The 72,089-nt window shown below is 39.3% G+C and overlaps 1 protein-coding gene and 1 long non-coding RNA gene across 2 annotated transcripts; one reads left to right on the top strand and one right to left on the bottom strand.

Annotated features, from left to right (window-relative positions):
• Nucleotides 1–27,602: 27,602 nt before the first annotated feature.
• LOC148012524 (uncharacterized) lies at nt 27,603–51,012 on the bottom strand. The gene is made up of 6 exons (XR_015689155.1): nt 50,767–51,012; nt 49,841–49,956; nt 37,716–38,060; nt 37,308–37,640; nt 27,922–28,109; nt 27,603–27,736 (listed from the first exon to the last, which is right to left on the bottom strand). It is a non-coding gene; the product is annotated as an uncharacterized LOC148012524 (long non-coding RNA).
• Nucleotides 51,013–51,784: 772 nt separating this feature from the next.
• On the top strand, nt 51,785–55,707 carry LOC148012523 (glutamate dehydrogenase B-like). The gene is made up of 9 exons (XM_087668984.1): nt 51,785–51,904; nt 52,160–52,273; nt 53,928–54,149; nt 54,432–54,506; nt 54,607–54,723; nt 54,806–55,056; nt 55,140–55,215; nt 55,347–55,433; nt 55,522–55,707. The coding sequence occupies exons 1-9, from the start codon at nt 51,797–51,799 to the stop codon at nt 55,705–55,707; spliced, it is 1,236 nt and encodes a 411-aa protein (XP_087525110.1). The 5' UTR covers nt 51,785–51,796.
• Nucleotides 55,708–72,089: the final 16,382 nt, after the last annotated feature.

Here is a 72,089-nt window from a genome sequence, read left to right as displayed (position 1 = left end):
TTGTAGTTTGAATTTTAGAGCATCATTTGCAAGAACAAAATCTACAATGTATGGAAGTCCTATTTGAAATCATCAATTAGGTCATTTTCATCCTCACAAGACTCTACAAAATCACTCCAATGAAAAAAACTTCATTTAGCCCTATGAATATGGAATTGCTCTTTAAAATCATAAGTTAGGTCATTTTCATCCTCACAAGACTCTACAAAATCACTCCAATGAAAAAAACTTCCCTTAGCCCTATGAATTTTTGGATATCAACTCCTTTCCAAGTATGGGAATGGATGGGAGATTGGTAAGAGTGAGAGATTCAATAGATATTTGAATGTCTTCTTGGCTGCCAAACCACAAGATTATCAACTTTTAAATTAACTATATCAAGCTCATGCAACATTTTTTCCTCCTGCTCAATAGGCAAGACCTCTTCCATGTCCATGTTAGCTTCTTCGATGTCTATAATGCTCTTACAAGAGAAAGAAATCTGTTGAAGCCTTGTTGGGTCAACATGCTCTTCCTATGAAGCCATGAAGCTCAATAAACTAGAGTAGAGTTCATAGAACTCACATCTCTTTTTATGAAATGAACAATTCAATGTTTTCTTGCAATTCTCTAGGTGGTGTTGAAGTTGCTTCCTTATTACAATAATCTTACGATTATACTTTTTTCTTCTACAACTTTTTCTAACTCCAAAAGGTTTTTGAATGCCTTGAACTCACATGGATGAAACCCATGTTAGCCACAATGACCTCATGAAGATGGAATGGAGCATTTAACATTATCCTTGCATTATCAAAGCTTGAAGTATGGCTAGCTTTATGAAGGAATGAGAATAGCTTCTATGAACGGGAGATTCTTCAGCGTGACTTCCTCTCCAACACCAACGTCATCTTGGAACCCTTGATCTTGTCAACTTTTTGAATTTTTGATATAATATCATGCTCCTTGTAAAATGACTTCTTTTGTTAGCTCCAATAGAAATACCTTAAGATCTTGGGGAATTATTTTTTCCTCCATTGCTCTGGGAGAGGACAAAAGAAACAAAACTTTACCACATGAGTTCAAAAGAAAGGGTGTTTTATTTAGTAACATTTACTAGAGTACATTTGCAAAATGGGTTTTTTAATTACAATTTAAAAAATATGTATGTTTAGTAAAGTTTTAAAAAATGGTATTTCTAACCCTTTGAACGCATTTTATATAATGATTTCTTAGAAGTGTACCCCCCCTCCGAGTATACATCATGGTAAAAGAAACCAACTTAAAATACATGGTGCACAAAAACATATTCTAACTCTTTAAAAAAACATACATGTGTGCCATAAGGTCCAACTAAAAAACAATGCAACTATCTAATATAACATTAGTTTGTCATTGCTTAGAAGATAGCATGTAGAACACTTAGAGAAAATGTCTAGTTTGTGTAATGCCTTTGATGCTAACACGTTTGTGATAAGGTGTGGCAAAGTAGGGGAAATTATTGTGTTCAAGTGGAGTGCAAGAAATAGGGATGGCGCATGCCAAATTAAGTGAAAACACAGGTAGAGTGTGGCACATGGTAGAGCCAAACCCTACGGTGCATGGGAGATTTTCAGAGTGGCTCAACTTTGCTGTTTGCACATAGTTTGGTCCGGGTTGAGAAAGATTGCCCGACAACCTTTTAGAACTAGGAACCTAGCCAAATCATAGAAAACATTAGCCTAGCATGATGGAAGTGCTGTGAAGGCCCTTCAGATTCGTCCTAGGATACATGGTAGACACACCCTATGGTGTGAGGAGAGATTTTTAGAGTGTCTCAATATTGCTATTTGCATGCCATTTGGTCCAGATTGAGAAAGGTTGCCAACTGACAACATTTTTTAGCTAGGAACCTAGCATAATCACATAAATCATTAGCCTAGCATAATGTATAATGCCATGAAGTACCTTCGGTTTGTCCCAAGGCACATGGCATACCTAGATCCTACAGCATGGGGGGAGATTTTTAGAGTGTCCCAATATTATTGCTTGCACGTGGTTTGGTCCATGTTGAGAAGAAGAGGATGAAATCTCTATTGATTAGGACTAGCAACACAAATGCCTTTGAAAAGTGTTTTGTTATGTCACTAAGCAACTCCAAAAATTGGGCAACTTGAAACACCGAAACGGCCAACTAATAACCTTTTTTGACGAGTGACCTAACACAATCACAAAAGGCAATAGTCTAGTATGATGGGTAGAACCATTAAGGCACTTTGAGTGGGTCTTATAACACAAGGCAGACCCATACCCTATGGTGTGGGGAGGAGGTTTTTGGAGCCGTTCATCAATAGTGCATCTTAGCATCAAGTTTGGTCCAAGTTGGCAAGAGAAGGATGTAATCTCTACTAGTTAGGACCAACTAACTACACAAAAGCCTTACAAGATTATATTTTGCTTAAGAGAGAAAGAAAATTTCCACAAGGCATGGAATATCAAGAACATGATGTGGAGAAGTTTACAAGAAGCTTCTATACTATAATGCACAAATCTCTTGATGAACATAAAATCATGCCTATGTGGCAAATGTGTAATGTTCCTAGGCCTCTTTTAAAAAAATTCTCTTCTAATTTTGCTTTCTTATTTCCAATCCAAATATACGACTGCCACTTAGCTTGTGCTCTTTCTCTCTCCTTGTCACTTCCATGTGTATTAATTAGTTTCATCTCTCTCTTTTTCTCTATCTATCCCTCACTCGGCATCTACAACAAAGGCCTCTCAAGATCAATTCTTGTCTGCTTCAAATCTACAACAACCAACTCTCCCAATCATGATAGAACATGATCTCTCTCTCTCTCTCTCTCTCTCTCTCTCTCTCTCTCTCTCTCTCTCTCTCTCTCTCTAGAATGTTGCGGCCCTTAATGAAACCATATTGAAGAGGATGCACAATAGCTAGAAGGTGCTTGTGGAGCCTATTCGCCAGGACTTTGGAAAAGATTTTATACATTGAGCCCATCAATGAAATTGGTCTCTACTGTTGCAACATTGACCGCGAAGGAACCTTTGGAAGCAATTTGATAAGGCCTTCTTTCCATGAGGAAGGCATGACCCTTGTTTCCCAAACCTACTGAAACATAGCCACCAATGGCTTCACCAGTTGGGTAGCCGAGCACTCAAAGAATTCATTGGTGAGACCATCCCAGCCAGGGCTCTTATCCTTGGGCAGATGTAACAAAACATCCATAACCTCCTCCTCACAAATATATGTCTCCAAAGTAGCTCGCATAGCAAGTGGAACCTGATGGCGGACCAGATCATAGAAAACTGAACGTGCATACGTAACCTGGTCAGAAGGCGACGAAGAAGAACCAAGAAGATCCCGAAAATAATTCATGCACATATCGACAATGCTGTGCGGATCAGTAACCATGCGACCTTCTGAATCATGAAGTCTAGTCATATTTTCTCGGGCAGGAGAAGCATGCAAGGCGCGAAAGAACTTATGAGTTTGGCAAGCATTATCTTGCAAATTGTCAGTCAAATTGTGTAATTTGGCCTGCTGATAGGACTTCAACTGAAATTCTTTAATAAGATCAGCCAAACGCTGCGCTAGTGATACTAGAAACTCATCATTTGGGGTATCCACCAGAAGTGAACGAACCAAAGCCAGTAAGCCTTCCGTTGCATGGCGAGGCCGCCGACAAAGAGAGGCATGATGTATCCCATACTGGCGAGCGACCCGTTGCACATTAGAGACCAGTCGTTCAAAAGAAACTGTGCCCTCAGAGGCAAAGTCCAATAAAAATCTTTCAATCAATTATTGCATATAGCCCTAAAAGATTGAATGCTTCAAATAAGAAGAGTTGAAACGTAAAGGGAGTCTATCCAACAACTGCATAAAAGGTGCAATGGGTTGTGCCAGTATCTCAAGTTGGAGAGGAAAATGGTCGGACAAGGCATATTGCTGCAATTCTTTCATTTCCAGCAACTCAGGAAGAAAATCATCATCCTGCATGATGTACATCCGGTCCAACCGCAACCATGTAGATGCATACTGTGTTGAATGAAAAGTAAACCCTGGAGAGGAAGGTTGTAACCAAGACCATAGATCTTGCTTAAGAGCCGCAAGAGCAAAGGCATTCCACGCCCGACTTTCCGGAGCATCCATCACCGAATGCCCTGAAGTGGACTGTAAAGAGTCAACACACATATTAAAATCTCCCGTCAAGAAACCCCTTCTGCCAAGTGACATGGAGCTCTGCAAAGTCTTCCAAAGATCCCGGCGAGATAAAGGGTCATTCGGAGCATAGAGGCCCAGCAACCATAAGATCTCTCCTTCAAATAAAATTTCAATTACCACAAAGCGGCCCTACACATCATTTTTAATAAGAATAGGCTGATATTTCTCATGGACAATCATAAGCACTCTAGAATAATGCACAGCATGTGACCCTGCATAAAATAAGCGAAAACCATGGCAATCCACCACTTTTCATGCATCACCGTGACTCTTGTGCTCTACCACACACAAGGCATCCCACTGATTCTCATGCAAGACAATCCACATGGCATGTTGCTTATGGCGAGAACAAATGCCTCGCACATTCCACATGGCTATCTTCATATATTTGTAAAAAGAAAAATCAGGAAGGAGGCACCGCTTGCCTCGATCTCACCTTGTCTGCTAGAATGTCAAGGACACCATCATCCAGAAAATCAGCTAAGACTGCAAAAGAATTCAGCCGGCCAGCTTTAGAAGTAGATGGGATATCCACTATCTTGGGGGTGGCGCGGGGATAACGACGATCCCAGGGTGTAATCACATTGCCTTTAGAATCAAATGCCAACTTAGCAGGCGGGCACTTGGGCCCATCTGTATAAACTTTCCTCGTAGACTGACTACAGGGAGCAGAAGGAACCATAGTGCGCGCGGCATGCTGTGAAGAGAACATTTATTTCCTGTGCATATACGTACGCATTGAATCCTGTGACACAGTAGGCCCAGAATCCGGCAAAGCAGCATCCAACTTCTTACCTTTTTTGGGATGTGCCTCTATCCATTCATTGCTACGAGAATCCAAACCTAAAACTTGTTGTTTACCTTTTTCCAAAACACTGAATGGCTAGGTTTCCTCTTGTGAGGGAGCATCAAGCACCATGTCATCCCTGGGCGGCACAACATGCACATTATCTGCAGACGGTTGCCTCTCTGGGCATTCGGCCATAAAGTGTCCCAATTTACCACACAAAAAGCAGTGTCCCACAAAGTTACCCCATTTCAAGCAAAAATGCAAAGGATGCATGCCAGAGCAATTAAGGCGAAGCCACGCAGGCCTCTTCCTGGTAGTGTCCCATAGCATACACAAACGGTTTCTATTCATTGCCCTTAGGCTTGGGGTAACCAGGACCGTTCCCACTACGGCCATGGCATCCTTTAACAATGGCCAATAAACAGTCGGGCAATTTTCTACCTCAACCCACACCGGGCATTCACGTTGAAGCAGACGCTGAAAGCCTGCCATAGGGCGCCATGGCATGACATGGACCAAGCTGCGATCAAAGAATAATGGTAGTTTGGACAGAAGCTCAGTCCGATGCTTGTCCGAGTTCAGCAATACCTCATAGAAGCCCTGAGGTCCAAAAAAAATCTCCTCAACACACTCCCCTTGCACTAAATGGTGCAACCACTGGCGAATATGGGAAAGCACTAGGATCCTCCCAGTGAAGAAGAGTATAACTGCACGGTCATAAAACACTGAAAAAGAGCGCAGGACCGTTTTCGGATCCACCGTTGCCTCCAGAACCTCTTCAGTTCCCGCGTCTGAAAAAGCTTCATGATTATGTTGGACATAGTCGCCAAGCAACATATTGGCAAACTCCAGCAAATGCTCCCAGTCAATCTCCTGGGAATCCATAGAATCAGAGGCAACCTGAGCATACGAACGATCCTGATGTCCGATTATCTCTTCGGGCATATGCTTGGAGCGTTTATCCACAGGCTGAAAGTCAGGAGCAGGCGGCATCTCCTCTGTACACAGCACCATATCCTCCGGTTCCTCTGCATCAGAATCTGGACCAAGAGCGGCCACCGTTTGTTCAATAAAAGCCATATCCAGGCCAGCCATGCTTCTCTCTGCGCAGATGAATCGGGTGCCGGGCAACGGGTCAACCATAGGTGTGGCTTACACGCGGCTGCGACAGGCCTGCATGCTGATGCAGAGCAGTCAATGGGGCAGGCGCCCAGGGATCAAGCATAGGCGGTGCAGAGTGGCGGGGTGCTGCAGCTACCTGCGACGGGTAGCGATTGACAGGCGGGACAGATGTCAGGCGGGAGGTGAGGCAGACGTCAGGCGTGAATCGCGTCAGATGTCTGACGTCAGAGGCTGCACGTACAGACGACGGGGCGCATGTGCCAGGTAGGGCAGACGTCAGCGTTGGCACATGTGTCAGGCAAGGCAGACGCTAGGTGCGGACAAAGGTGGGTAGGCGTCAGCATTGGACAGAGTTAACAGGATAGCAGGCGGAGCATGTTGAAGTGGCCAGGTGTGCAACGCGTGAGCAGTAAAGAAGCGATGGCCTGATGAAAGTAGTCGGGCACAGATCCAGTAGTCAATGGAGGTGCAATGAATAGGCGAACAAGCGGCGAGGGTGCAGTGAGCAGGCAACGGCTAGACCAATGAAACGAAACGTCAAAGACAGGGCTCGATGTCGATGATAGGGGCACCACGCTGGTCTGAGGGAGATCTCCCGCAGCGCACAGGGCAGGCAGCACGTCACCAAGTCAAGGGGGAGCCAGGTCCGCCATCGCTTCGCCTCTCTCTCTCTCTCTCCTTCCCTCCCTCCCTCCCTCCCTCTCTCCCTCTCTCTCTCTCTCTCCCTCCCTCCCTCCCTCTCTCTCTCTGTCTCTCTCTCACTCTCTCTCTCACTCACTCTCTCTCTCTTCATATGTATATAGCTATATCGGTGTGCAATTTCCTTATAGGCATTGAAGACATCAGCATTAAATTCCTTATAGGCATCAAAGACATCAACATTAAATTCCTTATAGGCCCATGCACCACAAGTCACGTTTATGGATAAAGTGGTGGCCATTTTGGAGAGGCCATATAGGTGGCTACGATAATAGTAGCATCCACATCTGTTGAGATATTGAGCTCCACTCGTGATACGCCAGGGTGACCGTTGTGTATTTATGTCACCGACTTGTCAGTTGCAGACGTGGTTGGTACACCGCCCATGAATAATAGCTACATGATAGCTATCCTTATCTACTCTAGTTCGTGGCTCAGTTAGTATGCCACCTTAGTTAGTTGAGTTTGGTTTGAGACCCATATATAGGGTTCTTCTATTTCTTTGTATGAGAGTTCTTTTGGCTTACACAACTAAGAAGAGGAAAACTGTTTTCAGCCTCCACCCTTGTGTGTATTCCCCCATTGTGCAAGCAAGAAAGCTACAAGTGAGACTCCTTCCTTCTCTCCCACAATCTTGACATGGTATCAGAGCCTTGTTCGTGGTAAGGAGCTCAAGAAAGCAAGCCAAGCTCGCGGTGGTCTGGTAAGAGAAGCAGTGTTGCTTTCATTTTCTGTTTTGGAAGCAGATCTCTGCAGGTAGCACAGCCGAAAATTGCAGGAGTGCATTGTCTCAGGTTGAGACGCTCTTCGCGGTGAAGCAAGAGGGTAGTATATACTGCGGGAAAGGGCTTTAGCCCTAGGCGACCCTGTTTTTTTTATTTGAGACCATTTCAGGGCCTGTTTTGGAGGCGGAAGTTTTCTGCACGCACTCAGGAAAAGGCCCAGTTTTATGCTGTGCAGCCACTGTTCTACAGGTCGGTGAAAAGTTACTGTAGAAATTGTATCGTGTGCTTGTGCGCAGAGACATTGGGAGTTACAGAATCATCCTTGTTGCCTGTTGATGCAAAACCGTCACTAGGAAGTGACTGTGTGGTCAAGTACCACTTTCGTCAGTTTTGCAGATTAGCCCTTGTGAGGCTGAAGCTGTGTTCTTTGCAGTGACATAACTTTTTGTAGTGTTCTGTAATGGCGTCTGATTCTCTCTCACAGATTGTCACTGAAAAGCTTGACAAGAACAACTTCCAAGCATGGAAGTTTAGAATGACGAATTTCCTTATGGGAAAAGGATATTGGGAATTTGTTGCAGGAAATGAAGAAGAACCAGTTCTTCCTGATGTTCCCAATCAGCAGCAAATGCAGGCATTTAAAGCATGGCATGAGAGAGCCAGGAAAGTTATGTATTGTCTGTCTATCAGTATTTCAAACTCTATGATTGTGCATATTCAGGATGCAAGTACGCCAAAGGAGGCATGGGATACTTTGTCAAAAATGTATAGCACAAATACTCAAGCCAGGAAAATGCAGCTCAAGCAAGAGTTGCATAATGTGCAAAGAGAAAATATGAGCATCAATGACTACCACATGAAGGTGAAGAAGATTGCAGATGCACTTGCTTCCATTGGGTCGCCAGTGGAAGATGATGATTTAGTTTCTGTGACCTTGAATGGTCTAGGAAAGGATTATGCACAGTTTCGGACATCCATTTCAGTTCGTGAAAGATTTCCTGATTTTGAGGAGTTGATTGCTCTTCTAATTTCTGAGGAGCAGAGAAATGGTGGTGCATCTTCTTCAGGAGGAACTTCAAAAGAAACTGTCTTCTACTCAAATGCTGGAAGAGGTAGAGGCAGAGGTAGAGGAGGCTGATTTGGAGGCCGTGGTAGAAATTAGAATATGCAGCAAACTCAAGAAAACCAGTCCTATGGAGGAGGACGTGGTAACTCTAGAGGCAGGGGGAGCCAAAGAGGTCGTGGTGGATGGCAAAGAGGCCAAAATACAAACAGTAATGTTGAATGCTACTATTGTGGTAAAATGGGTCATATGGCTAAAGACTGCTATAAAAAGCAGAATGACATCATGAATGGAAAACTGCAACAAGGAAATTATGCATCTTCTAGTAGACAGGGTGATGACAGAAATGAGCATTTGTTTATGGTGCAGCACATGAACAATTCTGTGACAAGTGCAGAAGAAAGCAACGATGTGTGGTATGTTGACTCAGGTGCATCAAACCACATGACAGGTCATGCAGAATGGATGGGGGATGCAAGGAAAATGAAAAAACCAGGATTTGTGGAGACTGGTGATAATACTGCACATCCGATTGTGCAGATTGGAAAAATTCATTTGTCTATGCAGAATGGGAAAAAGAAATACCTGTTCGATGTATTTCATGTCCCGAATATCACCAAGAATCTGGTTTCTGTTGGTCAAATGGTTGAACAGGGCTTGCAGGTCAGATTTAATCCTCATGGATGCTTTGTTGAGGATATGAAAAATAAAGGTCGCTTGATAGCAAAAGGAAAGAAGAAGGGCAGAATGTTTACGTTGGATGCAGACATGTCTGAATTGAGTGCAACAATGTTTGCACATGGGACCGATGTAGTTGCAGATATTGATATCTGGCATAAACGCATTGGTCATGTTAATGTACAGCGACTTAAATCAATGCAGGCCCAAAATATTGTTGCAGGATTGCCTAGATTCAAGGTTGCAGAAATGCATAAGGTATGTGAAGCCTGTCAGTTTGGAAAACAGGCAAGGAAACCATTTCCTAGACATGTTCAAGAGAGTAAGAAGCCATTGGAATTAATCCACTCTGATGTGTGGACTACTAAAGCTGCATCTCTTGGAGGCTGTCATTATTTTGTTACTTTTATTGATGACTATAGCAGAAAAGTTTGGGTGTATTTTATGAAAAAGAAAAGTGAAGTTTTTGGGCATTTCAAAACTCTTAAAGCTATGGTTGAAAAAGAAACAGGCCTACAAATAAAATGCCTAAGGTTAGATGGAGGGGGAGAGTATCTCTCAAATGAGTTTGCAAGGTTCTTGCAGGAGCATGGCATAAAGCAGCAATATTCATGCAGTCATACCCCACAGCAAAATGGAATTGCAGAAAGAAAAAACAGACATATTGGAGAGGTGTCTCGTGCCATGCTCAATGAAAAAGACCTGCCAGATTTTTATTGGGCTGAAGCAGTTGCTACAGCAGTCTACATAATGAACAGGACTCCCACTGCAGCAATACATGGAATGACTCCAGAGGAGAGGTATATTGGTAGGAAACCAGATATTTCTCATTTGAAAATTTTTGGTTGCATTGCCTATGTACATGTGCCAGATGAGTTGAGATCCAAGTTGGATCCAAAAGCTGAGAAATGCATCTTTATTGGTTACTCTCTGCAGCAAAAAGGGTATAGATGCTATAACCCTTCTACTCGTAAGTTTACAGTGAGCAGAGATGTTGTTTTTGATGAGATGAGTAGCTGGTATAAACCAGTAAATGTGATTGATGATGTAGATGCACAAAATGGTAATGCTGCACAGAATTCACAGCAGCAGTCACAAAATATTAGTGGACCTAGAGCGTCCTCTAGCAGTGGTTCACATTCTTCGCCATGGACAGGCAGATTGAGATCAGGAGAATCTTCTCAAAGTATTGCAGATAGTGGTATGCAGGTATCACGAAAAGGAAAAGAGAAGGTTGATCAGCCCATGTTTGATGTGAATGCAGGTCACTCTTATGTGGATGGTGAATCCAGTGGCTCAGAACAGAGCATTGATGATGAGTTGGGTATTTCTTCTATTGTTACACCTGGAGTAAGGAAGACCAGGGATGTTTTGAGAGCACCTGGGAGTGAACCCACTTTGCGCAGGTTTACCAGAGTTAGGTATCCTGTGGATAGGCTGAAATATGATGGATTTACAGCCATTCACTATGCATATATGGTCAAGGTGATACAGGAACCAGAATCCACTTCTTTTGAGCAAGCCATGGGAAAAGAAAAATGGGAGAAAGCCATGGATGAAGAAATGGATGCCTTGGAAGCAAATGCTACATGGGAATTGGTACCTTTGCCTAAAGGTAAGAATGCAATTGGCTGTAAGTGGGTTTATAAGGTGAAGCACAATGCAGATGGTTCTGTGAACAGATACAAGGCAAGATCAGAAGTCAAGGGGTATGCACAAACATATGGCATTGACTATGAAGAAACATTCAGTCCGGTTGCAAGGATGGCAACCGTAAGAGCAGTCATTGCTATGGCTGCATCAAAGGGATGGTCTTTACATCAGATGGATGTAAAGAATGCCTTCTTGCATGGTGATTTACAAGAAGAGGTCTATATGGAGCAGCCACCACGTTATGTGCATGCTGTTCATCCTGAGTTTATTTGCAGGTTGAAGAAAGCTTTGTATGGCTTGAAGCAAGCACCTAGAGCATGGTCTGACAAGATAGGACAGTATCTTGTCACTATTGGCTTTCAGATTTCCAAGGCAGATTTCTCACTTTATGTGAGAAAAACAGAGAAAGGTATTATGCTACTTGTCATTTATGTTGATGATTTGATTATGACAGGTGACAGTGATGAAGATATCCTTCATGTGAAAATGCTATTGAAGCAGAAGTTTGAGATGAAGGATTTGGGAGAGCTGCGTTATTTCTTGGGCATTGAGGTGATTAGATCACCAAGTGGGATACAGCTCTTGCAGAGGTAGTATGGATTGGACATGCTGTCCAAATATGGGATGACAGGCTGTAAGCCTATTTCAGTTCCTTTGGAGCAGAATGTGAAGCTGAGCGCAGATGCAGGTGAGCTTCTGGAAGACCCTACTATGTACAGACGCATAGTAGGAAGCTTGATTTATATAACTATTACCAGGCCAGATTTGATCTATGCTGTTGGATTGGTAAGTCAGTTTATGCAGGCTCCAAGGAAATCACATTTGGATGCGGCTAGACGCATACTCAGGTATGTGAAGTCCACATTGCAGTATGGACTATTTTATGAAACTGGGGTTCAAATACAACTGCATGGATACACTGATGCTGATTGGGCTGGTAGTATTTCTGATAGACGATCTACCAGTGGATATGTGTTCTCTTTTGGGAGTGCTGTAGTCACTTGGAGCAGCAAGAAACAGCCTACAGTTGCCTTGTCGAGCACAGAGGCTAAGTACAGGGGTGCAGCAATGGCTGCATGTGAGGTAGCTTGGTTGCATAAGCTACTTTATGATATGCATCAGTCTACAGATGGGCCAGTTGTCATTTATTGTGACAACATGAGTAGTATACACTTGGCAAATAACCCAGTCTATCATGCTAGAACAAAGCACATTGAGGTGCATTATCACTATGTGCGGGAGAGGGTTTTACTAGGTCTTATTGATCTAGTTTATGTCAGCACAGAGGATCAGGTAGTTGACATATTTACGAAGGCATTGGGCGCAGAGAAGCTGCTCAAGTTCAGAGACTTGCTTGGTGTGCAGGAATTGGGATTGAGCTTGAGGGGGAGTGTTGAGATATCGAGCTCCACTCGTGATACGCCAGGGTGACCGTTGTGTATTTATGTCATCGACTTTTCAGTTGCAGACGCGGTTGGTACACCGCCCATGAATAATAGCTACATGATAGCTATCCTTATCTACTCTAGTTCGTGGCTCAGTTAGTATGCCACCTTAGTTAGTTGAGTTTGGTTTGAGACCCATATATAGGGTTCTTCTATTTCTTTGTATGAGAGTTCTTTTGGCTTACACAACTAAGAAGAGGAAAACTGTTTTCAGCCTCCACCCTTGTGTATATCCCCCCATTGTGCAAGCAAGAAAGCTACAAGTGAGACTCCTTCCTTCTCTCCCACAATCTTGACAACATCTACAGTGGTGGTAGGGGCAGCAACAACATCCACATCATAGGCAAAAGTGGTAAGAATAATAGCATGGATTTTATGAAAAAACCTCAGAAACTCTCTCAATAACAATTTCATGTATGATTTGGGCCACCTTCCATTAAGGGACAAGCATATACAATAAGGGATGATAGGGTGGGCTGCCCTTGGAAGATGTTGGTTTGGATGGGGCCATCTAATAGCAAAAAGATGATGCAAAGGTCTTAAAGAAAAGGTATGGAACACAATTTTGTATTAATTATTACAATGAAAAAAATACATCTATTATTGGTTTTCAAAATGAACATCAGTATAAATAATTTGCATATTCTATTTGCATTTTGTACCATTTTAGGCACCTTCTAGCAACAATTTACTTTCTTGCCGCTTGCTCTATGTAAACCCACCAAGTTCAACCCACTTTACTCATCCTCACCTCCTCCAATTGATGCATAAGATGTTATGTCAAGCTAATTAGAAGCTTCTACATGCATGTAGAAGCTTCTACATGCATGTTAATTTGAGCTTATTATAGGTCATCACTACTCATCATATCAAGTGCTTTATGTAGCAAGCTAGAAAGCTAGGCACATCAACTAGCATTCATTGATCATTCCCCATAGATCATGCTCAATACTTTGCACAAAGAAGATTGAAATGATCTAGACATATAGACCTAGAGATAAGTTATTGCACATGACTTTGTGTGTGTGTGTGCAACAAAGTTCCTCTCTCGCCTCATCATTGCACGACATAGCTACATCACTGTGCAATGTCCTTACAGGCATCAGAAACATCAATGTGAAATTTCCCACATGCATGTGCACCAAACTCTTATTCATGGATAAGGTGGTGGCCATTTTGGAGAGGCCACACAAATGGAAGGGGCAAGGGAAACAATAGCATCCACATCCGCAGTAGTGATGGTAGGGGTAGCAACAACATCTAAATCTATTGATGCATGTTACATGTTGCATGTTGCATGTTGCACATCTCTACGGAGATTTTGGAGAGAGATGTGCCCATTCACTTTAGCCGATTGCTTGAGTTCCATGGTAGTTGAGAAATTTTCCAAGGCGGCATCAACAAAAGTTGTTCAGGATGCATCGGAACTAGTTATCATAGAAAATGAAGAGATTTCGTAGGCAATCTTTTCACTTTATTTGGATTTTGATTTTATGGTTTGGGATTTGAAATCACTTTCTTCTCTATCAATGCTCTTAATTATGATGCATATGAAGCCATGTCCAAGGTTGCTTTCTAGCAACCTCACTTTCCATTTTAGAAGAAAGTGGAGTTTCTAACATCACCAATGGAATGTGTGTGGGAGTGGCTAGATGACAACATGAGCAAAGGGGGCTTGGGCTATAGACTACAATTTAAGCATTTCTAGGATCACCCTAGACCCCATGGCACGAGGGAGACTTTCCCATCGCCTCATATGGCAATGCTATATAGGGTGTGGTGCGGGTGTGATGTAAGCCAAAGGCAATGTTTAGTTGGCATGGTATAGAAAAAAGTGCTAATGTGAGAGAATTAAAATGGTTGGGCAAATATGTAAAGTAGTGGAAGACAATCAGACCTTACTACATGCTGGGAGATGATCGAACTATCAAAAACTTGATACTTGCATGTCGTGTGTGCATATATCCTTGTCGGAGAGTTCGTGTGCCAAATAACTACGACTTTGATGAATGTCCAAACATTAGTTGAAAAATGATTCGTGTCATAGCATGTTTTTGTATTTATAGTATGTCATAGTCATGATGACATCATCAACCAAAAGGGCATCCAAAAAAATGGGATGCATGCCATGAGGAAAACAATTTGTCAAGATTTACGACATGCTTGCCACATTGCCACATGGCAAATCACAAAATTTGGAAAGTTTTCCCATGTGGCAACCAAGAATTATGGCATGCATGTCCACGTGGATAAAGGTACTCTTGATTTACCCCTAGACTCACATACATATTCTTGTGTATTCTTGAAGCCTCTCTATCTTCAAAGTCATCAAATCATCAAGACCACAAGTATCCTTTGATTCCCCTCTATGCTTGTTGATATCGAATCCACGCCATGAACAATAGGTTTCCCTTACACAAAAGCACCATTTCACATGCCTTATGGTTTAGAATTTTGGATGTGTTTTACCCAACTCATGGTCTGATGTTTTTGTTCCACATGGAACCCCACGGTGTGCACAATGCTGGTCCCGTACCACTTGGACACCCTCTTTCACACACTGTGGTTCGGACATTTTCAAAGCTTGATTGTTTGTTGTTTTTCACTTCTCATTTTTTTGCTATTTTTCACTTGTCTTGTCACCATTTTTAATATACATTGCCTAGATTTTCGGTAAATATTAGTTCCCATGCGGTGCATAATGGGCTTCCACATTGACTAGAGCACCCTTTTGCATACCTTGAGGTGCAAAGATTTGCAAATGTATTTCCTTGTGGTTCACTTTCTTTCCCATCTCTTGCTATTAGGAATTTTGACTTGATTCATGCTACATGTGTTAGTCACACCCCATGCTTGCATGGGGGTTCTCCTTGCACTAGTCCAACATTTGCACATCATGTGGTCTGAAAATTTCATGTCCATGGTTTCTATGCTATCAACCCCATGTTAGTGTATCATTTGGGGGTTTCTTTCTATTGTTTAATACATGAGATGATGCAAGAGGTGGTAGTTGAAACAATAGCAAGAATAAAAAACATAGCTAAGAAAGTCCTTAGGGAACAAGCTGGAAAGTTATCAAAGGCCACACTAGAAGAAGATTCAACCTTAGAAGTGGCCAACTGGAGGACCCTTGTCTCGGAAGTCCTTAGGGGAGGAGCAAATATGAATTAGGCCTTAGGTGAACCAATCAACAAGGGATTTGCAACTTAAGGCCATGTAGAAGTTGAGGGTGATGCAATACCTCATGCAATATTTCAAGTCCATGGCCAAGGTGAAGAAGTACCGCACAAAGTGAGAGTCAATTAGGACGAAGCTAAAGTGCTAGACATTGGAATACCAAGAGCATCAACAACATGTATGGATGCCACCATCTCAAGCTTAGTGGCCTCATGCAGAAAAATCCAAAAGGCAAGAAATTTTGGAAACAGCAAACAAGGTACATATGCCCATGCATTGGCCACCACTAATGCAAAGGAGAGGGCAAACAAGTCTATTTGGAAGATGTTGGTCGAACAAATGAACGCACTGCAGGAAATTAGGAAAGCCCAAAAGTCCTTTGACGAGCTCATTCCAAAGGCTCCTTTCCTGAGGCTTGTTAAGGGCATTTGCGATAGAGTTGGCCTTAATGTAAGGTGGCATTCTTCTACCATCATATGTCTATCTGAATCTACTGAGGATTACCTTATTGACTTCCTCCAAGATAGCTATGTTTGTTCTTCGTCGCATGCCCACAAACTCATATTGATGAATAAGGATATGCACACACAAAAGTTGATAAGATATAGATTTGACAAATTACTTAAGCATATTCACACTTCGATAGAAAGGCCTATGAAATTTTAAATGTTGCTCCCACCAATAGAAGGCCTAAGGAGTCCAAGAAGTCATTTCGTGTGTGGAGAAGTGCTCATAGAAGAGGCAACTTCTTTCAAAGATAAAGAAATCTCTGAATAATAGAAGTTTGCTAATCAAGAAAATGAAAAGAATAGGTTTATGGATCAAGGCAAGATGATGATAGAAAAAGAGCAAGGTGATGATAAACAAAGACAACAAAGTAATGATAATCTCTTGGACCTAGAAAATGAAAATTCTAAAAGGCTAAATCAAATTCTAGGGTAGATGATTGTTAATGTTGCAAGTGATGGAGATCCAAAGCACCTCTCTATCTCACTAGAAGACACTATCTTTCTTCACATGAAAGACAAATAAATAAATATCACAACATTATTGGTACTTCTCAGCTGTAGCCTATTGGCGAATTTCTTATTATCATTGATTTTTTACTTCTTTCATCCCATAGATTAATCATTCTTCCTGCAAAAATAGTTTATTGAGTTAGAACGTACCGAGACCCTATGGTGTGTAGACTAACAGCATGACAACTCTGAAATGCATGTTTATGTGTCATTAGGTCCAAATCGACTCTTGCATCTCCTATCACAATTTTGATCTAGTCCATGAATTCTCATTTGTTTGTTGAGAATTGTAAAGGACACAAAATAGTTTTTATCTTATAACTTATCCTGACTCCGCAATGTGCATTCTCATAGCTAGATAAACTCGAAATACCCTTCTTGTATTCATCAAAAATCATTACTAGCTCAACGATTTTTTATCATTTATTCAGTTTCTCTTATTCTCCTAGGAAATGTCAATTTTTACAATACTCTCTATTTCATTCCAAGCACGCTAGTCTTCTGTGAACTAAAGCACTTAAAAGGAAGAAAAAGATTTATAAATGTGATAAGTTCAACGCTTTGAAAATCTTACAATGCCCTCTTAAGGCAGCTCAAAACATGTATATGCTTTTTCTGTCCAATCAATTCACCATTTATCTCAAATCAAGATCTTATATATATGGTTGTTGATAAACTTTATAGTGCTTCTTTCATGTCTAACAATATCCATTTCTTGTTTACTAACAAACACATTTGATCCTCATCCTTCAATAGACAACCACTATAAAGTTATCATTGCTTTCCTCAGAGTTTAAGAATATCCATGCATCTTTTAGCTTCTTCTATCTTCTATACTGGAAAGAAAGATGTAGTATTTGCTTTGGAATGTTGCATGACAAGATACCAAGTTCCTCTGAAGGAGCTCTAAAGATTTGTAGAGAAATAAATTGTCCTTGTATTCTTTCTCGATCGACAACGAATTTTCTCCAAAGATTTTAATTATTGTGCTGGATGACATTCTCTTTGCTAGCCACATTGTTTTTGTTATGTACAAACCTATTCTTTGAAAGATTAATCAAAAAACATAAATTGGGATGGACCAAGATAAGTTAAGTCTCCTTGATATCCTTATGAACTTCATGAAATTTTGAATATCTTCAATAATCTTTAACTTGACACTTTGGATGGTTCTATTATCACGATTATCCCAATCTATTAGACCCATTGAGTTCAAGTGAAGGCAGCTCTTCCAATCTTCAAAATGCATGTGTGTTTGGTGGAACAACATAAGATGTAAATACAAAATATATATTTCTTTCAATGAAAAAGGAGGATAGGCAATTGGGGTAAATAAGGTTTCCAAATTTAGTATGCATGACATAGAATGTACTTGACAATGACTCTAGTGGCTACCATTCCATGTTTGTTGATGTAAACACATCTGCATAAGCTAAAACTTAGTCTCATAATTTTAAAAAAACATACAAACTAAAGAAAAAAAACCTACAAGAAGTTAGTGCTCCTTAAGTGAATTTCATTACCTTACAAGTTGGGAATTGTTATTGCATAGAAGGTACTAAGTGAAGATCCTTTGTAGTATACACATGCTGGATTCTTGCATACCATTTTTTATCATATATTTTAAACCCTAGAATTAGTCCTGTCCAAAATGAAAGCACACTTTTCTATTTTCCATTTATTAATCTTGTGAGGTTCTTTACAAGAGGGAAGCATTTTTATCAAATCATGGAGCTTGTAGGTTGACGGATACCACAGATCATCCTCTCTTGTATTGTAGCACATACATACATATATGGTGTTAGATCACTGTCTAAAAGGTACACTAGAAGAAGAAGCCATGGAAGACGAATGTTGAGATATTGACAATAAATGAAGTTAAAATAGAATAGAAATAGTACAAAATTGAGTTTGGAGAAGCTAAGACACTTAAATAATGAGAGTTGTGAAATGAATGCATATAAAAGGGATAAAAACTAACAAAACTTTCTAATAATATTTTATTTTGAGTTTAAATTAAAAGTAATTTACTTTTATTATTTTGACGTGACTTTAAAGTACCCTCTTTTCAAAAACTCACATCAAAGAGTTGAAAAGCAAGGAAAAAGAACCCAAAAAAAATGTATTTCTCACTGACAAATTGTTTGGTTGGAATTAATTTAAGAAGATAAGTTTAGAGGCTCATTTTCACCATTTTGCTAGTGTTAGAAAAAAATTTGACCAAATTAGTAGATAGTCAAATGTTACATTGGACCACACATGGTAGTGTCCCATTGAGCTTATTTATTAATGTTAGCGTTAGTGAATGCTAATCAAAAGATCTTTTTTTTTCCAAAATTGGTCGTTATGAAAGAGGTCACAATAGAGCTATGATTTAGAGAGAGAAGAGTGGTGTATAAAATGAAACACTGGTTTGAAGACAAAAAAGAGTTGTAGCATGTCACTAATAATTAGCTCTAATACAATTAAAAAGATGATTCAAATGCAAAAAGGAGTGGAGTGCAAGCACAAGTATAAAGTAATTTAGAAATATTTAAAAATACTAAAGCAAAACAACATTGAACATTACTACAAACCTATATACTAAATTGTCAAATGTAAGCAACAAACCATTAGATTTATTTACACTACTAAGTGATATTTGACTGTATATAAGTTTCTTTCATAGATTCCCACAAGATTGGCATGTTGTTTATACTCATGTCAAAGCTTTATGTATACTTTCACCATTCACTGACATCATTGCTTCAAAAACAAATATACTAAAGCAAAAATTACATTTGAAATTGCTAGAGACTAGTATAATAAAAGTTTCAAAATTTCTTAGCATTGTAGTATGACTAGAAAGTGGTGCAAATCACCCAAAGTAGGTTACAGTACGAATAAACAGTGATATATACAAGATAAATTAAGGCTTCTCCAAAAGGTGGAGTGGATATTTCACTTACGAACATCTAGCGAGTCTTTTACTACAAACATCCTTTATGTTGGGGGCTCTCTTGTCTCATCCATCCAACACTAAAAGACCTTTAAGTCCTTAGCAATTTGCACTCTAAGTTATAATGTTGTGAGAAGATTTCTACAAAATAGGGTTTACCTCAAAGTAATACCTACAAACAATTGTATCTTTACATTATTTTCAGATCAAAATATGTTTTCTAGTTAAACATTGAATGCCATGCTTTCTTTCTTTCATGTGCTTTGGTTTCACCTTGTTCATGATGGCATGATATAACATTTCATAGATTCTTTCCATATTGGGGTGTTCTATACATCCATTCAAAAAATGCACTAAAAGGTAAAATTCATGTATGACCAAAGCTCAAGATACCAGCACCCAAAACAATGTCTATTTATAAAACATTTGGACTTTTGATGAGCCTTGTGTAAGGAAAGCTTCAAAAGATTTGGTTTAGAATTATGTCCAAGCTTTTTAGTACTAATCTTGTTGTAATGAAAGTGTTTAACCAACTTCAATAAATTGTAGTTTCCTTATTCTTTGAAAGTTATAGGGGGCCCTATGCTATCATGATGCCCATTAAGGCAACAATTGGTTTTGAACATGGACTTTATAAGGTTTTGTAAGTACTCAAAAAGTACATATACACATTTGCACTTGAGTCTTAAGAGCATTCTCTTAACATTGATTGATCCTTATGGCCTCAAGGATGAACAAAAAAGGACCAGATTATACGTGATATATGAACTCTCTTTAACATTGATTGACCATTTGTGGCCTTGAGGATGAACAAAAAAGAACACCATTTTATTTGGAGAAACATGGATACTCTAAACAAAAAGTAGAATAGGTTACAAGAGTGCCTCTTACATAAAAGAACTTAGGACATTGATGGTGGAGAGTTTATATATACCCTTGCATGTGTGTTGACTGTAATGGGTGTAGGTGCTTTTCACAAAGAAAGGATAGAATAATATTACGTGAATGGATTTTTCTCCATGGAATTGATTCAATTAAAGAGAGAGAGAGAGAGAGTTGCACACCAAAAGACTTATAATATTCACTCTTAAAATTATTGGTGAATTTCTTTTCAAGCATCTAAGTCCTTCATCAACCATTATTTTCTCAAGTCTCATGAAAGGTTTCTACAAATTTTTGTTTTTCTCCTATCATTGTTATGTGATAGTTGGGGGTGCATTTCCCCATAGCATAAAACAAAGCCTATTTGACATAATTACAACTAAGCACTTATGTCTTGTACAAGATCTAAGTATCTCCAAGGAGATGTAAGTGTAGTACATTCCACATTACATTAGGCACAACAAAGAAAAAAATCACAAATACCTTATCCAATGATTTTTTGAATTTCTAAAGTTTATGTGTTAGGCACATCAACATTCAAGTAGCATATGCTTAAGTATTTGAGGTATTTATATATTTTTTATAAAACAAAAGTAATAAATATTTTCAAGTACAAAATAATGCAGTCAATTCGAGTTCAAAATATACAATAAGACCATAGTTTTCAAAAATTGTGGTGCGCAAATCAGATGCTGTATATGCATACGTAGCAAGCACCGGAAGGTTCCCAAGAACAAAGAACTCTACTTTAAGCTCAAAATCCAAGAAAATAGACTTGCACAACATGAAGCAAAAAGACCAATTGGGTACAATCTCCCCCCATGCCTTGTGTGAGCACTCCACAAAGCATGTATTTAATATTTTATTCATCTCCAAGCTCAAAAATAGTTTAATTTTACAGTTAGCATGCTTTAGCTTTTGTGTTTGCTTTTGTCCAAATAAAGAATAAAGCGGTTGGGCGGCCCAAGAGTTAGGAAGTGTCCAAATACAATGTCCAATAATGAATATTTAAACAGTGCGGCTATGCGTATACAAAATAATAAATATATGTCAAGCAGTTCAATAAATAAGCGCGTCAAAATAAATATTGGTGTCATGTTTGAGACGTGCGTCCATAAAAAATGATAATTTCTTCTGAATAACTTGAATACAGGCTATCACCCAGTGCTTTCTAGTGCCACCATCGCATGCTCTATACATCAACTTAAGCATTCATAATTATTAGAAAATAATAAAATTAAATCGATAGAAGTGAGTACCTAGCAGTCTTCGGCTACAAAATAAATAAATAGGTTGGAACTCTGTTCTAACCTTAATTTAATACGAGTGCGTACTCAAAACTCATAAACGTCCATTAATTTAAATATGTATTTTGCGGAATCACCCACTGTGGAATCACCTACTTGCACATTAAATTAACGTGACGCCCGAAAAGGACAAGCATCCCCCTCAACTTTTTGCACAAATAATCCACCTTGTGTACAAGGCCTGAAAAATAAATATAATTTTATAAAATCCATCGTAAAACCTCAGGGAATCCACCGTGAAATATGCCTCCTGGCATCATTCCCCCGGGCTGGGATAGCAATTGTTCTCAATTGCTATTAGCTCAATGTGGAGCCAACAGTGAGGGGTAAGCACTTAGGTCACGAGCGTACATCCATTGGGCTTCTTCAACAATATGATTTTTAAATTTCACCAAATATCTAGAATATCTACGGCCAGTTCTAGTGGTCATATAATCAATGTTTAGAATGATTTCAGGTTTAAGGATTTCAGTCTCTTCTTCTAACAAAGGAGGATTTTCATAGACAGGGTGGACAAGTAATTGGTCTTTGAAAGGTCGTAATAAACTGATATGAAAAGTATTGTGGATTTTTTAGTGTTGGGGTATTTCTAATTTAAATGTATTGTCATTGATTTTGTGAATGATTTTGAAAGGCCTGTAAAATCTAGGAGCTAACTTTACAACAGGGTGTTTCTCAACACTTTGTAGTCTTCGCTTTTCAATTTGTAACCAAATATAATCATCAACTGTGAAATTCATAGCTTTTCTTTTCTTGTTAGCTTGTCTAGTATATGATTGCTGGGCTTTTGCAATCATATCTTGAACTTCATAAAAAATAATAGCATGCATATTGTTGGCAATATCATCAGCAGCTTTAACTTTGTTTGACAATGAAGTGATAGGTGTAGGCAATCTATATCCATAAATGATTTTAAAATGTGCTTTCTGTGTAGTTGTATGTGGGGTATTATTGTATGCAAACTGAAGTAAATACAAGTGTGTATCCCATGTTTGTGGTTTTGAAATTGTGTATGTACGTAAAAGATCCAAGATTGAACTGTTTGTAGCTTCTGTTTGTCCATTTGTTTCAGGATGAAATGCAGATGAAAAATCAATCTTTGTTCCTAAGTTTGCAAACAAAGTAGTCCAAAAATTATTGCAGAATCTAGAATCATGATAAAAAATAATAACCTTTGGTAAACCATGGTTAGTGAAAATCGTTTTAAAAAACAATTGAGCAGCTTGAGATGCAGTTTACGCTTTCTTGCATGGAATGAAATATGCTTGTTTGCTAAACTGATCGACAATAGTCCAAATCATATCATGATTAGCTTGAGTGTTAGGTAAACTAGTAATAAAATCCATTAAAATATGTTCCCATAGTCATTCTAAAATTGGTAAAGGCATTAACAAACCATATTGCTTATATGGTATTGCTTAACTCTTTGACAAATTAAACATTCAGATACAAAGTTAGAAACATCAGATTCCATCTATGGCCAGTAGAAATCTTCAACCAATGTACGTAAAGTGAAAATAATACCTCTATGGCCTTAATATGGGGGACAATGGATTTCGTGCAGCACAAATGATCTAAATGGAACAGTTACACATAACCTTTTCTCATAAAACATAAATCCATCAACATAAGATAATGAATCAATTGGAATCCAATTATTTGCAATTAATTTATTCCAATCATCTTGAAAACTAGGATCTTGATCGTAGGTATCTTTCATGAGAATAAGGAAATCAAAAGATATCACAGAAATATTATGAATAGTTGGTCTTCTACTCAAGGAATCAACAACATTTTCTTTTTCGGGTTGATATTGGATAAGTGGGTGAAAACTTTGAATACAAGCAACCCATTTAATATGACGGTCAGAGATTTGTGGCTGACTTAAGAGATGTTTGATACTTTATTGGTCAGTTTTGATAATGAATTCAAATCCCATTAAATAGTATTTCCATTGTCATAAAGCTTGTACTATTGCTAGCAATTTCTTATCATAGGTAGAATACTTAAGTTCAGAGGGTTTAAGCTTGCAGCTAGAGTAGGCTATGGGATATGAGTCTTGCATAAGAACAGCTCCTATTCTAGATCCACTAGCGTCAATGTACTAGGAAAAATAATCTATTAAAGTCATGGAGTTGTAATACAGGAGCATGTGTTAAAGCATGTTTCAGTAAATCAAAAGACTTTTGTTGATTTTCAGATCAATGATACATAATAACTTTCTTTAATAATTTTGTCAAAGGTAATGTAGGCAATGAAAAATTTCTCACATATTTTTTGTAAAAGCTAGCAAGTCCTAAGAAAGAACGTAACTCATGCATATTTTTAGGTATCGACCAATTCAAAATTGCTTCTATCTTTTTAGTATCAACTTTAATACCTTTAGATGAAACAATATGTCGTAAGTATTCAATTTGGGTTTGAAAAAATTCACTCTTTTCAAGATTAGCATATAATTGATTCTCTTTTAGTAATTTGAAAACCAAGGATAAATGTTCATAATGCTCATTCTCATTTTTACTGAAAACCAATATGTCATCAAAGAAAACAATGACACAATACTGATGCTTCAAAAATATGTGATTCATCATACGGCTGAATGTAGCTGGTGCATTAGTTAAACCAAAAGGCATAACAAGAAATTCATAATTTCCAAATTGAGTCCTAAATATAGTTTTGAAAATATTAGATGTGTTCAGTCGTACTTGATGGTATCTAGACTTAAGATCTATTTTGCTAAATATTGCAGTCCCTTGTAGTTTATCCATGAGGTCGTCTACCCTAGGGATCAGATATCTATTCTTGACCGTTATCTTATTTAGGACACGATAATCAATGCACATCCTATAGGTGTTATTTTTCTTTTTAATTAATAGGACAAGTGCACCAAATGGAGAACTACTGGACCTAATGAGTCCTCGGGTTAACAATTCTTCAACATGGGTTTGAATTTCTTTCTATTCAATTTGATTATATCGATAAGGTGATTCACATGGTGGTTGTGATCCATGAATATAGTCTATTTTATTATCTTCAAGACATATAGGTGGTAAACTAGGTGGTAAGTCAGTAGCAAAACAATCTTTAAATTGTGAAAGAAATTATGTATGCCTAGGATACATCTTATTTTCCTTAACTACAATTTTATTTACCTATATTAGGATTTGCTACCTTTTCTTAATGCACGTTCAACCTGTGTATGACTAAGCAATGGAAAATTATCGAGGATGTGCATACTATGCAATGTGATTTGTTTTTCATTAAAATGAATGAATGCGTGGAATAATCTATATCAGGATTATATTGATGACGCCAAGGCATTCCAAAGATAATGTCATTAGATTACAGAGACACAACTAAGAAATTTTTACGTTCAGCATAATCATCAATTTTAATTTCTAAGTCATGCACTTCTTGTGTTCCATTGTATCTAGTGCATAAGAATGCAGTCTTGATGCGATAATGAGTAAAAACGATATGTAAATTTAATTCTTTGACCAATTTTACAAAAATAAAATTGTATGTGTTTCCGTCATCATGTAAAACAGTCTTTTCTTTACCATACACAAAACATTTCATCGTTAATAAAGAATGGGGATTTGACATACTTGGTAAAGTATTTGAAGTAGTGCCAATATCGTTATCGTCTTCCGTGAAATCTGAAATTTCTTAATGGTGTTCACCTTCAATCGCTCCCAAATAGTTGATGTGAATAGTTAGCTTTTTGGATTGACAATTAACCACTAGATGTCCAGGTTGATGGCACTTATAGCACACTATGGATTTCACTTTATAAACATTATTGGTAATAGCAAGAAGTTTAGGAATGTTGGGATTTGGCTGGAAAGATGGCTTAGGATTTGGATTTGTGTTTGATGGTAAAGCAGGGGTCGGTCCAAGATTTACGGAATGAAGATGGAACAAAGCAGTTTTGATTAAATTTTCGAAAGCTGGAATTGAATTGCTTTGTATTGAGTTTACCATTATTTGAGAATTGTTGTGGTCGCTTCTCTCGTCCTCGAATTTTTTCTTAAGTATCATGGGCCAAGGAAATCGCATCCTCGAGAGTCTTTGGCTTGAACATGTTCACTTCCGCATAGAAGTGACCAAGCAAACGAGACATAAACTTGTGCTTATGGGTTGCCTCTCAGGTACATCTTCAAGCATTCGAAGTTGCAATAAGGCATTCTAGAAACGCTCAGTATATTGTGAAATAGGCTCGCGATCTCTTTTTTGCAGAAGATTTCATTGTTTGATTACTTTTTGTGGAATTGAGGTGGAATAAAATTTTGTAAAAATTTCTTTTGAAAAGTCTCCCAAGTAGTAGGATAATCAATGCTTTTCCGGACAACAGTCCACCATAGCGATGCTCTATTCACTAAATGATTAATGACACACTTAATTTTTTCTTTTTTGGCATACTGTTCTTCATAGAAATAATCATCAAACTAACTGATAAAAGCAAGAAGAGTCTTTCCATCATGTAACCCATTGAAAGTACGAAATTTGAAATTTCTTTTACTTATCTTGGCTTCTTTCTGAATAGATTGTGCTTCAAGTGTCACATCAATCGTGTGTCGTATAATATCTTCAAGTTGCGGTCCATCTTGATCGGCAGTAGTTCGTTGAAGAGTGGCTAATTGGGATTGCAAAGTTTGACGTGCTCTTCGTTCCTCTTGAAGCTACATCATAATTATATTTAATTTTTGCTCCATCGTTGGTTCGAATAAATCACCTTTGGCCATAAAATCTTCCATATTTTGATCGGTCATCCTACAAAATTTTAATCAACCTCATACACTCGAAATCCTGTTAGCATGATGAGCATAGCTCAAAGTCGGGTTTACAAGGCTTGCTCTATTTTTTTAATGGTTTTTTAGTCATCTTTCTTCTTTGCGGACTTGAAAGTTGTTGAAATCCTTCTTCGACGAATTATTTGCCCATGAAGACTGCCGTATAGCAATCTATTCATTGGAGATTATCCTTGTTACATCACGAGTGTGAACAAAGGCTTGCAGGGAGGTTGAAACGAATTCGGTTTAGACTGAATGTAAATGTCCACTAAGAGAAAATTGAAACTTGAAGGTTTTAAGCCTTAGTAGCTTAAAAGAAAGTTAAGCTTTAATCAACCGTTTTGCTGACGACCAAGATAAGAAGATGTCGTCGATGGATTCAGCGGCGATCAGTACATGCTGCCGCCGCAGACGATTGATTTGTGGAGCTTAAGCTTTTATAATAAATATTTTTAACCTTTTAACCTCCAATTAACCAAGATTTGACTTATCTTCTTCTGAGAGAAAAAAACGACTTGATGAAGGAGCTTGAGAAGCGGTTCTTCACCGTCAGAGACTGGTCCTTCATGATCCAACAGCATAGCAGGGGGTTCTTTACTATCAAAAACACACTGGTATTGACGGATTGTCACGAGACTAACTATAGAGCTTGTTTATTCCAGGAGCTTCGCCTTCGCACAAGATGGTAAGCAATTGGAAGCCCTCGATCTTAGCTTCGCTCTAATACCACTAGTGCACAAATCAGATGCCGCATGCGTACATAGCAAGTGTCGGAAGGTCCCCAAGAACAAATAACTCTACTTTAAGCTCAAAATCCAAGAGAATAGACTTGCACGACATGAAGCTAAAAGACCAATTGAGTCCCCCCATGCCTTGTGTGAGCGCTCCATAAAGCATGTATTTAATATTTTATTCATCTCCAAGCTCAAAAATAGGCCAATTTTACCATTAGCATGCTTTAGCTTTTGTGTTTGCTTTTGTCCAAATAAAGAATAAAGCAGTTGGGTGGCCCAAGAGTCGGGCAGTGCCCAAATACAATGTCCAATAATGAATATTTAAACCGTGCACCTATGCGCATACAAAATAATAAATATATATCAAGCGCTTTAATAAATAAGCACGTCAAAATAAATATTGGTGTCACGCTTGAGACGTACACCCATAAAAAATGATAATTTCTTCCAAATAACTTGAAGACATGCTATCGCCCAGTGCTTCCCAGCGCCACCGCTGCCTGCTTTACACATTAACTGAAACATTCACAATTGTTAGAAAATAATAAAATTAAACCGACAGAAGTGAATGCCTAGCAGTCTTCAGCTACAAAATAAATAAATAGGTTGGAACTATGTCCTAATCTTAATTTAATACGAGTGTGCACTCAAAACTCATAAGCATCCATTAATTTAAATATGTATTTTGCGAAATCACCCACTTGCACATTAAATTAATGTGACACTCGAAAAGGATAGGCGTTCCCGTCAACTTTTTGCACAAAGAATCCACCTTCTGTACGAGCCATTGTGTACGAGCCCCATCAAATAAATATAATTTTACGGAATCCACCGCAAAACCTCATGGAATTCACCGTGGTCTCACGGAATCCACCGTGGAATATGCCTCCTAACATCAAATTGGATATTTAAAGCCATTATTATGTGGAAATAGAAAGTATGATATTATAATAAGCATGTGTTTGGTGGTTGCATCATGTTATACTCATACATTTGAAAGCAAACTGAATATCACCATTATCCCTAAATTTGTGCTTCGTTTTGTCATTTTTTCACTCTTGTAGTCGTGAGCCGATTTTTAAGGGGATAGTTAAATAGATATGTTGCACATGTTTATATTTAAAATCATTAAACATAGTTTTCAAGATAAATAATTCTAAAAATTGGGAAGCATCATCGGGTTATGTTTTAATGTGATGAAAGGTTTTCAAACTGTTGTACCATAGGTCGAGGGTTCAAATCCATGCCTCCTAGGGTTCATGCATTTGTGATTTGGGTTTTAATATTTGTCATTTAGGTTCCTAGCCTTAGGCTCAAAGTTTTTTAAGGGGCATCGATAATGTTACCAGTGCCTCCTAATCACCTGTCCAAAATGAGAAGAGACCGGCAGGTTATTCATTCACAACCACTACCATCTCTCATTAGATTCATGTACTGAGTTACAGATTTGTTCTCCCTCCCTACATTGTATCTCCATAAATGTATCACCATCCTAGTCAAAGTAATGATGCATAGGATTATTCCCAAGTGGATCACTCAAATCTAACTACCCTAGGGACTCTATCTCCTCCTCCTGATGATCAATTTGTATATTTGCTAAATAACAAAAACATTTACAATCTTTGGAAATGATCTAAGATTAGGTTATTTGATGCTCTTACCAATATGGAGCCAAGACCTTTCTAGCCTCCCAAAAGCGCACTCGATGACTATATGTGTAGAAATTGCATACAGTTATAGATGTGTCTTTTGTCTGTAGTGAGCTTGTCCTTCTTGAAAGGCGTAATGAGCCAAGGAAGGAGAGGGTAGCCTCCATCAATGATAACAAACTCTCTTATGTGTAGTTCAATGAATTCAAAGGGAGCATCAATCAATCAATCTAGCTTGTCTATGGCACAACATGAAGAAAGTAGAGCTCCACAACACCCTTACATCATGCACAGATTGAGGCCACTCAATGTTCACGTAAACAAAATGCATATTGGTATCCATAATACCTTGTATAATTATGCTATAGTAGCCATATCAATTGCACCACTCAATGCCACTCTCTAGTGGAGGAAAATCTAATTTTAAATGGATTATATCAATTGCACCACAATAGCTTGGAAATCCATGTAGTGACTCGAAGCCTTATTTTACCTCACTCAACTTGGATTCTATTTGAGGCCACTAGATCAGGTTTCAATCACATCGCGACCCAATCGTGCATCAACGCGAATGACAAATTTGAAGACAATAGACCGACTATAACCAAAATGGTCATATACATCAGTGTAATGCATCCTTGATGCGAGATGAAGCACTGCTATTGCTACCTTGCACAACATAGAACACTCTTCTAAGAACCTTCGAAAGAGTGAAAGGGATGTGGCCTTATTGTAGATCATATCAAATAAGTGTGCACACATGCAATCTGGCGTTTAATGGTATCTAACGCCAATCTGATGGTCAAAAATGATGCAAACACACTTGGGAATGGAAGTTTCCTAGCCAATTTAATTATTGGCTAGCCAAATTATTTTTCAAGGCATCGAAATAATTATTAGATTAATTTTCATTATTTAAAGAGTGAAAATTAATATTTAATTATGGATAATGCTGGAAAAACCATTTGGGAAGGCTTCCACTTGTCAAAAATGCCCATGCAAGTCTGAAAAATGTCTTTAGAGGCTGAAGAGAGGCATTTTTAGTGGATTCAGTAGCCTACAAGAGGGAGGGAAGAGATGTTGTTGGTTTGATTTGCAGCCACTAGAGGGTTCTGAGGTAGCTAGGGGCAAGAGAAGACCAATCAACAACAGGTGATGGCATCTACAGGTTGTTAAGAAAGGGCAGCAACAATAAATGACTGATTTTCTTTAGTTCTTTGCATCTACAAGTTGTTGTGGCAGGACAACAGCTGCATTTGATTGATTTTCAATCATTCTTGGCGATAAAACTCTGGCTTTTCTCTCTCTATAGCCTTCTCTCTCATCTTCTAGCCATTTCACAGCCTTGATCTGAAGATCTCAGCATTTGGACTCTTAGAGGTTGAGAAATTGCAAATTTCTCTGATGCAAACCCTAATTTACAGTAGAAATCAGGGTTTAGCAGTTGCCTCGAGAAGCGTGCCAAAAATTGGAAGCCCCAAGACTTGGATTTTTGAGGGCTAAAGGTGAATTTCAGCTAAATTCAAGTGGAGGACTAGCCAGCCATTAAATTTGGGGCATTTCCATCGTCTATGAAGTGGGCAAAGGCCAATTAAGTGCCCGAATCAAGGGGCAAATCAGATTGAAGACTTGCTAGTCACTTTGACAACAAGGGGAGTTTGGATTGCGAAGGGGATTGGGAGAATCCCATTGTAAATCAACTTTTTCTTCAATAAAGCTTAAGAAATACTAAAAGGGATGCCAATTTTGGGGCCAATCGGGTGTGCATTGTCCCAGATCAGTAGGTAAATTTGTATTTTCAGATTTGCATTAATTGTTTGTTGCTATAAGTAAGTTGTAGTTAGAGATTTACCACCCATCCACGGAAGTAAGGCTGGTTATATACACCAATTTGGAAGCATCGCAAAGCAGGTTTGTGCATCCCACACCTTTTGTAGAGAGAGCAATCGACCTTATCATGTCTTGTAGAGGTTAAATGCCTCGTAAAACCAGCATACACACTGGCATATTCAAAGAAAATAAACCAAACAAGCTCTACACCTTACTGAGATTCACAAGAAACACAATTGAATGAAGAAATAGTTTTGTGTTGAATTCTCTTATACCCAAGACAACATGTTTGCTATGCATATTTCATGGCCACCGGAGTTTACATAGAGCATGTATTGTTTTCCTAAAACACGTCTACATCCCTGTGCTCAATAGGAATTCATTGTCTAGGACCATAGACTTGCTTTGGATATTGCAAAGCACTCATTGTTAAGATTCCAAAGTGTGCCTCCAATACAATACTTTTGATGCATAACGTCGCAAGCACAACATAGTATATTCTGCATACAAAGCTTGCATCGCATGCAATTGTGTAGCTTGTGGGTACCAAACTTCATAGAAGTTCACACTCTCCCTACATTGTTTGCACAACGATCGTGATATACGAACATTGTTTTTGTTTCTTCAAACCTATAGGTTTTTTCGATGTCAACTCACAACAGTTTGTTCTATTCATAGCATATTAATCATGCACATGTCATTTGCAGAGAAGTAGACTGTTGTTTGTTGCGTCAGCCGCTACATCCACAAATTGGAGCACTTATGGCATGCTGGAGAGAATGCAACATGACACTATTGAGAAGACTCCTAATAATCCAGTCCATTATCTCAAAATTGACACATCATGGGAAGGCTTGCAAGAAAGAGTATCACAAATGTCAGCACAAGAATGGATCAACAAGGAAGATAGTCTCATGGAGGAATACATTCATCCAATTCTGAATGTTTTTTGGGGCATGGTTGCTTCTATTTGATGGCAGCCAAGGTTTTAATTTAACTATGGTGGACACACCCCACACTGGTACATAAAACCAAGATCTTCAATTCATTGGTGAAATCACTTTATGTTCTATGCTCGAGAAAAAGACATGCATGGGAGGGAGTTGTTCAAGCTACCATATCACATTTTCACATCCCTTTGCAACCTTCTTCACACGGACTTTTTAGCAAGGTAACATTCTTGCACTCCTTCATAACATGCCATGCCAAATTTTTAGTGTGAAAAAGAAAGTTGCTATTGTCATTATGCTTCTTGCCTTAGGGAACACCCATGCACATGTGCAAACACTTTTGGATGTGGCCGTTCAATAGTGACTGAATTTTTGCACAAGTTTGTGGAAGCCATTATGCAATACAACCATAAGATAATATGATGTCCTTCAATAAAAAATGAGATTACTGAAGTAAAAGATGGCTTCAAATTGTTTTGTGGCTTGCCAAACAACTATGGTGCAATTGATTGCACACACATCAACATGATACTCCCCCCAAATGAAAATGGTACTCCTTGGTTCGATCAATACTCCAACTATAGTATGATCATCCAAGGCACATGTGATTCACACATGAAATTCTTAGATATCAATGTTGGATGGCTAAACACAACAAATGACAAGTGTGTGCTCCAGAACTCTAGTTTCTACCAACTTTGTCAAGGCCACCAATGCTTATCAAGGAAACTAATAGACTACCCAATACTTGTCATTCCAAAATACATAGTTGATGACTAAGTCTTTATGTTGTTGCTTTGGTTGATGACATCGTTTCCTCATGCAATGCTAGATAATCCCCGCATTGTTCGATATAACTTCATGCGGTCATCCACTTGTATTATAGCCGAGAGAGCCTTGCTTGAAGGGCACATGGAAGATGTTGGAGGGGAGACTCTCATCTCCTAATGTTGATTTCCTTCCACCTTTGATAAGTGCATGTGCAATTTTGCACAATCTATTTCGATAGATGTTTCAAATGAGCCAATGGCACTCAATGACAATCCTATTGATATAAATGCTCCTCTTGTGGAATATCAATTTGCTAATCTTGCATTTGTAAGAAGTTGGGAAGATGATATGTTTAGTGTGGAATTATTAATAATACCTTGTCACATTGACACAAGTATAAAAGGGAGAGACATGTAAATTTTCACATCTTTTAAACATTGATACATTTACTGTCTCTTGACTCACCTCCTTGTTCAAAGCTTCTATGGCTTCTCTCTCTTGTTTCTTATCTTTCTCTCTCCATATCACTTCTTTCTCTCGTGTCTTAGTTCTCTCCTCAACAAGTGGTATAAGAGCAGCTTAAGATTTTGGTTTATTTCATTTTCTCATTTCAATCATATTTTCTCTAATTTTCCACCATTAAATCTTGGATAGTAGGTATGAGCCACATGGTAGATACTTCTACTTGAAGCAAACACTAATCTTGGAGATTTGACAAAGATCTTGGAGAGATTTGGCCAAACCATGGCTAAAATGGCAAGTCTATGCATCCATTACGAGCTAAATTGAGGTAACTTGGTCAAATAGAAGTTAATTGAACTTGGAAGAGGAACAAACTGTGGTTCCTTTTCAAAGAGAGGGTTCTCTTTCCCTTTCTTGGAACTTTCCTACATGTTCAATGGATTTTTTAGCCAAGATCTCTTCTTACCACACAAATTTGAGACTACAAACTTCATTCAAGTTGAGAATCGGTTGCTTTAACTCACAAGCTTCAAGCCTACAACCATTGTGAAGGGATTAGTGGTTGTCCAGGTAGGCAAAATAGACCTGAAAATTGCATTGCAATTTTTAGGCTGATTCCTACTCAATCTCTCTCTTCCCTGACTGATTTACATCAAATCTTGGCTATTCCAATGTTCAACAAGTGAAATCCCTTAATAATCATCAAGATTTACACTCCATTCTTCATCTTCAAGCTCTCTTGAGACCCTAACTATGCAGTCCACGGACAACCATAAAATCTTCAGCTCAAGCTTCAATTTCTCTTCAATTTCTTGAAGATTCTTCATCATTTCAACCATGGGATTCATTTTAGTAAAGATTCTTGAAGAAATTGCAAGGATTGAGCAAGAATAGCCAAGGATTCAACTTCAAGAGCTTCTATGGAGTCAACATTTAGGGGAAACGTGTCCAATGCTTCAATATTAAGCTTCTAAAGTTTCAAGATTTCTTTAAGCATTAAATGCACAAGGATTGAATGTTATTTCAGCAACATTGAGCAATTGAAGGCTTCATCAAGCATTTGGGGATCATTCAAGTCTTCATCAAGCTAACAAGAGGTATTTCTCTTCAATTCCTAATCTCTCTCATTCATCCAATTGCTTGAGAGATTAAAGAATTGCTAAATTTTCATCAAACTTTAGTCCATCATTGGTTAAATCATCCCATTCATGAAATGCATTGATTACTTTATTCAAATAGTGAAATAGAAGCTCTTGCTTAAAGTTTCAGCATTACATTCAATCCCATTGATTAAACTCCAATTGATTGATTAGATTGCTTACTCTAATCCATTGATTTGCTGATGTTTGTTTGATTCATGGCAAACTCTATCATAATCCATTGTAAAGGGTAAGTCAGTAGTGAGTCACTGCGTGGTAAGACCCTCTCCCTATTCATTTCGCTAGACTCAATCCTCTTGCATTTTCTGGAAAGAGCTGAATGAAAATTTCAGTAATGCATATCATGCTAATTGATTAGAGTAGCATATCACTATCATATTGATATTCCCACCGAGGAAAAAGGTGGATGCTGGGCGAGATAGACAATAGAGAGGTGACCCTCCCCCACTATTAAAGATACCAAAGGTGTACAACCAACCAACCCGAGGGGAACTTTTCCCACCTCCCAGTGATTCAGAGCCCGTCTAGGGAGCCTGTCTTGCAGTTTTATCCCTCACACAGATACAACAAGTGGAGAATCAAAGATTGAAGGACTCTCAAAGACTCAAGTACCTTGAAGATCAAAACAGGGTAAAACAAGGATTTTACAGGACACTATAGGGTATATACAGGTCATTACAGGTACCATCTTCATCATTGAAGTACAAGTGCAATCCTAAAGGTTACCCATAGGTTCTATCTAGCTCTCCATAAGGTATGGAAGCTCTTAGCTACTACCATTTTTCTCTCACAAGTGGAAACATGATACTTACAGGTTCAAACATTGTGTAAGCCTAGACAGTTTAGCCTCAAAGATTTAGTTTCAGAATTTTCTATCTTAAACTTGTTATGATATGCTATAGCTCATCTTGAAGAGAACATCGTTGGATCTATTTTGAATCAAAAATTTTGGGAATACGAGTTTTCTAGCTCAAGTTATAGCCAATTTTTTTATAAGGGATACTACAGGCGTGCACTACTATGGAAGTTCAGAAGGGAAAGAGTAAGGCCCAGGATAAATATACTTAGAAAATCAGAGATTCAATGCCGAAAAATACACCTCAAGAGAGACTTAAAGAGCCTCAAGTGCAAGGAGAAATTAGTGCACTTAATAATACCATGTGTGAACATGAGAGTAGGCATGCTCAAAGGTATATGGAGCTACCATCTAGAGTTGAAGAGATGGTATTGTCTACTAATCAAACGAAGTCATTCATTAATTGAGAAGTTGGTGGATTCCACTACCCAAACAAAGGCTTCAATTGACAAATTAGTAGAATCCAATGCTCAAATAATGACTCGATTCTTTCAATGAATACAAATGCAAATGGAAACCAAGGAAGCTAGGGAGAAAGCTCAATCAAATAGTGATCCGTCAGTCCCACTTCATCCACCTAATCAAAATGGCCAAATTCAAGGAATCATTGGACAAGGGTGCATTTTCAATAGTCAATATGAAGTAGGAGAGAATTCACAAAGGCATGATGACTATTTAGGTAATATGAATGGTACTAATCCCCAAGCTTATGGACTGAATCCTCAACTTTCTAGAGATCCTCTACTATCGAGAAGGTTTTACACTAGTTTTCAACCATGTTCTGGAAGAGTACCATCTCATTTTGGAGGTTCAATGCCTACTAATCATGAGTAGTCTATTCTAGGACGACAACCTTTTCATGAAAAGGAGTTGAAGGATAAAATCATTTTGGCAAAGTACAATGGACAATCATCTTCACCATCGAATCTAGAGGAATGGATTTCAAAATTAGAATCCTATTTTGATATATTCCCTAGAACTTATGATATGAATATTTGTTTTGCATCATTACATTTCGAAGGGTTTGCACATACTTGGTGGAGATACATTAAGAAAGAGAACATACTAGTAGAGAGTTAGAATGCATTCAAGACAATCATGGCTGAAGTCTTTGTCTCTCCTTTTGAAAAAGAGAATTTGGCACGAAGATTGTATGGATTAGAGCAAAGATGCCTAAGTGTACAGGATTATACAAACCAATTTCTCAACCTTACCATGTATATAGAGAGCATTCATGATAAAGCTAAAATCCACGAGTATATGTATAGTTTAGAACCTTCTTTATTAGCTGATGTTATGCCGCAAAACCCCACCAATCTTTTCAAAGCTATTGAGCTTATGAAATGTTATGGAAGGAAATATAGAAAAGAGTCTTTATTTCAACCTAGTTATGGACAGCCAAGGACTGTTTTAAAACAGGGACAAGTTAGTGATGTTTATGGTAGCAATCATGCACCAAGTGGGAGCTTAAGAATGCCAACTTATCCATTGTTCAACGCTTCTAAACCTCAAGGCAATTTCAGGACAGTAAATAGTCCAAGAATGGATTTTAAACAAGGAGACAACAAGTTTAGATCTACTTCAGCCAATGTTAATCCAAAGTCTATTCCTATAGATCTCTACAAAGAAAGGAAAGAAAAAGGCTTCTATTTAAAATGTAGGGAGAAGTATATAGTTGATTGTACAACAAAGTATGTATACAAGAATGTAAAAGCCAAGGTCTATAGTATATTAGTCTTTGAATACTTTGAGGATGACAATGATGAGGCCAATGCATTTGTGACTACCACTGAAAATGAGAATGTTGAGGAGGAAGCTAGGCAAGAACGCTTTTATGATCTTGCCGACATCTTTCCTTTTGATCCGGGTGGTAGTATTCCTTTTGATCCGGGAGGAATTCATGATAAGCCACATACTACCACTAATTGTTCTTTTTTCATGGATGCTTGGATAGGTTCTAAGAGCCCTAATACACTTCGTATGAAGGGTAATATTCATGGGAATGATGTATTTATCCTGATAGACAATGGCAGGACACACAGTTTTGTGAATATGTCAATTGTATATAGATTGAAATGTCTTTCCACTAATTTACAATAGCCCATAAGAGTTCAAATAGAAAATGGTGAAGAAGAAATTGACACTCAAATATGCCCACAGATTTCTTTACAAAGCTAGCTGAAAATTATGAAGCAAAAGTAAACCTCATTACTTTGAAAATGGGACCCATAGATGTTGTACTTAGATGTGATTGGCTGATGACCTTAGGAAATATTACTATGGATTTCTCACAGTTGTATATGGAGTTTATCTTTGATGGATAGGCTATCCATTTATAAGGAATCTCTGGTATATCTGATTTTCAACTTATCACCATTCAACAACTCAAACAACACAAGAGGCACTCACAGATTTTTGTTTTGCACCTGAATAAAGAGGTTGAAGATCGGTCCAAAATTCAACAAATCCTCCATTTTTTAAGACGGGTAGTCTCTTCTCTTCAGGCTTAATAGGAGATGTATCAAACTTCATAAGAGAAAGTATTGGCATTCCTTTCTTTTTTGAGTTTACCATACTAGTCTTTGTAGACGACTTGCATTGGCCCTTGCCATTGACCTTACCCTTAGTTGAAGATTTCTATGGAGGGGAGTCAAGATTGATTTGTGTGATTTCCCTATCCAAAATCAACTCAATTCACCACTTCCTTATCCACCATATATATGAGTTAGGGCAATCACGACACTGCAAGAATAAAAGTAATAAGTAGGTAAACTAATAAGGGTCCCTAAAAAAGTAAACAATATGAAACAAACTTACATTCAACCCATCTATCTTGAGTATCTTTGAATCTATTGTCTTATAGACATTTGAAATCACTCTCCATCCATAAGTATGTGCATCATCTTGCAATGGACTTCTTGTTGGAGAAAGTTGTACACTTTTCTAGGATCATCAATATCATCATACATGGTGTCCAAGAAGGAAGACATGAGGCTGTCAACGTTGTAAATGGAAACTTCTAACTAAAATGAATAATTAATAAAAAAGCAAGCAATATTCCATTCAATACACATTTTTTCTTGGCCATGAATACCACTTAGAGAGTTCATGAGGATAATTTCTCTTGTGAGTACGTCGATATATATAAGACTCCAATGTCCTCTACAAAGCAAAAAGTTAGTAAGAAATAAATACAACAATAAAGAAGTATATGCTAACCCCTCTAGAAAATTGTATACATTTCAATGTAAGGAAAAAATATATGGTAGTTTGTGATGGAATCAAAATATCTGAAAAACATTATTATGTTTAAACTAGATCTAAAAAATAATTTCACAAATAAGAGTGGATCAATAATAAATATACTTTTAGAGATATCTAGGATAAGAGAAGCAATCAATATCCTAAAGCCAATAGCAAAAACACAAGAATGGGAGTATAGAGATTTATTTGAAATACCTACTTCATTACTTCCTAAGAAAGCAATGGATCACCCTATCAATTTGGAGCCAAACTCAAAGCCAATCAATAAGCCACCCTGAATATGTAGCCAGGAAAATCAAGGAGCTTCTAGAGATGGGGTTCATTGAACCTAGTTCTTTACTTTATGCATCTCCAGTCTTATTAGTGGAGAAGAAAAATGAATCCTTTTTAGATGTGTATTGACTACATGGATCTAAACAAGATCACTGTGAAGAGTAGGTATCCAGTACCCATAGTTGATGATTTTCTTGATAAGCTCAAGGAGGCTAGATTCTTTACCAAGAATGACTTGAGGTCAGGGCATCATTAGATCCATATGGAAGAGGGTGATATAGTTAACCCTACCTTTAGGACTAATCTAGGGCAATACCATTTTCTAGTGATGTCATTTGGGCTTACTAACCAATTACTTTCCAGAGTCTAATGAACAAGATTTTGTAGCCTTTCCTCTTTTATTTTGTCCTAGTCTTCTTTGATGACATATTGATTTATAGCAAGACTCTATAGGACCACTTATCACATATGAGGAAGGTTTTTGATGTATTGAGAAATCAAAAACTCTTTGTTAAGGAGAAGAAGTGCTCCTTCATGCAGAGCGAGGTGAAGTACTTGGCCCATATTGTCAATGAAAAGAGAATACAAGCTGACCCTAAGAAGGTGCAGTGTATTAAAGATTGGCCAACACCTACTACTACTTCTTCACTTAGAGGGTTTCTTGGTCTATCCTCATTTTATCGCTAATTCATTAAGCATTATACAACTATTGTAGCTCCTTTGACTAACAGGTTGAATAAGAAAGCCTTCTTTTGAGATGCGCTTGCAGATAGTAGCGTCAACCAATTAAAGGAACTCCTTACTTCTGCTTCTATTTTAGTATGCCTGGATTTTTTGAAAGAGTTTACCATATAATATGATGCCAATGGCCGTGGCATAAGGGTTTTTTTGTTACAAAAGCATGTAGTTATTGCCTTTCAAACTCCCAAGCTTACATATAAGAAAATAGCTCTGAATGTCTATGACCAAGAGATGTTGGCTATATTACATGAGATAAAAAAGTGGCACCATTATTTGTATGGGAGTTGATTTAGCGTTTAAAGTGATCATAAGGTTCCAAAGTATTTTCTCACTTGATCCAATCTTACTCCTAAATAGTGTGCGTGGATAGCTACTCTGTAAAATTACGCTTTTTCCATCACTCATACGAGGGGCAAAGACAATATAGTATCTAACTTTCTTTCTCGCATGTGGGCATATAAAGTTTTAACTATGACTGAGCTACATAGTGACTCGATTGAAGAATTACAAGAAGCCTATATTTTGGATGATAAGATCAGCCATGTTTTTGAGAAATTACAGCAAGTTCTAACGGACAAAAACTCACATTATCAACTTAAAAATGGCCTAATCTAGTTAAATGGCAAGATTATTGTTCCCTCTACTTCTTTTTTACAAAAAATTATAGAAAGGTTACATTTTTCTTCTTTAGGTAGATATTTTGAAGTTTTTAAAACCTATAATAAGATCACAAAAAGATTTTATTGGAAAGGACTGTGGAAAGATGTTAAGGATTTTGTTATGAAGTGTATGCTTTGTCAGCAAAATAAAGAGAGCACCCATAAGCCAGGTGGTTTGTTGCAGCCACTACCTATTCCTGAGGACAAGTGAATGCACATTACCATGGACTTCATTATTGGTTTTCTTACTACCAAAAGGGGATGGAATAGTATCTATGTGGTGGTGGATAGACTCACCAAGACACAATTCACTGCTTCACAAGTGGCTAATAAGTTTATGGAGCAGATATTTTGATTACATGGATTACCATAGGTGATTGTACATGACAAAGACTCAAAGTTCATGAGTAACTTTTTGCAAATGGTATTCAACTCCATGAGCACTGAATGGGCTCCTTCTATAGCCTATCATCCATAGACTGATGGCCAAACAGAAAGGGTAAACAAGTGGTTGGAGACTTATCTTCGCCATTTCTATCATGATGTGCAATATATGTGGGATTCTTGGTTGCGGGTTGAGTTTGCCTATAATAACTCCACTTGTGCCAATATCAAAGTTTCACCCTTTAAGGCTATGTATGATTATAAGGTGCCCTTACCCATAGTCATTTGCAATGAGAGAATCAATCCTCATGGAAAAGAAGAATTGGAAAGAATAAAAACCCTTCTTCACCAATGTGAGACGAATCTTAGGAAGGCCCAAGATCAGGTGAATATGTATTCAGATGAGAAGAGATGACCCTTAGAGTTCCAAGAAGGAGAGTTAGTTTTGTTGAAAGTGCCCAAGTATCGTTACTCTATCTTAAAGGATGGATCCAGTAACAAAGTTGCTCACAAGTTTTATGGACCTTATAGGACCTTGAAGCGCATTGGAGACTTGGCATATAGATTGGAACTACCCTCTTTCACTAAGATTCATAATGTATTCCATGTTAGTCAGCTCAAGCCTTTCTATGGTGCTCCTGTGGATATAGTTGATGAGTTGCCACCTATAGATGAAGAAGGTCTTATTCAGTATATCCTTGAGGCTATCATAAGTCAACATGATAAAAAGTTTCACTCTCATTCTATCATTGAATATTTGATTAGATGGAGAGGTTTACCACTTGAAGAAGCTTCTTGGAAACCCAAATCTATATAAGATGAGTTTTCTTATCTATGAGATACATTGGTGGCTGAAGCATAATTACTGTGGAGCCAATTATGGTACAAACAAGGTCTTGACAGCAGTCTGTTTTAGAACAGTTTTTATTGTGCCAATTTTTCATAAATATGATACCTATAGAGAATCAAAGTATTCTTCAAGAGCTACATTTTGACATGTGATACACTTCATTTGGATACTTCTACCAAAAGTTATGGTAGATTTAGTTCAATAGGATCTGTTTTTACAACAAGTTGTCTTCTTCACTTTGAGTCTATTTCTTGAAGACTTAAAGGCTTAAAACTGTTTTGAAGAACTCAGGATCGTGTATATAGTTGAGGCTTACTTTTATGTTTTCATTCCAGTCCATATGTCTTCAGTCTTTTATTCATTTTCATACTTTATATAGCTGAAAATAGAGTAGTACTCTATTTCATCCATCCTTTCCAACTCTTGTAAGTTTGTTTTTGTGGGTAAAAACCTTTGGGACAGGATGGATTCTAAGAAGTTGGAAAGAAGATACGTTTAGTGTGGAATTATTAATAATACATTGTCACACTGACCCAAGTATAAAAGAGAGAGACATGTAAATTTTCACATCTCTTAAACATTAATACATTTACTATCTCTTGTCTCACCTCCTTGTTCACAGCTTCTATGGCTTCTCTCTCTTCTTTCCTGTCTTTCTCTCTCCATTTCTAATATTTCTCTCTCCTCGTCACTTCTTTCTCTCTCCTCTGCTCATCTTTCTCTCACCTCTCAGTTCTCTCCTTGACAACATTGGATCTATCATGGGATGCTTTGATTGGCACAAGCATTTAGGATGACATTGTGAAGTACATATGCATGCTCGGTCTTTGACTAGCTACATCAGTTTGTAATTTGTTATTCTTACATATTTTTGTGATTCACAACTTGTTTTAAAAGTTTTTAAAAAAAATTACAACTCACTTAGTCTTGACATTGTTTCATTTCTTGTTCTAAAAGTGACAGAAATTTTTTGTGACCTGCTTAGTTTTGACATTGTTTCACTGGTTGTTCTAAAAGTGACAACAATTTTGCATGGCTCACTTTGTTTTGCCATTGTTTGTATTACTATTTCCATAAACCATAAACATTCCACATGACAAATGTTTGTCCTAATAAGACATGAATCTCATTGAATAAATGTTATAAATTGCAATCAAATAACACGGGTCATTCCATATGCCAAACATAAATAACATAACTACTGTCCAATATGGAATCATGTGCAAGGAGATGGTCCAATTGTCATTCATTGTGACAATATGAGCAACAATTGTGGCATGCACTACATGCTATCAACAAACTTGGATGAAATCTCTAAATTTTGGTGCTCTAAGTCCACCATCTCCCTATGTTGACGGGTCATGAGCCTCCATGACAGTGTCATGACGCTCTTTCTTTGATGTTTTTGCAAGCTCCATTGCTCTAGTCATGTCCTTTGTTGCTTCATTCAAACCCGTGAGTTGGTTGGTGTTTTCTCAAGACCTTGGCTTCTCTTTGAAGCCTCTACAAGCTATTGATTTATGGTGGATGTTGTAGATCTTGTAGGAAGGCCTGCATTTAAAAAAAAACTTATATGTAGTGAAATTGATGTACAAAAAGAGCATTCCACTCAGTTACATACCATTGCTTGTGTCTAAAATAGTGGCCACTAGGTTAATAATCCACTCTTGCCCAAACAACTCCCCCGTAAGGTTATAAATGTCCTTATTAAAGTTGTTATGGATGAACTTGTCCTCCTTGATTCTCTCAAGCACTATCATCGTTCAATAGTTATCTTTTCTAAAAGGAATGTTGTACTCCCAATATGCTATCTCCCTAGAACATAGGGACAATTTCTAGTCAACAAACATGCCATTCTCAGTGCAAATCCCTATGATATCCATCCATTGATCCTCTGTTGTCTTTATCTTCTAGCACAAATCACCAACCATATGCTTCTCATCATACCTTTTCTTACAATGCAGCAAAGTTATAGTGCTTCTCATGTCCCAATGATAGCGTCCACGAGTTGCCTTCTTCACCTGATTACTATTTTTCTTATTACCTTTTTTCCTTTCTCTACATCCACAACCTTGTGCTAGGGTTTCTAGTTAGGTAGGGGGATCCTCGTATGTAGCATCGTAAGTAGTTGGGGAAGTTAGAGATGGAAAGGGATCATTGGCCGAGCTTGTCTGCGGACCGTTCCTACTCAAAGGGGGATTAGCCTCCAATAGAGGCACAGGTGTAGGGATAGTTGGTGGTATTGTCAATGGTTGTATTTCTGGAGTCCCAATGCCGTGATCCCATATTGGCAAGCACCATTGCATGAAACCACCAAGGTATGTAGGGACTGTGAAGAAATATCGTAGCATAGAAATACAAATAACACCGTACCACAAAGCACAAAATGATAGAACACAGTTAGGGTTAGGATAACTCAGAGACAATGAAGACAAAGAATGAATGAAGTGATATGACTATTGAATATACAATGCTCATGCAACAAACATGCTATGTAGTGAATGAATATTATACCTCGAACTCCTATATCTCAAGGATTAGGGCAAGGATAATGAGGTAGAGAGTATGCATTAGTCTGAACGGATTCCAAATCACAGCAAAGCAACCTCTAGATCTCAAACACCATCAAAGGTAGCTAAGAAAGGCTGAATCTGATGCAAACGGCAGTGTAGGAGAGAAAAAGACTAAAACGCTGGCTGCAAGAGAGAAAACAGCAAATGCAGATTGCAGGAGAGAGAGAAAGAGAGAGAGACTAAAAACACAAGAAAAACCGGCATTAGCAATCAGCATGTTGAAATCAGCTCTAAATAGCATATGGGGTAGGCTGAAAACAGGTGCTAGACAATTGTAGACAGCAATGGCCAGCTTGGATCACAATGTCCTTTGTGTTTGGGGAGTAGGCAGCAAGCTAAAATACATGAATATGCAAAAACGAGATCAAGGTTGAATAAAGGGCAGCATATCTATTTATAGAAAGTTTGGGTCCTCCCAAGTGGGTTTGTGCTTATGGGATAGAGACACTCTCCAGAAACACATTTCTTTTAAAATAAACAAGGTTTCTTCTTTAATTAGGCATGTTTTTGGATTGTTTAAGTTAAGCTAATGATATTTTATCTCAACACTGTCTCTCAAGCCCAACAATAATGTCACGAGAAGTAGTGCCAAGTCTTTTTTTATAAAATATTTTACCCCAAGGCATCCCATCCCAAAGCAGCTAGAGCATCGAACAAAGAGTGTGCGTCGGCTATCCAATGGCCTACTAAGACTACAGAGATGATGGTTATCTTCTTACTAAGGAAGACCAAGTGATCGCCCCAGAGAGGTCAAGGCAGCGGACAAAGAGTGCACATCGGCTGTCCAGTGGCCTATCAAGTCCTGCAAAGGCAGATAAAATCAGCTATGGACTTTTTTTCTTTTGGAGGGCTTTGTAATTTTAATAGATTTAGCATTAAGTGAGGGTTTCAAATCAATTTTCATCTTATTGAGTATCCGTGCCCCAAACGAGAGAGTGATAAGAGATGGTCAGACCCAAGACCTATCCCTACCAATATTGGGTGTCGATGAAGAAGAAAAATGGCTAAAGTATGAATGACACAAATATAGCAAAGATATGAAGTAAGCAAAACAAGCAAGCAAGCTAGGGAAAAATGCCTTGGAAACTATCATATGCAATGCCATGAAGATGGTGGATCCAGAGTTAACCACTCCAAAATACCAAAAATGGATAAATGTGCATAGATGCATGTTTACATAAACAGAATGCCAATACATAGGGTAATGCAAAGGAAGATGCAAGATATCATACTTATGCAAAATGCAATGCAATGATGCCACTTGGATAGTGCCCTCGCAGGGAAATTGTTCACTTACCGAAGTATCCTTTTACAATCATGTCATCCTGATAGTGCGAATGAAGTTATAAATGTCCATAAGTACAATATAAAAGAATAAATTAATGAATGAATATCTAAAAATTGTAAGTATCTTCACTGTCACTATCAGGAGAAGTAGCCATTTTCTCTCAAATCGAAAGGAAAAGCAAGAGGGATCGAAAGTACCCTCTCTCCGGCAATCTAAAGAAGTAGGAGAGGGTGTACCCAAGCTGATCCTATGTAGAAGAACCAGCGAATTCACCGCTTGGGTCAAAATGTCTGTAAAATTGTTTGATGAAGGCACAAACTCTAGGCGGATAGTGCCTAGCGCAAGGTGCTCTTTGGAAAAGTGGAAGTGGACTTCCACATGCCGCGTCCATGGTGTGATAATCGGATTTCCCACAAGGGCAATGACACTCTAGTTGTCGCAGTAGACAAGGGTGGGAGAGTCACAAGGGAAGTAAGACATCGCCAAAAAGCTCCTCAAGTAGATGGCCTCGGTGGTGCCATCGAAGAGAGCCCTATACTCAACCTCGATCATGGAACCCACCATCGCCTCTTGCTTACAGCTAGACCAAGAAATGGGAGCCACGTCCAAGGTAAAGAGGTACCCACCATGGAAACATCGTGTATCAGGATCTCTTGCACAATCAAAATCAATGTACCCCTGCAAATATAAACCAGAACCATGAGTCCATAAGAATAAGTACACCACAAATAACGCAGCACACGAAGACATGCAATCCAATGTGACATCCTAGGTGCTGTGAAATACTTATTAAGAATGCTAAACTGAGTAGGCTAAGTCTGGCCTAGCATGAATTAACCAAAGAAGTTTCCCTACAACAGTAAGGAGATCAGCTTGGAGAGTGAGCTTTCCTATTTTATCATCAGGTGTATGTGTGTATGCATGACACTTGAAGACTCTAAAGTGGAATATGACAGGCCAAGAGCCAAAGAATGCCACGTACAGGATCTTCTAAGGAAAAGCCGTAGTTGGACACTGGTTGAGGATGTGCACCACAGTATTAGCAGTCTCAACCCAAAGGCACTCAAGGATCTCTGCTGCGCACAGGATAGAGCGTGCCATTTCCATGACTGTCCGGTTCCAACGCTCTACAACTCCGTTTTGAGAGGGGGAGTTGATAGAGATGAGCTAGCAAGAGATGCCATGCTGCTGTAGAAACTTGAAAAACTCATGGGAGATAAACTCACCACTACCGCTATCACTCCTCATGCAACCAACATGATGACCTGTTAGGTTATAAACCAACAACCCCCAAGTAGAGAAATATGTGAAAGCATCAAACTTATGCTTGAGGAAGTACACCCACATATATTGCAAATGATCATCCACTATCAAAAAGAAGTACAGTGCTCCGTTCAAGGTAGCAATGGATGTGGACCCACAAAGATTAATGTGAATCAATCTAAGAGGTGCCTTAGCTCTATGTGTAGACTGTTGAGGAAATGGAGTACGGTGTTGCTTCCCAAGCTGACATTCTCTACAGACATCTTGAGCTAGCTTCAAGCAAGGAAGGCTCTCAACCATCTCATGGCAAGATAACTCATAAAGAGATTCATAGCCAAGATGGCCTATGCAAAAATACCAAAGACGCTAATTATTCATAGGCTCCTGATATATGGATAATGCCTAAAAGCTATGGAACATGAAGCCCTTAGCTATCGGCTCAATAAGAAAATGGATCATGTGGTATAGGCCATTAGGTTGTGCCTCACCATGAGCAATCACTAAACCAATCTAAGAGTCAAGGACCTCGACTATGGTCATTCTAAAGAAAACTACTCACCCCAACCGACAAAGTTACTTAATAAATATAACAAGTTCAATCCACGGTGAGGGACATAGTATATTTTGTCCAGGGGAATACCCAAACTACAATGATCCCAAAAGTGTGAGGAAAAGGTGGAACACCACCCAGATGAGAAAGAGATGAGGTCCTAACGATTGTGCGTGAGTTTGAAAAACCCCCCGGTGTGATGAATGAAAACACATATGATCCTACATGAGAGGCAACATGCGGTGCACTTAATGGAGGGTGAAAGGATGTGGCAGCGGAATAAGAGGGTGGGATGGGAGAGAGATTAAATGGATTTGTGATAGGTGTAGATGTGAAAAATAATATGGACTCCTTTTGTCTATTAAATGCATTAAATTTAAATAATGCTGATGAAGATGCACCTACTTCATTTTGACCTTTGAAAATAAATTTGTTTGAAGGAAAAGAAGATGAAGGAGTACTCATAGTTTCTTATTTCAACTGCTTACCTAATCTTGAGTTCATAAAGAAATATATATCTTCCTCATTACTCTTAAACCAGAAGTTATTTTGCATATGTCTTTCATCATGAAAATCATCCATACCAATAGGAGAAGGGGAATCATCATTAACAGAATCTAAAATGGTAGACATACCTGTCACCGGAGAGAATAAGTATGTAAGTCAATGAAGTGTACTTTGTGCCACTTTTCACTTGCGGATGGCCATTCCTAAGTGGAGATTCCACCCTTCCTACATGGTCAGTAAATTGGTGCACCGAATCTAAAGGCTAAAATTTAGACTTACCTTCTATCTATTGTTGGGCTCTATGCATCAAAATGAGATCATACTCAGCTACAATGATTTCATGAGATTGTGGAACTCCATGATAATCCAATGTCTATTCGGCCATGTCGGAAGCTTGTGAAGCAAGTTGTGAGACCCACCCTGACTCGTTCCTTGATGGATTTAGCTCCGATGTGAGAAGCAATGCGTAAGTAGTATTCAAAGTCATCTGCCCTTTTGTTGTTCTTACTTCTTGTGTAGAGCTTTCAAATCAAGGCCTAGGTTTCTCTCAAAGAACACAGCTTTGATACCATGTGAAGAAATATCCTAACACAGAAACACAAATAACACCATGTGACAAAGCACAGACTAATAGAAGAACACAGTTAGGGTTAGGGTAACTCAGAGATAATGAACATAGAGAATGAATGAAGTGATATGGATATTGAATATACAATGCTCATGCAGCAAACGCACTATGTAGTGAATGAATATTGTACCTCGAACTCTTGTATCTCAAGGGTCATGGCAGGGATAATGAGCTAGAGAGTGTGTCCTACTTTGAACGGATCCTAAATCGCAGCAAGGTAGTCTCTGGATATTGAACACAAACAAACCCAACCAAGGAAGGCTAAATCTGATGTAGACAGCAATGCAAGAGAGAGAAAGACTAAAAACACAAGTGAGAAGAGAGAAATACTAAAAATGCTAATTGCAAGAGAGAGAAAACATCAAATACACACTGCATAAGAGAGAGAGACAAAATGTAGAAAAAACCAACAATAGCAGTCAGTATGTTGAAATTAGCTCTGAACAGTGTGTGGTAGGCTAGAAACTATTGTAGACAACAATGGCCAGCTTGGACCGCGATATCCTCCACATCCGAGGTGTGGGCAGCAAGCTGAAATACGTGAAATCTGCAAAAACGAGATTAAGGCTGAATGGAGGACAGCATACCTATTTATAGAAAGTTTGGGTCCTTCCAAGTGGGTTTGTGCTTATGGGATAGAGGCACTCTCTAGGAACACATTTCTTTTTAAATAAACAAGGTTTCTTCCTTAATTGAGCATGTACTATTGGGATTGTTTAAGTGAAGCTAACACATTTTTGGCTCAACAGGGACATGCATGGAGAACGTAGCGTACTGTATTTGGCTATCGAACACAATCTCATTGTCTTGAGAGTCTGTGTTGAGATCTACATCTACACAAGGTGTGATAGGGGACTGATAGCAATATTTGCTCTAAAAGGGGGCAAACCAAACAACACAAAGGGCATGCAAGGAAACATAGCAATATGTGTGTTTACAATGATGGCAAAATAGGTTTTAGGAAATGACATGCATGAATATTGTCACAAAATGCCATCTAGAATGCATTGCATAACATGTGTAATCAGAACGTAAGCTGAAATTGAATGAAGGTAGCCACCTTGGCTGGTCTATATTAATATGATGATAGCCACCGCACTAATTACACCACATTGAAAGAACAACATGGAAATCCGAAGATGAACAATTTCAGTTGATATATGCATATTCTAACAGACACAATAGATACATGGGCTTCAATGAGAACTGTTTGAAAATTGCTTCAACTCTACACAGTGCAATGAACAATGGAAGATACCTCACAAGCAGTAACAAAACATTTCTACAACGCACAATCCTGCATATTCAGCAACTGTAGCATCCTTAATTGCAAAGTCATGGGCGCTAATACTATCCTGTTGCTCCTCACTTTGAGGCCTTTTGAACTTTGATTCATGATAGGGCAATGTATATTCTATCCCACGCCATAATTCTCAGCATTGCAATTACAGAAATGCTTCCGCAATGGTTCACGAATATAAAAAGAGATGATTTTTCATAGACAAGAACATCATGACCAACATTTTCTTTATTCCATGAATGGTGTCAACAACGGCAAAGAAGACATGTAGAAATTTGCACACAAACTGTGCGATCCATTAAGCAAACATGACATTTCAGTAACTGTATTGCATGTTTGGAAGAAGCCAGTACAAACACATATCGATATTGTACCCAGAATGCCCATAACATCATTGCACTCCCAATTTAAGCCAACCCAACCCTGAATATGCAGAAATTTGCATACAAATTATGCAATCGATTTAGCAAATAAAGACATAATCCAATTCCGTGGTTTTTCAAAATGCATTGCGAACAAATTTCAAAATTGCTTCAGAAAAGCCCATTATAACATCATTGCAATCCCAAAGCAGGCGTGTTTGCTGCATGACCAGCACCGCCTCTTAATTTCCAAAAATTGGTGGTAAAGATATATGAAGTAGTGCATTGCAAGGTGCATACCTGGTCAACAGAGGAGAGAGACTTGATAGTTGTAGATGATGCGATCGTGCCTAGTTCGCGTCAAATTTTGGCATGCATGACCATAAGATAAGCTAATTACCAGTGGAATGCGAATTCTGCAAAACACACACAAATTGCTATAGTTTTATTGCTCGCAAGCACTGGAGACGTTTCACATTATTCGAAAAAAATTCATACCAAACAGGGCAGCTTCGCCCAGGTCACTGAAGTTAACGTAGACTAGCACATCAGAGACCGTGATGTCCACTCTATAACAATTGCAGAGCTGTGCAATTGATCCTAGGAATGAAGTAATGACATGAAGGGAATAGACATCAGCATTAGAAAGCAGAATTGATACAAAAGGGACACGAGAAATTTCCTACAATACCCCAAACCAGCAATCCAAGGATGATTTCGTAATTTATTTAATGCATGATTACATGCACGCCAGAAATTGTCATTGATTGAAAACCAATTGTATGTCAACGCAAGTACAGGGAACGGCAATTTCATGTTGCACTCAAATATGAAATGAGATTGGTGCACTCCATTAGTTACTCGAGACACAGCAAAATTGTGCAACTGACATGCGATTGTGAGGAAGACAAATCTCTCTCTGCATGCAACAATTGGGGATTTCTCACTAATTCTCACAAGATCCATCCATAAATGAAGCAAGAAATCTTCATAATTTGCGATCAATTTTCAAGGCAAACCAACAAGACAATGTGCCAATTTTCTGTGCAATATGCTCTCTGCACATGGAACATAGCTTGCATGGCATTAAAATTCATGTTTCATCTAGACGATCAGAGGCCTATGGGACTGAGGTAGAGAAATTGCGCCTCAGAAGGAAATGAAGAAACCCTACACCTACAACTGATATGCGAGCGATGCAAAGAGCGGAGAAGCACGAATCATACCTAATCTCGGATCCCAATGGGCACTCAAACCTAGCAAGGCAAAGGGCAATCGTGCATATTTATCGAGCGGCTACCGAAGGTGTCCACTGCATCGCAAGGGAGGGAGCAATCACGATTCACCACTGAGGGGGAAGGCCGCTGTCGAAGTAGTAGGGAGCATCTGATTTGAATTCACCGTCGCCAAGTTCGTTTCACCTGAACTAGGTAAATCTTGTTTCACCGGGTGAACTCTTCCACACGGTGAAAAATGCCAAAAGGAACAGATATATTCGTGGGAAAAGTGCCGGTGAACCTGCACTTAAAGATTCGATGAAATACTTGAATCTCCAAAATTACAGTTAAAAGTTTTGCGATTGCTACCAAAAGTGTGCTTTAAAGAAAAGAAGGCCTCAAAATGCTTCTATGTTCAGAGTGCGTAGCCCGCTGCCTATCTATCCTTGTATGTAACTTGATGGAGTAGTCCAAGCCCGCTGCGCCCTATCTATGCTTGTATGTAACTTAATGGAGTAGTCCCTCCAATTAATCAAACTCCAAGTCCAAGATTTTGTGCGGCTGGGACGTCCAAAAGTATTGGTCAATTTATAATAACAATTAGTTTACAATAATTTATTTGTGTTGTTGGTCTGTTTAAGTACAGTAATAGCGCTGTTCAATCGGTCACGCAGCTAATTTAGTTAAATTCCCGACTCGTGATCTCCTCCTACAGCTCATCTCAAAATTCCTGATAGTTGTTTAATAATAATATATATACGGTCCGACCTCCTTCAAGAGCACCAGCAGCCGACCGTGCAGCATGCAACAACAGTACCGAAATATTGCCTTGCTTCATCGCATCTTTAAAAACCACTGGAACCATCAGTTACATGCCCATTGCCCAGACTTCATCATATTTTTATTGTGAGGACTGATTGATTCCTGCATGCAGATCATTAATCTTCATCATCCTACTCACTATCGTCACCCTGTTAATTCGTGCGACTTATTCTGCCCGCTGCTTATTAATCACGAGCTAGCGACAGTTGTATCAGCCATGACCGCGTTGGCTGCTTCCACTCGCTTCTTCAGACAAGCCTCTCGCCTCATTGGTTTGAATTCCAAGGTGGAGAGTAGCCTCCTTATTCCAGCCCGTGAGGTCAAGGTGCGTCATATATATACTCTCAAAATATGTGTGCGTGCCTGCCGTCGATCAAGTGTGAGCGAGGCCAATTTTGCAAAACAAATTTATTATTCTAGACGTTTACGGTGATCAATGATGTTATTTTCACCCTCTTTATCTCTCTTTAAATTTGATCTCCAGAAGCAATATATGATATCCGGCCTGTTTTGGTTTATTACGTTCAGGAGACATCCTTGAACTCTGACCTGGTTTGTGGGAAAACTACAAATTATGCAGGTCCAATGTACAATTCCAGCTGACGATGGATCTTTGCTGTCCTTTGAGGGTTTCAGAGTGCAACACAATAAAGCACGAGGTCCCATGAAGGGCGGCATCTGTTACCACCCTCAGGTACATCTGCTTTTCCACTGCACATCAATGAATTGAAGTTGAGAGTTTGGATCGAATAACACCTTGAGGGACCCTTAGATTGATAAGGCCACATTCATACTTCTCGTCTCCAGGCATTGATCCACAAATGTCTGTAGGGAAACCTGGAGGACGCAGGAGGTTTAAGAGAGAAAAGCAACAGTGCGGTTACCCTGGGTATCTGCAACTTCCAGGGCTTCCTCCCATCTGCTGGGTTCTTTCGGCTGCATGCACATCTTGATCTGAGGAGAGGTCAGCAACATGGGTCTGTAGGGAGTGATGGGGAACGGCAGGCTCTTGTGTGTCTGTTGCAAGAGAGTTGAGCCCTTCAAGTGAGGGCCCTGTGTGTAACAAAAGAAATTTACTTGCATGGCTGCTTTCGGCAGAAACCAGGCCTCCTTGAGTGTTGAAATGCACTTTGAGATGAGCAGACGTGGCTGTAATTGCTTCCTGACCACTGTGTTCTTCCATAGAGACTTGCGGGGGCTGCTCAGATGCTAACGACAATTTCTTTCATGCATGGGTTGCGCCTTGCTTTGATGAATTCCAGGAGTCTTGTCTGCCTGTAGAAAAGGGGCAGGGTCTACGTAGGCTGTGTGCACTTGCAGAGGCGTCTTTGGGCTAGTTGAGTGTGTCTGGAGAATTTTGCATTCTAGGGCTTGTCCATTCACACGTGCATGCGTATCTTCCACTTGATCATCTGCTCGTTGATGAACGACAGCAGGAATTAAATCGGGTGGAGTTCCTTCTTCTTTGATAGAAGCTCGTTGTGACTGGTGGTCAGTGTCTTTGGCCAGGGCATCAGTAGCTTATTTAGACGCTATAGAAAGAGAAACAAATCTTTCATCTCTGTTTTCAGATATAGCGCCATCTGCATTGGTGCATGCTAGTCCTTCGGCATGGACATCTTTGCTGGAATCAGCTCTGGTTGAGATCGGGCTATGAAAGCCTTTCAACAGGCTGAGAATAGCCTCAGATGAGAGAGCAGGAAAAGAGAGATGCGAGGCAGGGGTAGGGAGTGCCGATCATGGCCCTTTGGACCATCCCCGGCGACGATATCATGTAGGGAAACCTGGAGGATGGAGGAGGTTAAAAGAAAAGCCGTGAAAGGGCTCCTTATGAGAGAAACAGAGAGCAAGAACTGAACAGAAAATGAGGAAGAAGAGCAGTTACACGGAAGCACACGATTGATTTCTTGATTAATGCATATGGCTTTTAAAGATAGCCTGAAGGTAACGCGTTACATTTGTTGGTGTGAATTTGCCTTTGATGATAAGGCTTATTTATACCAACAATGTCTCTCACTGATTCTTTGAATCCAGGTCAATGTCGAATACTTCTAGTTTTCTTATAAGCTGTTGGACTGCAACTCAAAAGTGCTGGGTATCAGTTGTGTTGAATATAGCAGTAGAGCTGCCATATGGCCGAGACAGCTGTTTTCTTATATTAGTTGAGACGTTCTGCGTTAAATCTAAGGTATAATTTGCCTGTCCGGCTCAAGGAACAGCTTGCAAGTTACTTCTCTAGTATAAGGTATAGTTAATCTGCGTGAATATATGGTGTATTTACCTGTATTGACTCAGATATCCATAATTTTGTGCATGTGGTTGATATGTTGGGTCTAATTTCTGAACAGATTGATCATGAAGAAGTAACTGCTTTGGCACAGTTAATGACCTGGAAAACAGCTGTGGTGAACATACCTTATGGAGGTGCCAAAGGGGGAATAGGCTGCAACCCTAGTCAATTGAGTCCAGGTGAACTTGAAAGATTGACTCGCATCTTCACACAGAATATACATGGACTTATTGGACCTTATGTCGATGTCCCTGCTCCTGATTTGGGCACCAGCTCACAGGTATGTATTTGCATGCACATGAATACCTGCTAGCTGTAAACACTTAAAAAGCACAATAGACTGGAAATAAGCATTTAGATATGTGCATAAGCTTGGTTGGCCGAACAGAAAATGTAATCTAAGATGCAGAATTATGATTTCTAGGCTTTATGTCTAATCATGCTATGCAGTTTTATCTTCTTCAAGGTATTCAAAACATGTTTTCTGTTGCTTGTCCCAATGATCCTGTTCAGATCATAATATGGAGAATCTGATCCTTTAAATTTGAATGTTGCTATGCAGACCATGGCATGGATTTTGGATGAATACTCCAAATTTCATGGTCACTCACCAGCAGTTGTAACTGGAAAGCCCTTGGTATGATTTTGCCACACTTGTTTAACCAAAACTACAGTTAGTGTCTCGCCTATATGGGCATCATCCTAACCCCATGCAAACCTCATACTATCTTGTGCAGGACCTTGGTGGCTCTCTTGGTAGAGAATCTGCCACAGGAAGGGGAATAGTGTATGCCACACAGGTCTTGCTTCAAGAACATGGGAAAAGCATTGCAAAGCAGAAATTCGCCATTCAGGTCAGGATGTGTAACATTCTTGGTATCATCATTAAACCATCTATGTTCCTCTAAATAATGCTAAAAGTGACTGCAATTCCAGGGCTTTGGTAATGTAGGCTCATGGGCAGCAAAACTATTGTCTGAAAAAGGTGGGAAGATAACAGCGGTTAGTGATGCTAAAGGGGGTGTAAGAAACACAGATGGGCTCAACATTGTCGAGCTACAAAAGCATGCCAAGATGACAGGTACTGTTAAAGGGTTTAATGGTGGTGACGATGTGGAGCCAAGCAGCATTCTGAGTGAGCACTGCGATGTATTGATACCAGCAGCAATTGGTGGAGTCTTGACAAAGTAGCTTTTCAATCCTCGTCTCAATTCATTCCCATTTTATTAGAAAAGTTGACAGGCTTTCTTATGCAACAACCTTTGTACAGAGAGAATGCTGGAGATGTGAATGCCAAGTTCATCGTAGAAGCTGCAAATCATCCAGTTGATCCAGATGCTGATGAGGTTAGGGTTTATGAAAGGAAGTTTTTAGGCTGCTGTGTATGGCCTGTAAAGTCTTTGTTTAATTGCTTTGGTTCTTCAGCTGCATTGTTGTAGCAAATTCATTGACATGTTAATCACTGGTCCTACTGCAGGTCTTGGCGAAGAGTAATATAATCGTGCTACCTGATATTTATGCCAATGCAGGTGGAGTGATTGTGAGCTACTTCGAGTGGGTGCAGGTATGGCGTGATCCCTGGGCATCCATCAATTTGTCGTTCTCACTGGGTTATTTACAACTGTTAAAACCATGAATTTTCCACTTTGCAGAATATTCAAGGTTTTATGTGGGATGAAGATCAAGTAAACGAGGAGCTGAAGAATTACATGACGCAAGCTTTCTCAGGCATAAAAGAGATGAGCAAGTCCAAGAACTGCAGCTATCGCATGGGAGCATTCTGCTTGGGCATAAGTCGAGTGGCACGAGCAACTTTGTTGAGGGGATGGGAGGCATGATACATACACATCAACAGAATACGAACCCACCGCATCCCTTCCTTTCCATTCCATTCATTCATTCTTTATCTTTGAAAAAGTAACCTTGTCTGCTTGTATCCATCCATTATCACGAGATGAATTAGACACCATCAGATCATCTGTACAGCTGAACTGGCCTATGCATGTGATCATGATTGAGCACAGCGTCCTGCACGATCAAGGATCCTTGCACACCATTTACCTTGTAATTATAGTATACTTCATTGAGGAATATTTAGATGTTCCATTGAGGTTATTTTTTTTGTAATGCAGCCATAAAGTATATATTGCATCAAAAGTAAGTAATTACAGCATCACCAGGATGCAACATGGCATTATGCCATTGAGCTTAATTTCTTCCAAAATAGTTTAAAAACCCAATGCCTGCCCTTTACAGTTCGCAGTACGGCACAGCTAAAACCTCTTGCTAGTTTGCTAACATTACAATCAGGAAGTTCCTTATAACTCCTGAAGACAATACAATTCCTCTTGGACCAGATGACCTAAGTGCTAAACTGACAAGGCTGACCAGCCTCCATGAGCTGTCATCCAAATTGCCATGATCAGGAAAAAGAGCAACATCATGCTGAAGTCACTCCTGAGATTAGGCTGCATCAAACAACTCCTAAGCTTTCGCCACACAAGTACCACATGCACACACTCCCAGAACCTAGGTGCTTTTCTACCTCTTATGCATGGCCACACAATGGGCACATTGGGGAGACCTTGATCCTCTTGGTGAGGCGGGTACACAATGGGAGCTTCTTTGCCATCAGCCTCCACCGCAGAACATTGATCGTGTAAGAAGGTGAGGCTCTCCAAACATCACTAAATCTTCTCTTCCATGTTGTAAGCTTTGCCATAGGGCACCCCTTCCTCCATTGCTACAGCAACTTCATAAAGTATAGCAGGAGATGGAGTTCTATAGTCCCGCATTGACTTGCATCAGCCGCAGGTTTTACCCACTGGACTGCTTAGATCCTGAAGTACTGAGTCATCCTTCCTAACCACTGAGGTGGGCCAGTCTTCTCTGCAATCAAGCAGCACCTCTCTCAGCCATCCCACCTCCTTGTCATTGACCAAACTATCCAGCCACCTCTTCTGGATGCTTCCAGAAGGTCGTCCCTGCAGCCCACAGGTTATCCCAGATTCTAACCCCTTTGTCATGCATCACTTTCAACAATCTAGGATTTCTGTGTATTGGAGCAGTGGTTGATTCAAAAGCTAGAGGGCACAACCAGATACTTCTGCTAAGGGAGAAGTCCCCTTTCATTGGTCCTCTTGACACCCTGCCAGCGTTGGAAATAACCTTTTGCCATTGTAAAGCTATACCTTGGGCTATTCCAAAGAAGGAATCTTGATACTAGGCAAATGAGCACACAACAAAACATCCTGCCAATTCACAGCCTCCCAGACTGACCCTTTGATCTTCACCATTGAGATCAAGTATCTCATTAGGACCATCCAGGGCTGTGATCCATTGAACCTTTTCAACAGAGCCATATAGAGTCCTTGGGCTTTCAAGTTGAGGTTCTCCAGTCCTGCACCTGGCATTGCTCCAGTGCACCTGATGTAGTTTAGTGCTACCAGGTCGTTTCCACAATTGTTCCAAATTTTCTGATAGACCTCCACCAGTAGACCATCTATTCCTGGTGATTTGTCCTTCATTGAGAAGACCACCTCCTTGATCTCTTCAAATGTAAATGGCCTGTCAAGAGAGAGGGCCTGATTTGCTCTTAGCTGCACTGCAGAGCCTCTCAGAAAATCATTGACCCTTTTGCCATAGTTCTGAATGGAACACCGACAATGGGTGCTAGATGGTCCTTGAATGCGGTTGTGGAGTAGAGCCCCCTCCTAATTAATGACTCCACTATGGTCTCCTTTTTCTATTTGGCTTTCAGCCTAGCCAAATAAAAAGCATTCGGGCTGTCGCCCTGCAGCTCCCACTGCCCCTTCAACTGTACTTTCACAGCATGGACTTTTAGGTGTTCCTCTAAGCTTCTGAGAACCCTTTTCATAGTAAAATCTTCCGGGGCTGCCTGCAACACCCTCAGCACTGCCGCCCTAGCATTGGAAGCATGCTCATTCTATTTCTGTTTACGAGCTGCTACCTATCTACCATGCACCTTTGATACCTCAATGATGGCCTTTAGACACCTTAGCCAGCTGAACTCTGTCGTGATGGCTGGGTCTCTTGCTTTAGACCAACTTTGACGAGGTTTATTAATGAATACCCCACTCTGCAAAAAGAAACATTCATCTGAAATGGTGGCAGACCCTAGATTGTTCCTGAAGTCAGAATCAATCTGCAAATCACCAAGACGACAAGATAATTAGATGCAACCCAACCTTCCAAGTTGTCACATTTAATCCCAACACTAAACCACCATGTGCCATTCGTTGCATAAAATCTATCGAGTCAGCCTCCTCTCCATGTCGCACCTAGGTGCTTGTTGTGCTAGGTGATTCTTTGAGCATCATTCCCCCTGGCCAGTGGTGCCATATCTTCCAATTCACAGGAGGACATCATCATCTGCCAAGCGGCTCTTTCATCAGCAACCATATTCCCTTTCCCATGCGATCTGTCTTCAGCATCCTCCATCGTATTCCAATCACCTCCAAGAATAGCATTCTTGCCATGTAGTTGCTGATTCAGGAATTGCCATATCTGAGCTCTTGCTGAGGAACAGTTATCCACATAAACTGAGCAGAGATACACCTCTTCACCCCCTACTTCAATCTTAGCCCCAATGCATCTACCATTTCCCTCGACAAAAGCAATGGCAGGCTTGAAAACATCCTTAATGATGAGGAGGAGAGTGCCTCCTCTGCCCCTTCCCTCAGCATCATAAAGTGTCACATACCCTGGTATTTGGAAAGCCCTGCATGCATCCTCGTCTAACTTAACTTCCTGTAAAGCCAGAAAGCTGTGTTTGATCCTCCTTACTAACCTAAGTGCACTTTGCTTGTGCATGTCGAATGAGACCCCATGGACATTCAGAGAACAAAATTTCAACCAACTTGAGAGTGACGCCCTTTCAGAGCAGTTCAATTGGTTGATCCAACATTTCATGATCTTTAATGGGTGCAAAATAATTCTGATCCACCAGCCGATTGCTCTCCAAATGCTTGATTGATGACCTGCCTCCATTTTTATTGACACCTCCTATCCACATTTGACCTTTGGCGGGATGTTCTCCTTATTCTGACCACTGTTGCTAGATAGCACCTCCTTTGCAGGAGCAGGTTGATTTTTTGTGGAAGGGTTTTCCTTCGCCTGCCTGTCTGCTTGCGACCCTTCCTTCGATTCTTTAGCATCAAGTTTGACACGCATTCCTTCCTCTGCGAGTTTCTCCGGCATCAAAGCAGCTTCAGCCTTTCTACCGGCCTTCTTCTCTTTTTTTGCCTCCTCTGGGTTACTGATCGGGCTCCTCCCTTGCTAGGATGGTTCCTTGAATAATGCCCGTTCCGAAACTGGAAAAGCCATAAATTTAACAGTGAGCATGACTTCCATACCAGTAGGGTCTTGGAGATGCAGATATTGCGGCGGCTCATTCCTCATATCCCACAAGACAGAGGCTCGGCTGGATGCTTCAATATTTCCCCCAGGATGTTGCCGCTGTGGGCGCGTATAGCAGCTTCCCAAGCGTTGCAGCAATAGCCGGTACCTCTTCGATCAACCAGGGGGGAATGTTAGTAAACACCACCCATATAGGACATTCGCCCTCAAGCGAGAAGGATGAGGACCAGGGAAGCGCATAAACCAGATTTCCTTTATAGCCAACAGCAGAAGCGAGAAGCCAATCTCTCTCCACCTTCGAGCCTAGGATTGCCAACCCACGACCCAAAAACTTGTACTGCACCAGCGTTGATAGGTGAGATCAAACCAGCGACTGACATCATATTCGACAGGGGGCCTCCCCATGAAATACAGACAAACACCTGTAGCAAGAAGGTAGCATCTATTTGCCTAACCCTCTCATGAGAGAGTGCCACCGACGCTTTAAGGATCCTCACACCATCGCCAACCTTCGACTTGCAGGTCTCATTGTGCTTGTTCTGGTCATTCCTCGAGGCTTTTTCTACTTTTACCATGCCCAGTCCATTCTGCTGCAGAGCTTGCTTGTAGTCGCCTGCTGCACTTGCTTGGGAAGCTTGCATCTCCTCGGTTCGTCGTCTCTTCCCCTGCGCTTGTCGCATGCATTCGGGCCTGCCCCGTGGATCAGTTAAGGATCCTGACTCCACGTCAGACCACAACTCGTTCCTTAAAGAAGGGTTGACCACGTCGACTCGTCCTTCTCCTTCCCTGACAGTGGCTAGCCAGTGGCCACACACACTTTTCTTACCTTCATTGAGGATTTGTATATCCGTTCTTTTTGAATAGCTATAGCAGAAAAGAGCAGAATACTTTGAAGTTTGTATCACGAAACCGCCTCACCCAAACTAAAGTAGACTGGCCAATGGGCCATGCGGTCAGTTAGATCCTCAGGTTCATAATGTGACGTAGCATCACGATCTTCTGATCGCACGATGCCTTCAAGAATCAACATCCGTCTCCATCTAGATAGATTCTACGCCTTCCACATTTGCGTTGGAGTCCTGCTACTCATCTATCGCTAGGTACGTACTTCTAAAGCCCAAAACGGCTTGGAGGTAGTCCTCTGACTTGTGAGCTCAAAAGAGGTGCAGTGCACGCCCTTCACTTTTACTCTCACAACTATTATCTATAGGGCGATATTCGAAGGGAGATTTTACCACCGGTATCAAAAATGACAGGAGAATTGCATGTGGTCAACCGCTACCAATGCCTTCTTGTTTTAACCAACCTTATTCTAGTGCCCTCATGACTCCTGAGTTGTCAAATTATAACTTCCTCTTCTGCTAGGCTATAGCCTATGGGGGATGACACTTTCTAATCTGGGATCCTTGTCTTGGAAACAGATTTAGCTTGGTATGATGGTAGAGCTTATGCTAGGTGGGTAAAGACAACGTTAACAACTATGAAACAATTAGGGGAGGCAGTTTTGTAGTCACTCTGCAGTGCCATAATGACTTGCCCCCCAAGCTTGCAAGATCTTTGAGAGCTAAGTTCTCCAACTGGACTAGTGATCTAAGCATTGCCCAATGGCCAAAATCACCACTTGGAAGAGGAAAGCAAGGACAATTTGGAAGGGAACCCCCTCTCTCAAGATAAACATGTTGAGATTGAGCAGTTAGTGCTCAAGAAACTCCTAGTGAGGGGTGCCTATCCAAATCGACAAGAGTTTATCCTCTATGTCCCCTTTGTAACAAAGAAAAGGAGAATGAGAATCAAATTATCTCCTAGTGCTCCCACTTTGGAAGGCAATGAGAAGATGGCTAAGATCTTCCAATCTCCACTTCAAGTTTAGTATCACGATTACCTTCTTCGCCCAGACCAAGGGATGTTGGACGATGCCAATTGGTGTCTAATTAGTCTTATTAATGGAATTGTCCTCAGGTATATTTGGAGCATCACGAATGCTTACATCTTTGCGTCATGTGGGATGAGGAAACGTGAATTAATTGAAGGCCAGCTAAAGCAATAAATACTTATGGTTTTGGGACCCCTTAGGGTAAAGTTATGGATATATAAGCTCATTTACAAGAAGCTCAATATTATGGCATAAAACACAATGCATCTAAATGATGTTATATTTTCCTTACTTTCGAATATATATTCGCGCATTATAAAAAAATCTGAAACAATACCTACATATGAAAACTCTTGGGATATCGAAAATTCTCTATATTTTTCCTAGGTACGAACATATGGGTTCCTTGTATATAACAAGGGGATTTCATTCCCCACATGTCATAGTAGGGAATCCTAGGCATGCATATATGAATTCTCTATATATAACTAGGGAATCTATTCCCCACATTTTAAACTAGGGATTTACGAGTCATATAATTAGGGAATCTTGTTCCCCACAAAGCATAGTAGGGAACTATAGGCCACACAAGTAACAAATTCAATTCCCCACATCTAATATGAGGGAATTAGAGATATAGCTTCAACTTTTTTCACTGCTATTATTATAGCATAAGTTGTTAATATTATATCCCTTGCTAAGTTGCATAGGTCCCCTGGCAGTCATATTGGGGAATTACAAATAGCCAAACAAAGATATAGTTTGTGAGAAATAGCTATCAAACACATTAGGCTTAGATTAAGTAGTTACTCAATAATACAATGTTGCTTCACATCCTTTTTAATGAACTTTTGTAAATTCTTCTCCTTACTCTAAAGATTATTTGATGGTGCACCAACCCCTATGAAGGTGCTCATATTGAGCAATAATTTAATGTTAAGCACCATTTGACCTAGTTTGATATGTGGAAGCTAGGAACCAAATGTGTTGTCCTCTTTGGGCATCATCTTCCACACCTTACTAATGCATGTGCATTGCCAAAGGAGACAAAAAAATATTCTCTTTTTGAACCTTGCATTAAGGGCAATGTCTTGAAATAAGCATCAACATTCTAAGTCTGCCTCTATGGAAAACATATTATTAAGGTTAGACTTTTGCATTTGCTCATATATAAATTTGTTGTAGTTACTTTGATTATTTGAAAAAGACCATCCCAATAGTTCTCAACCGTATGTAGCATTTGGAAGGCCACACAATGTCACTACAAAATCGAGCCCCAAACTACTAATTGTAGTAAGGCCCAGACTCATGAATCATCTCCGAAGTACATGAATTTGACTTCATGAAATGGAGAGAAACAAAAACACACTTGAAAAACATCAATTTCTCAAGTTGAATGTCAAATATTTCATAGAAAGGCACTAGCTTCCCCCCTCAAGCACCACTCTCAATGTCAAATCTCAACTTCTCTATGATTTTATGTGTGTGTATGTGTGTGTGTCTACATGTGTGTCTATGTCTATGATATGGAGTCTTCTTGCAATAGTGCCATACATGCTATAGATTACATCAATTACTTTCTTGTACATACTATTATAGCTCCTAAAATACTCCTCTAAGGATGCTCCTCTCTCTTATGTACACTTTTCCTTTGGTTGCGGCTTTTGTGCCTTGCATGCATTGGTTGTTGGTATGATATAATGCAAGAGCCCTTTATTTAAACCCTATTGCAACAAAAGTAGTAGCTTGAAGCAACCTCCATTTCCCTTTCAATATGGCATCACCACATAGGTTTCCGGCACATTTAAACGTTGGGAAATTATGTGTGTGTATTGCATTTTATGTGTGATACTTAATGATAGCATGTGAGAAAAATGTTTTTAACAATGTTAAGGTAGTGATCAAAATCTCGAAATGAGCAAGTGCTTATGTGAAGAAAACTATTTGGATATGTAAAGTCATCATTCTTCGATGCAACAATGGAGATACCATAGGACAAGATTTCAACATTATCAAGCCAATCTCTCTCTCTCTCTCTCTCTCTCTCTCTCTCTCTCTCTCTCTCTCTCATGGTAGACATAGGATGTATTTTTGAGATACTAAAACAATCTCGCAAATTAACAAGATTGAATGTGGAAAAGAGAATGTAAAGTGCGAATGTGGAAATATCAAGCTTCATAAAGAGAATTGCAAAGTGGGAACTAATCAAAGTGTTTGTTTTTCTTTGTTCTTTTCCTATGCCATGCATTCAAGTGCCTTCCCCCCCCCCCCCCCCCCCCCGCGGCGATTCTTGTGCAACCATAATGTTAATGGGAGAGATACTAAATGGGGCTAGCTCGACTAAGAAAGACTCTAAATTCATGACTCAAGACTGAGTGTTTGTAATCTCAGAACCTATACAAATACTTATAAAGAAGAGCATTTGCTTGTTGTATTGAAGGACTATTTGAACAAATGTTTATAATTTTCTAAAAAGAGGAATACTAAAACACAAGTTAAACCTATGATTGAGCACACTATACCTCTCCCTTTGTATGTCCTATTAGCTTGGGTGCAATTGGGCCCTTAGCAAATTATTTCTCTTAATTTTATCATCGGCTTTTTTTAATGTGATAAGGTTATTGGTTGGTAAGGTACTAATTATGGCTGCAACATATTTTTTGCCACCTAGTACAACCTACAAGCAGGTGAGAGACAGTGAGGGAGAAAGAAAAGGAAATATTATGGTAGAGAGAGAGAGAGAGGCAGAGAGAGGGGGAAGAAGAAGCTGCCACCACACCAGTACCAAGAATCTTCATGCTACAAGTCACATCATTTTCTTCGATAATATGGTTGTTATATTCGAATATCATCAATTTTATAATTTGCTATGATCTTTAATTGATCATTGATTTCTTTGTGATTGTTCCATGGATCAATATCTCCAAGGCAGTGTAGGTTGAATGCTCAAGGAGTGCACCTATACTATGAAATGCCCTTTCTTTTAGACTCACATGGTATCTTACATGTTTTATAAGGTGCATCCCCCAGGGCTGAATGCTCAAGGACATACTTTAAGGTATTGCATATTGAGGTCCAAGCCTTAATTCATCTCATATTTCACATCCATGGTCTTCCTAGGAGGAAATCATGGTCAATTTCCTTCATCATGAAAAAATTGATTAACAATTGGGCTCTCATGATGTTGACAAGCCAATCCTTTAGCACACTTATAAGCTTGACCTTAGAGATGTCAACTATGGCTGAATCAAATGATTGCCCTATGAATGAAGAAGTTGGTTGCTAACAATACTTGCCCCTACAATGGTGCATATGATTTGTATTTTGGTTGGATAAAATTAGCGCCAAAGTTGGGAGCTCTATGTGAACCTTTGCCCCTTCCCAAAATGTTCTAATAAGACCAATTTGGAAATTTTGGCACTCATTCAAGTGTCATTTTCAAAGGTGTCCTTTCAAAATGGCTCATCTATTATATATACAATGTGCACTTTTTGATAGTTTAGCATTGTACTCATTTAATAATCTAGCCCAAGATTGATTGGCAAGTGCAAAAACGATCTACTTTTGAATCTTCTTGATAAAGAAATATTGAATAAGTATGTTAGACAGCCTAGATAATGCATGAGCTGTTGGCTAGTTCACAATGATGTATGTATTACTATATTTTTTAGAAAACTTAGATAGTCGATTTTAAAATTAAAGAGCAAAGTTTAGTCCTCAATTTTATGAACTTAAACCTCAAGATGGAGAAGTAAAAGGCTTAGTTTTGGAATTGATCATGGTCTCTTAGAGGTTCAATTTTGAGATTAAGCCTAAGAAGAAAGGAACATTAGCTAGCCTCTTAGATACTATAATAATGACAAAGGCTTTATTTTCAAATTGAGATTGAGGAACATTGAGTTAGAGACATCCTAGAGGCTAAATCTTGAAGTTCGCCCATGCTCATGATGGGGCTTGTATACTAAAATCACAAAATAAGCATAAGAAGAGTAACTAAAGGCCTTGTTACAGGCCCAATCTAAAAATTTAACTAATGAAAAGGGAAGATGGAGGCTCAATTTTGAAATGAAGCTTGAGAAAGGAGTACCATGACAAATTTTAAATTGAGTCCTAGGCTTCTTGGAGTGCCAATTTTGATATTATTCTTAATGAAGAAGCATTAGGAAAAAAATAAACTTAGAAATGGGCCTTTTAGCCCCCCCTCCTCCTTAAAATAAGGAAAAGAGGAAAAGAATAGTAAAATAATACTCTTCTCTCCACTTTTGCAATCTTGTTTTTCCTTTTTTATGTTATCCACAAAGGATTTCATTAGATTCCTTCCTCGTCCTCATTTAAGAACCCTTTTTCAACCAAATTTTATATTAAAAAATGAATTAGTTATGGGAGTCAGGTGCTTGGTTTTTGATGCAAAATGATTAGTAGATACAAAATAATTGATATTTCAATCGAAAATAAGAAATATATATTTTTGAAAGCTATTTTAAAGATATTTTAAGGATTTTTCATATCATAGCTTTTGGTCAAAAAACAAACCTATCAGTCAAATTTTTCATTTTTTGGAGATAAATGTAATTTTCCGAAATATGAGAACTCTTGGATACCCCTACTCTCTACGCTAATTTCTCCCATTTCTTTACTCTCTCATGGCTCTATGTGACCTCTTCTCTATGATTGTGCAACTTTCTTTAACACAAAGAACTACTTACACCACTCTCGCTCACAATCACTCATCCATAACCATTGTATGCAATATATCTATGTTTGACTATCTATACTCCCTCATTGCAATAAGCTACCTCCTTCTCCTTAATACCTTTATGAGCCTCTCTGTGCATCTCTACTCTACCTTCTGAGATAACCAAGCCGGGCTCTCCATTTCTATTAATATTTCTATGCATCCACTCCAATCTATTCCATATAGAAACCAAACCAACTATTTTCATTAGCGTCTTTATGCGTCTATCTTAGTGTCTCTACTTGTGTCTCTCTAGTTTATCATTGTAAACTCGATATCTCTATTCCTATTAATATATAAGTGTGTCATTTGGCTTCACTCTAGGTTAACTCTCTAAATATTAAACTTTAAAACTCACAGTAGCATCTTTGTGTAATCAATGCACAAGCGATAAGTAAAATGCATACAGGAAAGAAGAAGTTGCATATTGTAGTAGAAGCTAAATATGTCTCATAGTTTAAAAGGACCCAACATACCAATGATAGCGCTCAGGTTCTATAGAGTTACAAATAGATGGGATTGAAGCAGGTAGACTTGTAGGTTGATGCGGGGGAATCTACCCAATTGATCCCCTAGCCAATAAACCTCCAACTTTCTCACGAATTAATGTAACATACCCGCCTTGATTTCTTGACGGATAATGTTTTAGTAGTCGCCTAGAGTTTATCTTCCATCCGTTGCTATCCATACTCTAACAAGAATGATCAGATTTTGTCCGCGGCTAGTTAACCCTAGGTCTACCCCGCAGGGGAAGCGTCTTGGCGTTACCCACGGAGGACCGACCTGAAGGTTCCTAATTGACCTAACAGTCACCTATCAACAACTAACTCACATCCGGAGGTGTCCTTCGAGAGGCTTCTTGTCCGAAAGGAGCGACTCCAAGAACCAAGGTAAGTTAGTGAATCAACCCTTCCTAAAGTTTCTTCCTAGCATTTGTTTTTGGAGAAACCTCTCGGCTAACCAAAACCACCTTGCCATAGGATTGGATTCATTGGGAATCCATCCACCCGGTTCCCTCTATGGAAGTTCTTAGTTATCTAATTACCTACCACATTACGTGAAACATATAAAAACAGCTTCATTACTTAAAATCCTTTTATGCACAGTTGTTCGTTTACATAATTTACTCACGGACATACAATCAGAATAAAATAACTTCATTGATTATATTCCATAATGTGTGTTCTCCTGCCCATACAGGAGAAAAGAAAAAATTACAATTTTGTGTGCTGCCTCATTCGGCGCATCTGCACGTCACCAAGATCAAATCCACCTATAGCTAGCGTTCATAAGTGTCCCAAGTAGAACTCGGGCCATACAGGGGACCAAGGAAATTCCTAGGTGCAAAAAGGGATTTACTAGCCAGAGTCCCCCCTAGCACCCTATCCACCTTCTATTTAATACGATCCCTACTGGAAGACCTCTCGCCATTGGAGCTGGTCCATGCTCACGGTCCATGCTCAGGCAACGGTAAAAACATCCCCTCTTGGTATGGGGATTCAGCACCTATCCTTGGGGGAGGTATAGGGCTCCTCAATTCTTATCTGTTCCAATTCTTAATTCAATAAGGATCTAATCTAGAAAATCACAAACAAGATTGATGTCTGCAAGCAATTATGACTTCAATCAATCATGCAACTTTCAAATGATGCTTAATTCTAGTAGCAATCGACACTTGGGTTTCACATAATGAAGTCTTTCCCTTGGAATTTAACTAGGGGTATCTAGATTTTTGGGGTCTCTAACTTCCCAGTTCTTGTAACCAAGTTTCTTGGCCTTAAGTCGGTATTTCTCAAGAGACTTATCTTATTTGGATAGAACTTTTTTAGAAAAACCTGTGGTATCGCAATTGATAAAGGGTTGTTATCCGCGCCCGTGCCTCTGGTAGTGACTCCTATGCTTACAACTCTAACTCTTGCTTCCACGTTAGCAGGGTCATTCGCGATTTTCACTTTTGAATTATTTTTCTTCGAGGCCATGACGGAAATATGATTCGTAGAATAAGAAGAAGAACACAAGAGTAATACCGGTTCGCAAGGGTGTAAGACTCTTGATGATGATGATGGATATTGCGGGATTCAATGATGTAGGCCTCGCAGATGATTCTTCTTGCCTCAAGGAGAGCTATACTTCACTCTCTAGTAGATGGAATGGAGATGAAAGTAGAGGTATGATAGAATAGGATAGAGTTCTTCAATGTCTTCTCTTCTCGGATCAAAGTAGAAGAGGATGACAGACCTTCAGCGTATCCCCTTCCTTGGGTTGAACGGAATGATGTCTCTTCGTCTCGTGGAATAGAGTCTCCTCCTTCTCGATCAACGTCTCATCCCGTCATGATTGCTCTTGTCGCTCCTATTGGTCATCCCCAAGCCCTCAATTTATAGTTTTGCAAGGGGGGAGCGGGGATAGAAGAGAGGAGCATCATCAATGACAAAGAGAAAACACTTTCTTTTAGTGCTTAGCTTTAAAGCTTATGCTTTTTTTTTTTCATTTTTTATGCCCTGCAACTTGTTTGGATAATAACTTCATCGTATGAACTCCAAATATAGTTGTTCGGGTACTCAAAACGATCGGAATGCATCTGGTTGACAAGCTTACGTGAAGTGCGAATATCCATAAAAAATAAGCGAAAATGATGATTTTTGTAAATCCCATTATTTTTATCCATCTTTTATTTTGGACGACTTATTCCCTTCAAAATAAGTCACAATATATATTTGGATCCATCTAAAGTGGGAATTAAGTCATCTAAACATGATGCTAGAGATTTTAGACTATTCTAGTAAATCAGTCACGATTCTTGTAAATCCTATAGAGATTCTGCAGTTTTCTTTTCTATGTGTGGACGTGCAACACCACGTATTCGCACCTTAAAATAAACTAAGTAATGGGGACATTACAATTACAAACTTACTAAAGTATGTGTGTAAGGGTAATAATGGATTTCTCAATTACACTAAGTGGCTCAATGACCAAGTATTCAAAGTGTTTACAACACCTGCCAAGTAACCATTAAAAATTTTCATGATGTAATTGTTGCACATCAACTTTATATACAATATCTCATACGACAAGTGATGTAGCTGAATGAGACTATAGTTCAACGAGAAAATTAGATTGTCGCAATGCAGAACACTATCCATGACATTGGTATCTCATATGAGGAGGTGAATGCACAATTAGATGATCTTAGAAAGATCAATAGCCAGTTAATGCAAGAGAATAAATGAAAGAAGACGCCAATCAATGAGTTAATTGTGACTACTGACCAATGGAAGCAACGTATTAAAGCATGTAAGAAAGCTTAAAATGAAAACCTATGTGAGGGTGAGCTTGGATCATCTATTCAAAGATTGGTAAAGGCAACGTACATTGAAAAATGCTTTGAGCCATCCAAAGTTCAAGGTTGTGAAGGAGAAGGTGATTGAGTCCACATTGAAAGGTGTATCAAACAAGTTATCACCTATAGATACAAAATCCATTATGACATGTTCGGTATTAGTATAATGACTTACTCAAAATATTCAAGGGTGTGAATATTGGGTTTGGTTATATGTTGTGAAGAGAAATAGAATTGTGCTCTTCCTAGACTTTCAAAGTTAATGGAGACCCAACATCGACTTAATGCACAGATTTGGAGCTGATAGGAGATCCCATGCATGTTCAAGGTGTGGAAACACTAAAGGTTAGGACCAAAAAAGGATATGAGGTGAAGTTCACCGAACTCAACAATTATTATCTAGATCTATATAAGGCGCAATTGACAATGGTAATGTACTACAATATGTTAGTTGAGGAATGTAATGGTAAACTATAGCTTGTCATAAAATTAGATAAAAGTGAGATCATTAAATGAGTAAAGCTTGAAATAATTAGTGTAACTTTGAAGAACCGAGCTTCACAAAGTTTGACAAGAGCCACCTAGGGAACCTTACTATTCAATCAGAGTGCCATGTATAGTGTCTCATTGCATTAGAGGTTCCTAAGGAAATATTTGAGGTGCTATAGTTGTTCTTTATACACAAGCATTTCAAACATCATCCATCGTTAGAAACATGGTGAGATGCTCTCAGTTGAAGGGTATGCTCAATACTTAGTGGAATGGCATCTTGTGGGAGACTTAAAAACTTTAAAATTGTGAAAGATGCGGGATCTAGAGCATGGCAGAGGCGGAAGCTATGGAGGATGGAAGATGAAGATACTACTCATGTTGACATTGACAAAGAAGACAACTGCTACACAAGTGAATTAGGTTTCAAGATTGAGACTTGAACTCATAAACACAATCTTGTGTAGGACTGACAATGGCACAGACACTTGACAGAAAGAGACAAGTACTATTGCATTATCATCATATGAAAGTGATAGTCAAGTACATCATTATATAGGATTGCTTGGTAAGCACACTACATCACTGTGCCTATAGGATCTGTCTCTCTTCCTAGAATGAACTGCATCTTCCTAGCCTAGTTGTTGCATACAAAGGGGCATACATAGGGTGTGATTGGCAGATTCTCAACGCCCCTCCTCAATCACAACATGAAAGTACAAAGTGTGTAGAGGCTTTATAGAGAGCAACACCTGCAAAGTGTGGGCATACCACAAACATGGCAAAACACCAGAGGTTGTCGCAGAAAAGGCTAAGTGTGGGTACCATAAACATGGTGGACATCCAGAGGCTATAACAAGGGCCTCACAAAGTGTACAGAGGCTGTAGTACAAGGCTACATGAGGAGTTTTTACAGGACCGATAGGCCCTTGTGGTCTTTTTCAGCATATGCTTTCTCTTTGTCAACATGGAAAATCTTCTTGTCTTTCATCTTTGGTTCTTCAACTTTGAATGATGTGATCATTTGGTCTTCATGGCAGATCTTCTTCTTGTCCTTCTTCTCTTCTTCATTGTCTGTTTGGTCTACTTCTTCTTTGACTTTGCTTGCAGCTTTAGTCTTCATGTCCATGTCCCCCTCAAGCAAAGATATCATCTTTGAGGTAGTGGAAATGTCTTCAAAATCTTCTAATGGATTCATTGATTGAACTTTGATGTAGACAGCTCCATGTCTTTCTGCAAGTAAGATAGCCAAGTCTTGCATGCAATGTAAATGGGCAACAAGAGTAATGTTACTCTTTATGACAAGTAACCACCCAAGAGACTTCATGCTTGGCATTTCCATGTTGGAATCAGCTTAAAATTTCTGAAACTTTCCAGCATAGAGTTGAAATCTACTGTGTCAAAAGACACAACCAATGGCAGTGTGAAAACACACTATGTAGTATCAAAAGATACTATGGTTGAACTTGATGATGATTCTTGATGCTTTGATTTTGTTGATGCTTATCTTCTTGAATCTTTTTCTTGCTGGGAACTTCAGTAACACAGTGGATCAGAGTGACAGAGGCTTGGGTTGAGTGTCAGGAGAGAGAAAATGAAAGAAAAGTGAGTTTGGGAGATTTTGGCTATGGTGGAGTTAGGGTTTCTCAGACAGGGGCCTGGTTTTTTTCAGATTGCAGGAGCTATACTTGATGATTTTCAAAACCAGTTTTATAGAAAGATAGCTTACTTCATGGGCTATCAAAACCCTATAACAATCGATCAGTTCGCAGGTAGTACGGCGCGCGTAGAGAGCTCGAATAGAAACGACGCAGATCAAGACAGCGACAACGAATTTTCACAATGCCACGGCTGTCGGTTGCCAATGTGCTGTTGTGATGTGCCAGGGAGAAGCGCAGGGAGTACGAGAGCAATCCCCTAGAAGGAATTAGGAGCTGAAGTGGCCTGGTTGAGGAGTTATGGAAGCTCCAAGTGAGGTAGGTCTTGTCTGGCTATGGCAGACACAGGGCAAAGATTGAGAATTTTCACAATGTTGAAGCTATGCTTGCCCGAAGTCAGTGATTGATGTGTCAAGAAGAAGCTTTGGAAGCAGAGGAACACTTTTCCAGAAGGAAGCTCCAAGAGGTTTGACCTGTGGAGTGAGATATAAGAGCTTCAAGCTGACAGGGTGATGTTGGCTATGGCTGCCATGGAAGCTCAAGTGAAGGTAGAGTTGGGAGATGAAGTCATGGGCTGGAACTGTGGTGACCAAAGTTGAAGAGGAACTGAGAGAGAGTAGAAAAGAGTTAAGCCATGCTCAGCTAAGCTCTGATACCATGTGAAAGATGCGAGATCTAGAGCATGGCAGAGGCGAAAGCTATGGAGGATGGAAGATGAAGATACTACTCATGTTGACATTGACAAA

Source organism: Lygodium microphyllum, chromosome 27 (assembly GCF_053477565.2).
Source record: "Lygodium microphyllum isolate KBCC chromosome 27, Lygodium_microphyllum_v1.1.10, whole genome shotgun sequence".
Lineage (NCBI taxonomy): Eukaryota > Viridiplantae > Streptophyta > Polypodiopsida > Schizaeales > Lygodiaceae > Lygodium > Lygodium microphyllum.
Note: the sequence above shows the minus strand (reverse complement) of the source record. Positions and strands in the feature narration are given on the sequence as shown.

What these genes read in the sequence shown, in the direction of transcription:
- LOC148012523 (XM_087668984.1), top strand. Translation starts at nt 51,797, where the DNA reads ATGACCGCGTTGGCTGCTTCCACTCGCTTCTTCAGACAAGCCTCTCGC. An exon ending in GCATCTGTTACCACCCTCAG is followed by an intron (nt 52,274 to 53,927) that starts GTACATCTGCTT and finishes ATTTCTGAACAG; the next exon opens with ATTGATCATGAAGAAGTAAC. An exon ending in TTGATCCAGATGCTGATGAG is followed by an intron (nt 55,216 to 55,346) that starts GTTAGGGTTTAT and finishes GTCCTACTGCAG; the next exon opens with GTCTTGGCGAAGAGTAATAT.